This window comes from Mytilus edulis, chromosome 3 (genome assembly GCF_963676685.1).
Source record: "Mytilus edulis chromosome 3, xbMytEdul2.2, whole genome shotgun sequence".
Taxonomy (NCBI): domain Eukaryota; kingdom Metazoa; phylum Mollusca; class Bivalvia; order Mytilida; family Mytilidae; genus Mytilus; species Mytilus edulis.
In genome coordinates this window covers 65123989-65184936 of record NC_092346.1, presented here as the reverse complement: position 1 = coordinate 65184936, position 60948 = coordinate 65123989, and the positions used below count along the sequence as shown (strand labels likewise).

At 31.9% G+C, this 60948-nt stretch overlaps 1 protein-coding gene and 3 long non-coding RNA genes across 5 annotated transcripts; 2 read left to right on the top strand and 2 right to left on the bottom strand.

Annotated features, from left to right (window-relative positions):
• Positions 1-2225: 2225 nt before the first annotated feature.
• LOC139517129 (uncharacterized) lies at positions 2226-10111 on the bottom strand. Of its 2 annotated transcripts, XR_011663087.1 has the most exons (4): positions 9519-9835; positions 6441-6501; positions 5052-5128; positions 2226-3838 (listed from the first exon to the last, which is right to left on the bottom strand). It is a non-coding gene; the product is annotated as an uncharacterized lncRNA (long non-coding RNA). The 2 variants fall into 2 exon arrangements; XR_011663086.1 differs by lacking the exon at positions 5052-5128 and having other exon boundaries at positions 9519-10111.
• A 9336-nt stretch (positions 10112-19447) lies between these two features.
• LOC139517128 (uncharacterized) lies at positions 19448-27820 on the bottom strand. Its single transcript, XR_011663085.1, has 2 exons — positions 27677-27820; positions 19448-22584 (listed from the first exon to the last, which is right to left on the bottom strand). It is a non-coding gene; the product is annotated as an uncharacterized lncRNA (long non-coding RNA).
• A 29-nt stretch (positions 27821-27849) lies between these two features.
• On the top strand, positions 27850-29378 carry LOC139517127 (uncharacterized). Its single transcript, XR_011663084.1, has 2 exons — positions 27850-27937; positions 28727-29378. It is a non-coding gene; the product is annotated as an uncharacterized lncRNA (long non-coding RNA).
• Positions 29379-35864: 6486 nt separating this feature from the next.
• Positions 35865-45297, top strand: LOC139517126 (actophorin-like). Its single transcript, XM_071307836.1, has 4 exons — positions 35865-36049; positions 39900-40035; positions 42637-42766; positions 44781-45297. The coding sequence occupies exons 1-4, from the start codon at positions 36008-36010 to the stop codon at positions 44941-44943; spliced, it is 471 nt and encodes a 156-aa protein (XP_071163937.1). The 5' UTR covers positions 35865-36007; the 3' UTR covers positions 44944-45297.
• The last annotated feature ends 15651 nt before the right edge of the window (positions 45298-60948 follow it).

Here is a 60948-nt window from a genome sequence, read left to right as displayed (position 1 = left end):
TTTGATAATTGTTAAAGGTCGTGTGATTAACAATAGTTTTTAACTTCTTTGTCAATTTGTCTCTTGTGAAGTGTTGTCTCATTGTCAATTTAACCTTTTAGAATATAAAACGGATAACATTAAGATAGTTAATGTGCAACAGATGTACGAATGTTTGATTAGCCTTAGTGGTCTTGTGGTAGCGTCATTAAAATGGATTCAACTACTTTTTCGCAAAGCATGTGTTATATATAGTTTAGAAAAAAAACCATGCAGACATCTTATTCGATCAGGTATTTCATATCCGATCTTTTATGGAAATATTCTTTACAAAGCACAAAAATGTGTAATATATAGTTTAGAAAAAGTATGCAGACATCTGATACGATCAGGTATTTCACATCCGATCTTTTATGGAAATATTCTTTACAAAGCACAAAAATGTGTAATATAAAGTTTAGAAAAAGCATGCAGACATCTGATACGATCAGGTATTTCACATCCGATCTTTTATGGAAATATTACTTACAAAGCACAAAAATGTTGGCATTCACCTCATAAGCTAACTAACCCTTTGAACAGACTTATTTAGAAGGGATAAAATTCCGATACTGTTGTCAGGTCATCAAGGATGGCATATTTTAGAATTGATATTGATTCATTCATAGGGTCTGTGCATCGAAAATCAACACATTTATTCTTAAATCAGTTGTTGGGGGTGGTACAGATGATATTTTTCTCATATATCTTATGATGGCCTTATATTTTTTTTCTCATACAAGCGTCACTGATGAGTCTATTGTAGACTAAACGCGCGTCTGGCGCAAATACAATTTTTTTTATCCTGGTATGTATGATGAGTTTACGATACTCAACCCCTAACGGGAGGGATTGTGTTTGATTTTCATTTGATGAAGACTTAATTTTTCAGTTTAATTGAGGTCTGGAGCTGGCATTTCAGTAACTGATAGTCGCCCCATGTTAATTTATGTATCATTGTCTTTATGCTTTGTTACTTTTGCAACCTATTCTGAAATCGGACTTGGATATTTTGTTAACTGATTATATCTGTGCGTATGGCTGTGTGTTTATTCATTCTACATTGGCTACAGGTAAGGGAGAGGATTGAGATCTCGCAGAACATATTTATCAACGCCGCATTTTGCGCCTGTACCAAGTCAGGAACCTGTGGCCGTTGTTACTCTTGAAATTTTTTTTTTTTGAATTTTTGTGTTCATTTACATGTTTTGGAGGTTGGTATTAAGGCCCTTTTCACTGATCTAGTAAACATTTTCATTCAAGGACCAGCCCAGACCATCCTCCGGATGCGAAAATTTCTCGCTGCGTCGAAGACCCCGTGTGGCTTTCGACTGTTATCTGCTCTTTTACCGGGTTGTTATGCCACACCCACGATACTAGAGGGGCATTATGTTTTCCGGTCTGTGCCACTGTTCGTCTGTGCGTCCGTTCGTCCCGCTTCAGGTTAAAGTTTTTGGTCAAGGTAGTTTTTGATGAAGTTGAATTCCAATCAACTTGAAACTAAGTACACTTGTTCCCCATGATATGATCTTTCTAATTTTAATGCCAAATTATAGTTTTGATCCCAATTTCATGGTCCATAGAACATAGAAAATGATAGTTCGAAGTTCAGGTTAAAGTTTTAGTTAAAGTTTTTGGTCAAGGTAGTTTTTGAAGTTAAAGTCACATCAACTTGAAACTTAGTACACATGTTCCGTATGATATGGTCTTTCTAATTTAAATTCCAAATTTAAGTTTTGACCCTAATTTCACGGTCCGCTGAACATTGAAAATTATAGTGCGAGTGGGGCATCCGTGTACTATGGACACATTCTTGTTTTCTCTTTGACACATTCCCCATTTTCATTCTCAAATTTATTTTATTTTACTTTAAATGCCGAAAGGACACTACAATTAATTATAATATAATTCACAGGAAGTTATCTATCTGTCCACGGAATAACAAGCGATCAGTATGCTGCAGTTTTCATTGACAACATATTTGTTTAATTTGGAGGTAGAATTTTTCGGCAGGTTGTCGGCATTTCTATAGGAACCAACTATACTCTGAGTCATACTTCCAAAATACCTGTACCATTTCAGGAATATGAAAGTCCTCATCCTTTCTTTTGATGTGTTTGAGCTCTTTTATTTTGCTGTTTGAATACGTTATCGATTGGAGTTTTCCTCGAAATTGTTATTTTATTTTGTTCATACAAAGACCATCATTCTCTACTTTTTGTTAATTTAATAGCATGCTGGCACACATCCAAATTCTTATTAAATCGTGTATATATAATTGCGAATAATGGTAGAAAAAAATCACATGAATGTTGAAAACCCAAAAGGGTTAAAGGAGATATAAAAAAAATCAACCGTTGAAATACTCCCATTCGGCAGTAACACCCTTGCTAAGTAAAGCGACTGTTGGCTGTTCGGGATTCTTCGTCTAATATCCGAATGTATAAACCAAAAAAAAAAAAAGATTTCCCTCATTATTTTTGTTCTACTTATTTAATACTGATAATGTATGAATGCTATCTAATTTATATCTGACAGTGTCATAATATATATCAATAGAAAACTATCTACTATTTACAAAAGAAAAGAAAATTTTCACTGTCGTTTTTCTATATATAAACACTTTAATCACAGGCAATCAGATAGTGTTTTAAATGTATCATTGTTGAACCAATCTATATTGAAATTAATTAAAGGTAGAGGTCATGCTATTTCGTATTTACGAATGTTTTGTTAATAAATTAAATGACAAAGTATCGTGATTTTTTCATAATTGAAATGATTAAAAGGACATTGTCTGTCAAATTGATGTCCATAGACTTGACTCAAATACTCATATTTGATTTATAACGTACTAAAACGTATATCCAAATAATAAAAAAGTATCAAATAAACAATTTACAAGGCATGGTCTCGATAATGTGTATCATCGTTTCGTGTGTATCTTAGTCTAGATACCATCTAATTAACTATTGAGTTGACCTTTGAAGTCTACCGACGGTCATATAAAAGATAGAAACATTAATATAGATATGAATAGATAGCAAACTCGTGCAATTGGATGTTTTAGGTCTGTTTAATTTCATATTATAGTTAAAACAGATGAACTTTGTAATGTATTGAAAATAAAAAAAATCATATTAATCTCTTACGTGTGTATGGTTACATGCCGTCCTGTTTAAATCACTATGCGGGAAGCAATACATGTAAATTAAACGGTTCTAAAAGGAAGTATTGATAACATGTGTACATTGAAATTTGATAATTGTTGTTAACAAATGGTACATTATCGAAAGCGTTATCAAGTACTTAAATGTTCAGTTATTTACAAATTATCACATATTTTTTTACCCTCTGTAAGTCCATTATTTTAATTTTAATATTTTGTCAGTTTTCATGATATAAGATAATTAATAACACTTTCTACAAAAGAGTAACTGCTCCATTACATCAGTTTCAATTACTCGTAAAACAATGGAGTATATAATACAATAAATAACTTTGTTCCTACACAAACAGTTGGACTATTTCATCGGAACTATATATTGTACACAAACATGACTGTCCGGAATTAAAAAATCTTTGAATAATTCCTGTTAAAAGTACAACATGTGTTTCTTCATTAGTCTTCATATCTGATAGCTTAGTACACTTTACATAAAGATCTATCCAAGGTGAACACATCTATAATGTTAGTTAGTGACACTGGTATTTGGATTCTGGGATTCTGGAGGATATAACTGCCTTGCTCGGACACACGGTAACCATTCATTTCCATTTCTTCCAAGTTATCGCGTATCACAATACTTTAATTTAACCTCTAAAATACAAAAAATAAAGTCAAAGAAATGTGCTACTATCAAATTGAGTTACAAATATATATATATAAGGATGATGTTAGAAAAGAGTTACATCAGACTCAATTTGAAGTCGACATTTTGTGGGGTTCGTGTCATTCCATCTTAAGTTTTTTGTATTGTGTTTTGTGAATGTCAGTTTTATTTTTTTCCTTTCTTTCATTTCTATAATTATTTTTGTTTTCTTCAAAAAGAGGGAAGAAGGATACCAGCGGGACAGTCAAACTCATAAATCGAAAATAAACTGACAACGCCATGGCTAAAAATGAAAAGAACAAACAGACAAACAATAGTACACATGACACAACATCGAAAACTAAAGAATGAACAACACGAACCCCACCAAAAACTAGGGGTGATCTCTGTAAAATTTACGAAGAGATGATTTCAACTTTACCATTTTGAACTCTTGATTAAATAGCTTCCCTGTGAGCAACAACCCTCTATCAAGAAAATCATGATAGGAAATACAAGCACGGGAATATCGTATCAATTGAGAGATATATACACCATATGCAGGTGCTGTTGGAATGTTGCTACTTAGAAATGGAAAGTTCACAATTGGAAAGCTGAAATCATCTCTTTTGTCGTAAAGTTTTGTTTTTAATCGACCTTCATTCAATTTCTAAATGTAAGTCAAGATATGAGGCCGACTTAACTGTATCTGTTGTATCCTTTATCTCTAGTTCAATGGGTTAGATCCGTTCGACATAGTCACCAAATTTTGAATTATTTAGTGAAAGAACATCATCTATATAGCGGAAAGTAGAGTTAGGAATGCCGATAGTCTGTTGAAAAACACGTCCTCCGAGCGTAACAAATATGTTGTCAATCAAGAAGTCAACTAAATATTTCTTTAGTTTCTTGGTATCTGCTTACTTTTTACTATTGCATGTATCAACTATGATATGTCTTAAATAGTGTTCAAACAGTCACCGTCAATCCCCCTATCCCCCCACCATTTAAAAAAGAAAGACAATTTTATAGTATGTCTCTTTCTATCTAACATCAAAAATGTGACCTATTACTATGCGATAAAGTCACGAAGACTATGAAGGGACATTTAAACATTAAATATTTTGTTTAAAGTTTAAAATCATTAACGAACAATAGAAAATGTTTTATTTCCTTTTACCACTTTAGTATTTTAAGAAGAGAATAGACTTATTAGCTTACCGAAATATTGAATTCGTTCGGTAAAATGATATGTTCAGTACCAGTACCAGTCTGCATAATTTTATATATTACCACGCCTCCAATAAATAAAATCAGCAAAATGATCAAAATAACCAAAAGTAGCATGTACCAAACATATTTCTTTGACGTAGTTTTATCAATTGAAATATTATAATCCAAAAGTACGACGCAATCTTTTTCTTCGTTCATAGTCACTTGTGGGGGGTATTCAACTAATTTGTTCTGATCAATCAAATCCAAAATTGTCCATATGAATGGCTTCTTCTCGCTGTTTTATATGAATAATATTAGTCACTATCAATATCTCCAAAATTTTCAGCAAATCCGATGCAATATTTTTAGAACCGTTGTAAACACATAGAACCATTTTGTATAGTGCATATGCAATTTCATGTTAAATTACGTATTAATTGACAGTCATTATTTAAATCTATTTTAATACATTGTTTTATTTTGCGTTGTTGTTGAAAACATAAGTGAGTCATACGATTTAATGGACTCTTCGTAATGAAGAAAAAATAGAATTCACGCATGATGTTTGTTTAACTTTCTATATTTAAGGAATCCTCTGATGTAAATATTCCCAAAATAAAGTCGTTAAGTTTTGATGTGGTACTTTGTAATAAAACGTTAAATGTAGAAATGATTTATATCTTGATTTAAATAAATATGGCATAAACAATATAATCTTAAGAAAAAAAGTATTGTTTTCAAATAAATTGGTTTCTGTAACTTAAAAACAACACATTTTAAATGTGTTTTAAAGACACATATTTTTTACTCGACGAAAGGCTTTCGGTATTCCTAGTTTAAAAGACCTTGCTTTAAGTCAAATATGTAATAAAATATAAATTAGGACCTTTTATTCAAATTGTTATTTTAATTTGTTTTTTTCGTAATGTTTTCACTTAAAAAACATTGAGTGTTTTCAGTCGGATTTGTGTAGCTGATAAAGAATGTTACAGAGGGACGGACCTAAGCCTACATTATATCAAACCTGGTACCTTTGATAACTGTTTTCATCACTAGGTCGATGGCACTGCTGTTGGAAGTTACGTCACCCGAGGGTATCATCAGCCCAGTAGTCAGCACTTCAGTGTGGATATGAATATCATGTATATGGTCATTTTTATAAATTTACTGTTTGCAAAAGTATGAATTATTCGAAATACTAAGGATTTCCTTATCCCAGGCATATATTACCACAGCCGTGTTTGGCACATTTGTTTTGGAATTCTGGGTCCTCAATGCTCTTCAACTTTATACTTATTTGGCTTTCTAACTAATTTGATCTGAGCGTCACTGATAAGTCTTACGTATTAAATTATAAACGTGGTACCTTTGATTACTATTTACTATTATACGTACAGTGTATCGGGTTTTTGCTGACCTAAACTGTATTCATATGTTCACTTTGAGTTACATTATTCTGAAATAAAATTTAAAAAAACCATGAATAATGTCTTAAGAAGTGTATACAATTGATAATAAAAATGTAATAGCATGGGTGAACAACTTTAAGTGATACATTTTTCATCTCGGGCAACCAATATTTCTGTCTTTATCCACAGGGTAACTAAATATAACAAATGTATGTACAAATGTTAAAAACTCAAGTACCTTTTTTAAAAATGAAAAAAAAAGGTTTTACTAACGTGTAAATGCTCTTCTGCTTCATAATTGACTTTATAGTATTGCTAGAAAATTTTAAAACATTCGCCAAATACCATCAGTAAATTAAAAATCAGGTACTTGTATAGTGTAATGGTCCATCCCACCAGTCACCACTTCTTTTTTTTTACACGAATTATCATTTATATGGTCATAGTAATAGTTAGCTGTTTACAGATTTTTGAATGTTTTGAAATACTAAATATTTTTTTTTACCAAAGGAGTTGATTACCTTAGCTGTATTTAGCAAAATCTTTCGAAATGTTATGTCTTCATTGCCTTTCGACTTTGTATCTTATTTTGTATTATAACTTTTAGATGCTAGTGTCATTTGTGCGTCTGTCGTATACAATTTTAAGGCTGGTATTTACGATGAGTTTTCTGCTTTGTGACGCTTGGAGCACATAATCAAATCTTTAAGGAATGTTACAATAAAATTAACGATATAGAAACCTAAAAGAAATATTTTTTAACTATAAAGTCGTTTGATTTTTAATATGGCCCTTGAATTGAAAGAAAAACTTGACTTACGACTACTTTATACTATTAATGAATTAAAGAACCGAAAGGAGAAAAAACAAAGCACTTACATCGTATAATAATTCTTCATATATTGTTTCCGTGAATATAAAAGTTCTAACATACAATACACATGACACACATGATACAATTTTACTCTCTTTTCTGAATTCTGACTAATAATACCATATTTGTTTTAATACCGTTATGCGACAGGTCAAGAAAATTTAACATCTTATATAAAAAATATTGTTTTAAAACAAAAATGTGGTCACCGATAACCATAAGTGGCCTTATGGTGATTTTTAAAGGTTAAACGTATCGTTTCCAAAGTTTGCCTTCGTTTGTCGAACGTTGTTATTTTCTGACAATACATGAGAACTTAATCATACCTGGGTTTTACTGTGTGGAGGATCTATTTCAATATCGTTCACACTTAATAATATCTTGTGAATCAGTAGCGCAAACAGAACTAAAAACACCACTAATATCAAAATTAAGATCAAACATGACTTTCTGCCAAATAAATTTCTTGCAATAGTTATTGAAGTATTCCTTTGTAAACGCTTTATATAGGCGGGAGATTCTATATCCAGAACAATATCCTTTTGTGATTTACTATGATCACTTCCATGAAAATGTAGATTTTGATTTTTTATAGATGGTGTTTCAAACGGTTGTTCTTGTCCACTTTCTTTGATTAGTTCTTCTAAAATAGGATCATTTGGAAGCACATTCACATTTAATGACCACTGCCTTCTCATGATTATATCATTGTATAACACATGTATTATCAATAGGTGTTGAACTACACATGAAGATAACATACCGGTGTAAAATCAGTTTGAATAAATACCTGTTTATCTAATATTTTTATTTGCATAATAATTTGATCAAAATGACATTGTCACTTTACGAGAGAGAAAAAAACACAAACAAAACATTTTATGCAATATATATATACTAATTACGTTCTTAACCAAAAATTAAAAAAACGTTTTGCAATTAAAAGCGTTTTTATAAAATCACGAAAAGGTTGTTTCATGTAAATGTATTACCATAGGGACACAAAATAGTTTCGGTTGAGTCCCCGAGAGTACAGTACTTTCAGGAGCACAGGCGTATTTTAAATATAAGATGTTGATTAAAATAGTCAGGTAGTAAACATTTTTTTTAAATCCTAGGTTGCAACTTTGTTCGACACATTTAATTGTGCCTAGGGTTTTTTCGACGAAGGCCTTAAATTGGCCCTAAGATTTAAATTAACTTTAATTCAGACCAGATTTTAGTAGATTTGACATATACATAGTTTAAATAAAAGTATCAATATGAAGCAACTTCTTTTAGGCACTTTGAATTATAAATTACGATAATGCATTATTTGTGGTGAAACGTCAGTATTAGTCCAATTTTTCTATATGTTTATTTATTTGTTGTGTGGACGAAACACGCGTCTGGCGTATTAAATTTTAAACCAGGTACCTTTTGTTAGCTATTATTAGTTTGTTACTCTGTCCTATATGTTCTCCCATTTATTTGTATTGTAGTCCTGTCGTGTAATATTGTCATTTTAATGTTATATTTAACTTTGCAAATAAAGCGGGAGGTTAAGCATGCCACAAAACCAGGTTCAACCCACAATTTTTTCTTAAAATGTCCTGTACCAAGTCAGGAAAATGGTCATTGTCATATTATAGTTCGTTTCTGTGTGTATTACATTTTAATGATGTGTTTCTGTTGTGTCGTAGTTCTCCTCTTATATTTGATGTGTTTCCCTCAGTTTTAGTTTGTAACCCGGATTTGGGTTTTTTCTAAATCGATTTATGAATTTCGAACAGCGGTAAACTACTGTTGCCTTTATTTACCCTTATTAACTTCAGTTACCTTTCCTGATCCTGAAAATATTTGTGTTGAGGGATTCAATATTAACCATAGCATAAATATTTTGGATTGTATTTGCGGCCAAGGTTTTCCTAAAACTACTAATATTTACAAAACTGTCAAATTTCGACAAAATCTGTAAAATGTGCTGACTTTAAAAGCTATAATGCTACATAATGAAGACACTTGTTTTACCAGATATAACGGATTTATAATTATATCCGTTTCTGGGGGAAAAAAATACTTTTTAAAAATATTTAATGATTTAGTTGAAATTCAAGGTCATATTTTGCTAAAAATGAACCGTGTCATTTGACATTTGTTCCTTTTTCCTATCAATAAAACGAACGTTTGTTTTCGTTAAAGAGTACTAACCTTTGATTTGTTGTGGCCTTCATGAACATGGCTATCGGTTTTCATAGTATAAAGTACATATACAAAGAGTATTAACAGGATCACACATATCATCGATGGGAAAATTACATATTTAATAATCCATTGTTTGTTTGACTGAACACTTTCTCTGTCTATCTTTTCGGTGCTTTTTGTTAGTAATAAATCACTTCCTGTTGGACTATGATCAGGAGTCGAATCGTCTTCAACCAGTTTGTTCAATTGATCTGCACTATCTCTATGAGTTTCAAAAAACTCATCCTCGTGTAGTGGTTCCGGTTTCGAATCATCTGCTGGAATGTTGATTTTTACATTTGAACTATCTGTAATAGATCTCCGTCTCATATTCTAAAGAATAGTTTCTTCTACAATGTTATTTGATATCGTGTTCTGTAAAATGTAAATCAGACTGAAATGATTCCGCTGTGCATATAAGTATATTAAAAAAAACAACCGTAACAATATTTCCACTTCTACATGTGTAGCCAACGAATCTAATTTAATTTTCAAAATGCATATCACATGCACGCAAAGATGTTAGAATGTTTACCTGGTTAATCTATTGAAATATACACTCAGATCTCCTTTTTTATACTTTTTTAGGTAATTTAAATAGCTATACATTTATACAAATGACCTAGATTATTTTCGTTACTAAACACCATGCTTCATGTGTGCATATATTATGAGTTTAAAACCATAATTTTATATTTCAACAAATATAATGGGACTAAAAAGCCAGTGCACAAAATTTATTCTTACACGGAAAAATGGATTTGATGAATTAACACTGTCTTTATCTACAAACAAGCAATCGCAGATCCATTATTTGAGTCCCATATCATTTTTCTTATTATATGGTTCTGCTTACTTTGATTTTATGCATCTTTATTATGTCATCTTTTTCCGTCAGTCGGAATGCCATGCATTCACGCGATGTACAAAAGCTAGTGAATATTTTATCCAATTTCACGAAACAGTAAAGGTAAACTGCAGGAAAAAGAGTCATTTCAATCTTTTTCTTTACACAAGTCGATCTCGAGTTAAGGGACTCAACCATCAGATTAAGTGCATTTTCTCACATTATGCGCCAAATCGTTTACTTGAAATGATTGAATTAAAATATAATATGGTGTTTGGATTAGCAAAACAATAGTTCCTTTTGGACCTTGGTAATTTTTCTGGTTTATCGTAGCATAAAACTTATTGCATGTTGCGTAATAGTTTTCTTAGATAAATTAATTTAGACTTTACTTTGTTCACATGTTGAGCACTACATGTAGCTAATTTCTAAAAGAGGTGTCCACATTGTCAAAATCTAAAGATGTCAAATCGGTTTTTTTATTATTAATTTTGAATATTATCAAGTCTATATCATTTTTAGTAGTCTAGCTTCCATAGTTAAACGTATTTACATAAACAAAAATATATAAATTTATGGTTCTAGTATTTAACAGATGGGAATTCACATGGAGGGTGATGCATGTAAAGCAGGAGACACTTATCCTGTCGAGTTACCAGGTCTACCTCCTTTTTGACTTCATACAATTCCTTTCCTTATTGTTTGTTACCTTGATTTGTATCCTCCTTTTCGATTCACGAGATTTTAACAATAGTAAACTACTATCGCCTTTACTTGCGATCACATGTTACTTTGACAGACATATATCAGTGTAAAAAAGATTATAAAACGAAATGTAAAGGTAGGACGTCTCTAACCAAAATGAATTCTATCAGAAGAAAATCTAAAAAACTTTGATTAAAGGTAATTTTATGTTGGTAATTTTATTCGGTTAAAGATTTCCTTTTTAAACATAATTGCAAATACTCGGGATTTGAAACGCCCGGACTGTCTTATGACGTCGTAAATACCTTACCTCATAACGGTCCCCGGTTTTATCTTTATGATATGTGGTTTTGTCTAAAAGGTTGCATTTCTGTAACTATAAACAATGCAATTTCCAATATGAACCTTTTCTATCGCTAAAACTGTACCACTGTTACTTTAGTTTAAAAAGAAATGCTCATATGCACTAACATTTTTCATCAAAGATCAAAATAAAGTGCTTTGTAGTAAATTTTCTACATGTATATGCCCGAACTTGTAAGAGTTTAACCTTATACTAGATTTCTGCATTACCCTGAGGCATTATCCCTCCCATTAATGTGGGTCGTCCTTAGAATTCAAAACGGCCGCTACTTTATGTTTATTTAAACTGGTTACATCCCCCGGTTATGTCTCTGAAAGATGAAGCGTGAGATCATATTTTGGAACCAGTACTAAACAAAACAAAATGTCTCAGAATATTATTCATCTCCTATAAATAGGCGTGGTATGTAAGACAGGTTGGTGTATTTACAAAGTGCAGCCTTAACGTTGTGAGTTTTAATCTAAGTGCTATGTTGGGTTTTCTTTACGTTTATTTTCTTGTATTATCGGTATGTGATGTCTTCTCTCTTTGTGTACTTTTACAAGTATTTTGAAATTTGCACTTACATGCAGCATCCAATAAGTCGAAGGTGTACGGTGTACTGTAATGGAATGTATAAGATATGGCGTATTAGTAGTCTATTTGACCAACATATGCTATGTGTGACGGTAAGCCCATGTATACTACGGCACATGCTGCCAGATACTGACTGGATATACCGTTCCTTGCAATAAATAGATAACAAATATAAAATTAACGACCATATGTTTACAGTAAAAAATATTATTGATAAAGTTTTTAGAATGAAATTCAAAACAGTGTAGCTGTGGCCATTGATTGACACATTAAAATCATCCATTGACTGGGACAATTTACGTGAACGTTTGTCTGTAACGACCACTGTTCACGACGTACCTACGATAGACATTTTAAACTGTGGGGTCACCAAAGGTTTCTAAACGCCTTTAATTATAAAATAATTCGAAAAATTAATCAGGAATAACCTTTGTGTTTTGATTTACATAATTGATATAAATCAAAATATCGTGTTATTTCTGATTAATTTTTCGAATTACTTTATTTAGGTGTTGAGAACCTTTGGTGACCCCATAGTTTAAGTGTCTTTAAAAAGTACATAGTGAGCATTGGTCGTTACATACAAACGTTCACCTAAATTGTCCCAGTCAATGGATGATTTCAATGTGTCAATCAATGGCCACAGCTACACTGTTTTGAATTTCATTCTAATTCTACGAACAATATATTATATTTATACCTGTTTTATTGACTTGAAAAACAATTTGATTCTATAATTAGGGGTTTCCATTCTTTATGAAAATCAATTGTTTTGACACCATTGTGTGAACTAAACAAACATACATAATAGGTCAAGATGTTAAAAATAAGGGCAGGGCAATCATTGTGGGATAATCTTAATCACTATAAAAACAAACAAATATGTCAAAAAAGAAACACAAAAAGGCACAAAGACAAAGTACATTAGCGAAAATGAAAGACGAGATTACAAAATTTAATAAAACACAATAACACAATGACGGGATGTACAAGTACTTCTAAATATGTTTTATACTATCATTTCATGAATGACATCATAAACGTTAGTTTGTTTCATGTAAGTACAAACAATAGTTCTGATGGAGTGATAGTCTGTGAGGGTACAAAACTTTCAGGAGCACTTGGACGATTCAAATGATGCATGTTGTGATATTAGAATTAATATGAAGTATCTTCATTAATGAACTTTAAATTTTAAAATTACGACGATGCATTATTTGTTTTAATCAAATTTTTCTATATTTTAATTTTATTTGTTTTCTTTTATTTTCTTCAGCTGCCATCCCTGATCTTGAAAATGTTTGTGTTTCGGGATTCAGTATTAACCATAGCATGAACATTTTGGATCGTATATGCGACCAAGGTTTCCAAACTTTCAACGAAATCTCTGAAATGTGCGAACTTTGGAAGCTATAATGCTATATAATGAAGATATTTGATTGACCTAACATTTAGGCTTTTGAAACATGTCAATTACTTAGAAAAAAATATTTATTAAAGCATTTAATGATAAAGTTGAAATTCAGGGTCATATTTTGCTAAAGGCGAACCTTGTCTTTTGACGCTTGTTTCTTTTTTTCCTATAAAAAAATGCGCGTTTGTTTTCATTAAGCCCCTGTCACATCTTACCGGCTAGCACGAACGGACGCCTAAAGGATAGCTTTTTTCAGTCCATTCATGTCTGTTAGATTCCATTCTTATCCGTTAGACGTCCGGCCGTATCTGATTCATTTTCGTTCAGCGTCCGCTTCCGTTCTGTCCGGTGGAAAATTTTGAGCATGCTCAAAACTTTGAACGGACGTCCAACGAATGAAGTATCCGTTGAACGTCCGGTAGGTGTCCGTTTTTTACGGTACTCATTCGTTCTGTTTCCGTTTTGATACTTGAATTGTCCGTTAAACATCCGTTAGAGTTGTGGCAGACCAATTCACCAACGGACTTCTGCTGAACGTATAACGGATAATACGGATGATGCACGAATGTGAAACGGACATGAACGGAAGATTAACGGATAAAACGGATAAATGCCAATTGAAACTTTCGCGTTAGAAATGCCAAATATTGGTATGTCAGATTTCTTTGAGTGTCATGAATGTTTATTATTCATGATGGATATGTTGCCAACGAATTTGATTTAATTTACAAAATGTATATCACATGTAAAGAAAGCAATGTATTACAATTTTTACATGGTTACGTTATTGCAAATAGCTTTTAAACATTTTAAAGGTATATGGATATACGTTTATACAAGTGGCCTAGTTAATTTTCGTTTCTTAACTTCATGGATCATATTGTGCATATATGTGTAAGTTTAAAACCAAAGTCTTACATTTGAACAAATATTATGTGAATAAATACTTTAGTAGCCAGTTCACAAATCGTATTATGAAACAAACAATGGTTTTTGTGAAATAAAGCTTTATATCTATAAAAAAAAAACAGAAAAAAAGAAAACATTAGGCAGATCGAATATACATTTTCATTGTTTTCGAAATTTTACGTACACAGATTTTATACACGATTTTGACATCTTTTTTCAGTCCGACTAGCATACATTTACTCGTTGTACAGAAGATAGTGAAATGTTTTGATCATGTTTCATGAAACTGTAACGGAATAGTTGAACTGATGAATAAATTGTAATTTTAATCTACCTTTTTAGTTGATCACAAGTTAAGAATAAATCCTTATAATCCATAGCACCATAAGCTCCCCCTATAGATCCATCCACCACTGGATAGCTTAAATATGTAGTTTGTCAAAAATGTGGTTTCTGAATGAAAAGTGGGTAGAAACTGTTTAATTCAGTTATTGATATTTTTTATCTGTAAAGCATTAAAGTCATAAGAAACATCTAATTAAAAAAATAATGCATATGTTTTTATATAACTCAATGGATAGTTTTCATTATAAAACTTATATTCATATACTTTTTTCTGACGATTCTTCAATTTATTAGTATTTAGAAGAAGTTTACTTTATTTTAATTGCTTCCTTCCAGGAAGCAATTCCCCCGAAATATTTTCCGTATGCAAAGTGACCTCAGTGTGACCCATCTCGTAAAAATCCGGTGATCACAATACGCATGGATGTCCTTAAAATAAACTATTATCTGAATTTACACGTTAAACACGTGCTCAATTCCATGCTTTTTTGTTGATTTGTTGTTGATTGTTGACAAAAAGGTGACAATCGTTAAACTTCGGCTTCAAAACACGAACTTTAATTACCTGCCATATTTTCACAACAACACTGACCGATTGAAAAAAAAATTGACGATTATACGAAATTTACACAAACAAAATGATAAATTCGTGCACAGAAGACTAAGTTTATGATGTTTGTATGCATTGGTTCAAGAATTGGAAGAACCTTATTTTTCACCGGTCACTCGTTTCTTATGACTTTAAGCAAAGAAGGGGTTTTTAAAGTTGGGATGATAAGAAATTGACTGAAGAACGAATCGAACAGCATTGTTTTCATTAAAGAGTTCCATGGGGTATAATACTTGCCAAAGGGTATTAGACTAAAGGTACTCTTCAGGGGGAAATAATTGCAAGATGATTATTATATAAGTGGAATTAAGGTAGGTAAAAATCTTGAATGAGTAGATATTGATAGCACAGTATTGTAATATGAATGTGAAAATAGGACTCATCAGTAGGTGTTTTACACATCAATATTACCAACAACAAAAACTAAAACTTGATTGGTGCAAATCCAGAAAATGATTTCTGGTAAAATTTCTCAAATACAAATTTGATGGCGAACTTGGAAAAGATAGTACTTCCTATACCCACAAGGCCAGGTTGACTTAGTTAAAAGTTATTTTAGAGATAATTTTGAATATTTGATAAACCTAAATTTCATTTAACTAAATTTCGTTCTGATGAAAAATAAATTTGATGTGTCGGTTTGGCCTTGGGAGTTTCGTCCCTATAGTACATCTTTTCTAGTTACATTTAAATATTCTGATAGGTTTGATATGTATTGATGGCTGAAATAATTACGTTTTCTACTGCTAGCTGAACAAAAGACAGATTTAATCAGGTTTTCCAGACAAATCAATGCTGGAATTAAGTACGGTGTATTGAAAGATTATTTCGAATTTACTACATTACTAATAAATTAGACTTTCTAAAGGTTCTGATTTTTCTATGGTTATAGTTTGAAATGTTTGCTTTAGTTTTGTTCCTAGTACAATGTAGTTATTATTAATTGAGAGAATGTTATCATATTTTAAGATTGTTTTCTTTGCAAGTGGTTACTAGTAAGTTTATAAACATTCAAATAAAAATAAGCAGAATTCCGGATACATAGTGACATGTTGTTTTTTTTTAATAATGACCATAATTATTAAAAACAAATATCCAACACTTCACAAATTTTAATAATGCTCTTGCAATTTTGTTTACAATAAAAACCTGAAAATGTGGTATAATTTACAACGGGTTAAGGCAAACGTGTTTGCAAAATATGAGGAATGGTGCATGGTAAAATAAACAATAAAAAGATAGTGTGAGAAATACTTTGAAAAAATTTAATTGGATAAATGAGAAAGAGAAAGAGGCTACTTTGTTTTCTTACAAATAAAGGGACGAATTTAAAAAAGATAAGAAATAAACAAATGTAACATGTGAAATAAAATGATAAACATATTATGCATATAAAAACAAAATGTAAAAATATCTAGTGTAAAATATAAAGCTATTAAAAAACCTTTCAGGAATGTTTTGAATATCATATGATGAAAAGGATGGCTTAAATGGCAATACTGAAAATGCGGTTGAAAAAAAAACTGTCACCATTTGGTGGACTGCAGATGATGTGCAATGCAATCCCAACATCTAACTAGACAATAAACATTACCATTTCAGTAAATTCACGCTATGCAATAAGATTTGTAATAATGGTGAGACTGAATTTATCTTTAGCAGAAACAATACTAATAGAGGAAAGACTTTTCTGCCAATACAAAAAGTAAATATTTACAGCATTTGTGACATTAGCCACCAATACGTGGACCTTTTCCACAAAACTAAATACACAATATATATTGAGGGGAGATTCACGCTGCAATAAGATATCTTTAGGAGAAACAAAATTCCTGTACTAAATCAGAAAAATGACAGTTGTTGTCTATTGGTTTGATGTGTTTTATCTTTTGATTTTGCCATTTGATAAGGAACTCTCCGTTTTGAATTTTCCGCGGAGTTCAGTATTTTTTGTGATTTTACTTTTTTTTCTGACAAAGAAAAGATTTTTCAACCTATACACATGATTAATATTTGAAACATTTTGAGACATCTGCCACCATTTGGTGGACTGCATATTGTAAAAATTTCACAAAACTAAACAACGAATAACTACACAATATAAATAAATTGCAGATGCTGACATGGGATTTGTAATAAGATTTGTAATATGTGGAGGCTGGAAATGTCTTTAAAACAAAAACAATGATAATACAGAAGAGATTTTCAGCCTTTACAAAAAGTAAATATTTAAGCATGTTATGACATCTTCCACCATTTGGTGGACTGCAGATGTTAACATGGTCCGCTTTTCTAATGAGACTAAACAATGAACTACACTATATACACTAACTGCAGATTCACAATAGTTTTTTGTCAGCACATGACTAAAATAAGAAATCGTTAAGAAAATTTAATATCACTCATTTCACAATTGCTTTTCTTCTCAAATAATAATCAGTGGTGTACAGTATAAAAGATCATATGACAATTAGACAATAAAAAAAAATATGCTTGCATTTTTTATCAATTTTAACAAGAGTAGATAATCACTAGGAATGAAAAGTAGATATTCGATTAATATAACATATTGACAAGACGGTAAGTATTAATTTCATGGTTGTATGCCATTTGGTGTACTGCATGAAGAGAAATTGACAATAATTTAAAATTTTAGATACTGCTTATAGATAATGTTAGAATTACATTTTAACACACAGTATGTACATTTGGTTGAGATGAAATTGAAATTCAAGTTTTTAAATTATTTGACAATTTGTGTTTCTCTGCAGTGAAAAATCCAAATGTTTGTATCATGCAAGACCCCAGAATGATATGTTAATGCTTTTTGGAAGGAAAAAAAGAAAAGCTTCTACATGTCAATAAAAGGGAAATATTTTCAAGAACGTATATTGACTATTTTTGATTGGTATTGTACAACAAATTTGTGATTACAAAAAAGGGAGATGTTTAACAGGTATTTATGGGCAGAGGTATTTTTTATAGGAGATATCAGTTCAGGATCACATGTTGATCTGGCCATTCGGTCCAAGTGCTACAAATCTTTCTATCGTTTATGGGGGGATTTGACATACATTCATAAAATTCGAAAATAAGAAAACAATGAGTGAGTTTATTCTAAGTTTTTGATATATGCCTTTTTGTGCTTTTTTTTTTAAATATTTGTTTGTTTTTAATTTTTATCAAGAAACTTCTGGTACTTATATATCCTGTCATTATTGTTTATGATATTCTCGTATTCTTGTCTTTCATGTTTTTAATGTGCTTAGGCTATATGCCGTTTTGTGTTACTTCGAAAACGTGTTTGTTGCTTATCTCTTAATATTGCTATGTGCTTTGTGTTTATGCCTTTTTACGATTCTTTGTTACACATATGACGTGGCTCTGAACTTATACATCCTGTCATTGTGTTATTGTACTATGGTAAGTTTGTGTATTCTTGTCTTTAATTTTTTCTAATATGCATGGTCTATATGCCATTTTGTTTTTTTTTGTTACATATTTGTATGGTTTTTTAAGTGATTAAGATTATAACACAATGTTGACTTGTGTAATTTTGACACTTTTACCTTTTATGTCTGTTTGTTTTGTTCACGCATAGTTTTCAATTTAATGGAATTTGTCAAGACTGTCCTACAAGTGAGAGGCTTAGCTAGCTATAAAACCAAGTTCAATCCAGCATTTTCTACACAAGAAAATGCCTGTACCAAGTCAGGAATATGGCGGTTGTTATTCATTTGTTTGATGTGTTTGAAAAGCTTTTGAATTTGCCAATTTGAATTTTCCTTGGATCTCGTTATTTTAGATATATTACTCTTTTCCAGGTCATAATTAATTTAATCAATTATATATATAATTAAATCAGCATTAAATAATTGTCTTGTCACTATTAACATTGTTTCTCACACTTTACAGCATACATGAATCTCCTCTGATCCAAGATAGTAGTTATCCGAAGTATCTCAAAATACCTTTCGTCTAGTTACGAGTACGTTGACAACTAGATACGCCGTACAAGTGTCATGAATTAATACAATCATATCCTTTCTTTCAAAAAAAAGATGACTATTGACACGTTGTACCTGACATAAAACCAGATGGCTTAAAAATAAAAACCGCAAACAACTGATAATATATTATCTTTTATATTATAAATATATTTTGTTATTAATAATTTACATAAATAAAAACATATTAAACAAATGCATATGAAATTTATATTGCAACGTACAATTGAACTGTTACACCTCGTTAATATATGTATTCCAAAATTACTTTTATTGCGAATTCGTTTGATTCAATTCGAGATACATGTACCGTTTATGTACTCATTTAATAGACGTCGTATTTTAACTATATCATGTCACATTTTGTAACCCATAAGACTAAACAAATTATTCTTTTTCTATAATAGGGTAGTACATGATTTGGAATGGATATGTTAGCGAAACATTCAAAGCAACAAAAAGTACATACTAGCACCGAAACTATTATCCTTTTTAGCACCGGATTTGTATTTCAAATAGCACAACTTTCAAAAACCTATGGAGATTATCTTTTAAAGATTTTAAACAATGTGTGCTTCAAGAGGAGAAAATACAAAAATAAATGCAACAAACAGACAGTGAAAATAGTAAATATATAAACTTATCAAAAGAATTTTTAACAAAATATGATCATGATATCTATATGTATGCAATATTTTTTTAATACGGTTCGGCTCGACCAAAGGCTCAGAAATCCATCATTGGCTTTATTAAACATAGTTTTCAAGCTTGATTTGTGGTCTATCTTAATTATAGTTGAATATTTTGATGTTTAAGTATCAAAATTTTTCATTCTACTATTTTGTATAATATAATATATCACCTTGCCTTTTATTTACATTAAAACAAATGTATTTTTTGTTCTTTGTCTTTTTTTTTTTAGCTTGTAAGTTAATCGGTCAGATTTATAACGAATACCTCTGGAAACATTAGTTGAATCCGACAATGTGAGTTTTTGGTAGGACCGTATAGACTTTAATCTAATCGTTTGTTTTCCTGGGGATTTTTTTATTTTATAAAAGTAAGCTAGTTTGCTGCTGATTATGTATCAACTTATTTTTTCATTCAGCGCATCCAATCAAATATTAATTATCTCTCACATTTAAGGAAATTGCAGTTTATATACATTTAATAAAGCCGTAAAAGCTTTGGATGGGCGCATTGTATTTGCGTCAATTTTTACAAGGTCCAAGCTTTCTTTTGTTCAGATTTTATTTCATTTACGCCAAAAAAAAAATAAAAAAAAATAAGACTATATTTTCGCTATTTTGCATGTAGCATATCAAGAAAAAGTTTTAGTATTCATTGCTATATCGTCATAGTTATATTATGTTCTGAAAAATGCTGACATATCGTTTAGAAGTACAAAAAAAATTGAAAAGCCAGAATCATAACAGAACAATTATAAAAGCATTGAACAAATAAAACCATGGTGTAGAAGGTAGAATACCAGCAATTAAGAATCATATCTCGAAAAGAATCTGGTGCCAATCAAAGTTACTCCCCGCATAACTACATTCAAGATAAATTCTCTTTTTGTTGCCAAATGCGAATCAATATTGCTTGTATAATATGCGTCAAAATTCATTTTCAAAATTAATCATAGATAAATACATATATTAGCTATCTGCAAATGGGCAAATACATGTTTTGCAAATGTAGAAGAACTGTTTGGTACAAACTCTTGCAATACTTCAATTGTTTTAATTTTATTTCCATGTAATCTACATGTAATTATAGATGTTTTGAACAAAGATGTATCTTTCTTTCAAGAATGGAAGAACACCACCTTTCTACAATGACTTTAAATCATTTCCCATAGCTAAATATGTTTAACTATATGCAAACAAAAACTGTTTTTTAAAGTAATTTTTGAAATAAACGTCTCTTGAATAAATCATTTTTATGCTATTTATCTGTATTATTAGCGCAAATGTAATGTGGTTTGTGGCGCAAATGAAATATGGTTTGTGGCGCAAATGAAATATAGTTTTAGGCGCAAATTAAAGATTTTTATTTTACGCAAATGAAATGCCAATTGTCACAAAAGCAAAGTAACGCTTTGGATTAGTGGGTAACAAAAGTCATTTAGGCATTTGCAGAACTACATTTCACAAATATAATGCATTGGCGGATCCAAGGAGGGGGGGGGGGGTTCCGGGGGTTTGAATCCCCCTATTTTTGGCCGATCAACGCATTTGAATGTGAGCATATAGTTGGAACCCCCTTTACTCTAGGTTGGGAGCCCCCTCTTTTTCAAATGGCTGGATCCGCCCCTGGTAATTACCGACTTATCGGTAAAAAATTAAACACCATCGGAATAAGTAGGTACCTATAAAACACAACTTTGAAAAAAAAAACTGTACAAAAATTGAAACGTTCATAATTTGAATAAAATGCACAATAAATCCATCATCATTTTCATGTGCAGTATTTTTTTTACACTGCCAGGTTTAAGATAACTAGATGGTGGTGAAATCAAAGATGTTGATTTCTGGTTCTATCCCAGAAGTATGCTGGAATCACGAAAACAATCATAACAACTAATAAAATAAATAAAATTAACGGAAATACCATGGAGTTACTGAAGCAAGCCCTTCGCAATGCAGACACAAATACTTCCGACTGAAGAGACATTGTCACATTGTTCTTTAACAAGCTACATGATTCCGAAAGTAAATGAGAATTGTAATACAAAATACCAAACCCTGTGATCCCAGTGCACACACACAACTGTAAATGTCTGACATTGCTCGGAATGGTATCATGTGCTTGGCTCTGTCCTGTATTAAGAGTAACTTGCCTCAGAGTGTCTACTTGACCAATATTAAAAGTAACTCCATCAGTTGTCTGAGAACGAATTTCTATCGATGGATCAGTTTTGTGCTGTTGGTTCATAGGTTCTGAAATGTCTGGTTGATCTTTTGAATATCCGGCACATTCATCGCTAGTCAGTCTGTGATCTGTTCCCTCATCTGCAAGGGATTTATGAGTTTTGTTAAAAATCGGAGGGTCACTTTTATTTTGTTTTGATTTTTTCGCATCTTTATTCCACTTTTCGACTTCATTTTGTAGTGTGTAGGACTCCGATTCACGAACGTACACCTCTGCGTCTTTGTCAATATCTGAATAATCTGTCATGTCTCTGGCTTTCACTAGGACCAATTGATGATACGTTTGAAGTCCACTGACGCATTTATCTGATCACTGTACCAATCTGAAAAGAATGTAAAGAAATTACCCTAAATTTGTTTTGATATTCCAGAGCGTTAAATATTAAAACAAGTGATACACACATCGTAAAAAAACTAAAATTATACCACAAATCAGAATCAACATCTATATAAAAGAAGATGGGGTATGATTGCCAGTGAGAAAACTCGCCGCAAGGCCAAATAACACAGACATTAACAACTAGAGTTCACTGTACGGCCTGTCACAATAAGCAAAATGCCTTTTCCGCAAAGTCAGCTATACAAGGCCCCAAAATGACAAATGTTAAACATTTCAAACGAGAACAATAACGGCCTAAGTTATGTACAAAATAAATATCGAAAAACAAATATGATACACATCAACAAACGACTACCATTGAATTACAGGCTCCTGACTTGGGACAGGCACTTACAGAATGTGACGGGGTTAAACTAGTTTGTAGACGCCAACACTTTCCCCAATGTAGGAGAGTGATGTTACAGAACAACATCAGAATAGAATAAGGCTGAACTCATCAGATAGATACAAATAGAAATACATGTAACAAAAACACAGAGTAGAAGTGACAGGGTACTTTTACATCAATATAACACGAAATACATATCTTAGAGTACGTGTAGTTACTGACATCTAGTTCAAATCTAATAATAACTAATAAAACAAAAACGTGTATCTAAGACTAAGACTAAAACATCAATCATTACCAAATCAACAGAAAAAAACATGACCTTGTGCAATGACAAGATACAGGTATCGACAGCTTGTCGGGCCATAAATGTGCAAATGTATATAAAAATAATAACAAATACCAATCAAAAAATATTCAAAAATCTATTGTCATTGTTAAATTGGTAACCTTTTATAGAAAAGTGTATTTAAAGGACCATCCAACCAGTTTAACCGTATCGTATCTAAGTTTTCGTACTCGGTAAACAACATCTCCGTAAAAATTAGGATGTGCTATCCCGTTTGGAATAAGTTTTATACAAGTGCAACCAAACTTCAGAGCCAAATCTTCATTATATCTTATTGAGATAGAGTTATGTTTGCTCCACATCTTGACTTATATCCAAAGAATTTAAAATAGCGATCAATTGAGAACGTATTGCGACAAAAGAGATGACTAAGCTTTCCAGTTGCATTTTGTTTTGCGTTACTATGTAACAACATTTAAGCAGTCCCTGTATACTAACAACGAAGCTATTACTGGTAAAGATGAAGATTTCATTTCAATCTATTAAATCTTTATAGAACGGTAACACCATTCGTGTTTTAGATGAGGTTGAAATGATTAAATAAGAAAAGATAAAAACGTATGATAAAATTATGAAATTAGTGCCCATCCCAATTTCATTTTTCCTTTATATGGCAAGAATATGAAATATTATCGAAATACAGGAAAGCCTTCGAACCCTTGAAAGACCTCCCCAATAAAAGTAAGAATCTGACCCCTCTAAAACAAAATATCATTAAGATACAGTAAGTATATTGTCAAATTTATTTATTCAATGAACCTAAACGGATTACCAACTAGTCGAGTCATAAACTGTAAGTCACAACAAAAATAGGAACACGTCTGCTATCAAAGGACGGTGTAAACCAGAAGTCAAAGCTAATACCTACATTACCATGGTCAGACCAACCCTTGAATACGCTTCCTCTGTATGAGACCCTTACCAACAAAACCTTGAAAAAGATCTAGAACAAGTACAGAGAAGAGCAGCTAGGTTCGTGTTCAATGAATACCCAGACGTATCCCTAGGTTGTGTCAGCTCTTTAATGGAGAGACAAAGATCGCCGCTACAAAGACCGCCTCACCATGGCCTACAAGATCCACAATAGATTGGTAGATATTGACCCCTCAAACTATTACAAACCCGGAGATTCACGGACCAGAGGAGGCCACCGCATACACCAACAGCGTACTCTGAAAGAACAAATACAGGTACTCCTTCTTCCCAGGATCAACCAGGGAATAGAACACTCTACCAGAAAAAGCCACAACAGCAGCTACACTACAAGAGTTCAAGGCCAGCCTTGCCATCCTGCCGGAGGCCTTGACAGAAGCTTATCACGCCTTGAACTCCTTAGATCCCGGATGTATATAGTTTTAATTTGTAAATAATAGTTAGTGTAAATAGTTACTGCTGGTTTTAATAGTTGAGGGAAGGCCTCATGATTTCACGCGTACGATCAAGAGTCATTTATATACACTCAAGATGAGGCTGACTCTGTACTGAAAGAAGAAGAAGAAGAAGAAGAAGAAGAAGAAGAAGAAGAAGAAGAAGAAGAAGAAGAAGAAGAAGAAGAAGAAGAAGAAGAAGAAGAAGAAGAAGAAGAAGAAGAAGAAGAAGAAGAAGAAGAAGAAGAAGAAGAAGAAGAAGAAGAAGAAGAAGAAGAAGAAGAAGAAGAAGAAGAAGAAGATGAGGCTGACTCTGTACTGAAAGAAGAAGAAGAAGAAGAAGAAGAAGAAGAAGAAGAAGAAGAAGAAGAAGAAGAAGAAGAAGAAGAAGAAGAAGAAGAAGAAGAAGAAGAAGAAGAAGAAGAAGAAGAAGAAGAAGAAGAAGAAAGAGACGCAATCTGTTTCCATTCAAATACTCACAGGTGACCGACAAACTCTACAGTCAAAAGGTACATGTTGCTTATTAGAAATTTACAGCAGCAACCATCCCACCCTAGTTCCAGTGAGTATATTTAGCATATTCCACCTACTCCCTACAAGGTCTTTCACTAGCTTCAGCAAACAATTCGATAATCGTATCCCTAAATACACCACCTAACCATGCAAATATGAAATTATGTCTGTTAAAACCGCGCGGAAAGGTAAATAAAATATTGATTCGTTGTAGAACACGATACTTGAATTTTTTTTTTGTGTAGTTAAGGCAGTCAGTACATAGTACATGTATATAGTATACAAGTTTAAATTTTCAGAGGAGACTATTAACTGAAATGTGGACTGTTAATGGTATAATTGTATATTATTTGATTCTCATTAAAGCGCGCGACCTTCGATATCGAAAAATAATATAATTTCTTTCTTTTTTTTAAAGAATTTATGAGTATTATTTACGTTATATCACCATCACATTTTTTGCAGCTTTGTCGACTGGTACGAACAAAAGTCGCTTTGAAAGTAATTAAAGTTTAATTGCTTCCAATTCCATAAACTGTCGTGTCAGTTACCTTTTTTCTGATTTCTAAAACTATTTTCATAATGTGATTTGCCAATATCAACACTATTCATGCGTTAATCCATTTAAAAACAAGTGTTTTTAATATATTTCCTTCGCGTTTACATCATTTTTTTTAAAAGGAAGTGAGATTATAGCATGACACGTACACTCTATATCCAATCTAATTTCGAATGTAGACAATATTTTGAAACATTTTTTTTAAATGTAACCACTCGGTAAAACACTTAAAACTCATAATAGCATGCTCTTAAGGATCATAATTAAACTTCAACGTTTCAAGGCCATGTTAAAGGAATATTATTTTCTAAAATGTATGATGTAACAACATTATCAAAAAACATTTTAACTTCCAACAGTTTTATGTATTCAGTATGTCTAGCGGTGCAAAACGATAGGTAATATTGATTATTCTCAATTTCATTTCAGTTTAAAAATTGTATGGTACATATGCTGGATTGCTATATATACTTCTATACCGATGAACAATACCTTTCGTTCAAAAATTAAACTTTAAAAAAAAATGGTTCTTTTTATGATACTGTTCAGATTGTTGATAAGTTATGTAATAACACAAATAAAAGGAAGCAATTAACACAATTTTCAAACTATAAGGACAATCCACATTAAAAATGTAATTTGTGATAGGACAATGTGACATGGGGAATTTCCTTGTAAAAATAAACTTCGTAACACTATTTAACTTTGAGATAATACACAATGAAATTTTCCTTTTTATTGGAAAATGCAAACATGGGGAATTTCGGTATATATTCCTAAAATAAGCTAGTTTAGTCTTAATTGTATGATTTTTTTTATTAGTTTTTAGTGGCTTTGAACTAGCTGTCAGATAACTGCGAGTACTCTCAGATCTGTTCATTGTGTCTTTTTGTGTCGGGATGTACAAGTACCGGGCCACGTCCACTTGTATTTTTGTCCATCTGATGAGTTAAGCCTTTTTCAACTGATTTTTATAGTTCGTTCTTATGTTGTACTGTTATACCACTGTCCCAGGTTAGGGGAGGGTTGGGATCCCGCTAACATGTTTAACCCCGCCACATTATTTATGTATGTGCCTGTCCCAAGTCAGGAGCCTGTAATTCAGTGGTTTGTTTATGTGTTACATATTTGTTTTTCGTTCATTTTTTTTTTACATAAATAAGGCCGTTAGTTTTCTCGTTTATCGGGGCCTTTTATATCTGACTATGCGGTATGGGCTTTGCTCATTGTTGAAGGCCGTATGGTGACCTATAGTTGTTAATTTCTGTGTCATTTTGGTCTTTTGTGGATAGTTGTCTCATTGGCAATCATACCACATCTTCTTTTATATATACTAAATTTTCAACTTTTCAATATTTTAATTCCCAATATACCACTTTATATTAGAAATCAAGAAAGGACGCTATAACAAGTAGTCTTACTGATATATTTTACATGCGTAACTTTCGCAAAAAAGAAATGTTCAGTTTACTAATTTAGACACTAAAGTACAAAAAGGGGGAAAATCACCAAACAGATGATATGATAACATAAAGTCAATCTGAACAACACGTATTTAATACATCAGTTACTTACTATGGTTTTTCAATGGGGTCGCGTTTTTTTAGTCTTTAGTTTCCTATATTTCAATACTGTTGTTTGTCTATTGGTAGATTTTTGTGTTTTAAAATATGCATATATACACTGTAGGCTTTCGATCTATAAATTAGAATTTAACTTTGGTATCTTTCGTGATAATACTTTCAATATACAAATAATCGAATGATTACACTTTTTAAATATTGTATTACTTGTACAAATAACAAACAAAAAAACACAACCATAAAAACTTCAGGTTATAATCAAGTGTTAAAAATACGATAATTTAGTATTTGAAAACAGGAAAAATGCAATACATACGTTTTACGACTGAGAAGACCAAAACATACATGAAAAGTAAAGGTTAACACGTTTCGAAAAAAGTCCAGAGAAATTTTGTTTGGTTTTTTCAATGTTGGAAATCCGCTATGACAGCTAATCACTGTCATGCATGCACAAAAATATACCTGGGAAAATCCCATTGTTCTATTTTTAGTTACATGTATTTTCCTGTAATTATTTCCTTCATTATTGATATGCATTGCGATCATTCAAAAGCAAGGAATATATGAAATATTAACGGTAAGACAAATTGAAATCATTAGATTAATATGTTTAAATAAGTTTGAGTTCTATATAATATAAACCATTCCTGAAGTAAGTAATAACTTTGAAAATTGGGGCCATAAGGATGACATTTTTAGTAGTTGATGAGAATTGTGATGAGATTCGTGTTGCTATCGGCCGAGATTTTTGATACAGCTTGTGGACAAATCTTCAACACTTGTTAGCATTTTCATCAAAGTCGCAACTTTCAATGGAACACATTGTTATTATATTTAAAATACGGAGAAGCACAAGCATACATTCGAGTTAAACATGTTAAAGTAGGAAGAAAAATCCTTATTTTTCTTACATGTAATGAATATTCAAAAACGCTTGAGTTTAAATGGCGTCCTAATTATCAAGAGAATTCGAATGTCATGATTAGAAAATTAATAAATACTATAAGCAGTCTTACTTTTTCGTTAGTGTATCTCGGTTGATGCGAAATGACAAATCATGTAGACCATTTTACTGGAAAAATCTCTTCACTGAAAAATCCCCAGGAAATTAATATTGAAAGAAAACGACCAAAATGTTTTTCGGTCATCAACAGATGCACACATCTTTCATTCTCATTCCGTTCGCAATTGCTCTTGCACTTTGTGTCTGCATTTTATTCTTTAATTGTTTGTGTGAGGGATTTGTGTTTTAATGTACTGTTGACATTCATATTTGTAAAAGTATTAAATAAGCGAGCAAATTCGTTTAAACCATGTGCTTGAATATTTTATACTCTTTAGTTATTTTTTTTCAAATCTTTTTCAGATTAGATTTCAAAATGTTTCGAAATATTGTTTTAGTATCAATTGTACAAATTGGTGTTTTGACATTCCTAATCGACACAACCCCCTACCTCCTCACGGGAAAAGAAGATTTGAACGAGTTATGCTCCATTCATACATCTTTAATATCATCAAATGTAACAACATCAGTATTGTCAGCCAATCAAGCAAGCGAGAGGCCATGTCCGTCATGTTTAAGACAAACATATCAAGATGCCATGTGTAAACGATGCAAACAGGCGACTCAGAATTTTCGAACAAATTTTCTGCTTCAGGAATTTTGTGCAGGTAGAGCTTACCAGTATATATTAATGTTTGCTTGTCTTGTTGTTACTCTGGTCAACAGTATTCCATACTTATCACCACGTAGAGACAGAAGACTATTACCCTTGCGTTTTGAGTACACGCTGAAAGTTGTAGTGAATGACAAGAAGATAGGGACTTTGTGGAATGTGTTGTGATATTCGTATGATTAATAACACTGTAGTGTTATAACATTTAACATCATACCATACGAGTAAAACATTTATAGTCATACATGTATATGTACACTGTTATAGTTAAATTTTATTATCCCATTTGGTATTTATTTTATTTTCTTTATTGATGCTCATTTTAATAAATGTTTATTTTAATTGCCTTTTTCATTCATAATTTCGAAATAAACCACATACATGAGAAAAATCTAACGTTGCCATTCCACCAAACGTGTCCAATCCACCGAAACATGCCAATTTTGTTAAAACTTCTCCTTTAAATCACACATCGTCCAAACATGCATACATTTTAATTTTCATATCAATAATCCTTGTTTTTGCTATGACTTAGAAGTTCAGACAATTCTGCCTCATTATGGAACCATGGAATTAATGAACTTTAAACAAGCCTCAATGTATCAATTGTGTCGAATTTGTAAAAATAAAATAACAAATATATGCACGAGGACACCTACAATCATACCGAAGACGACACAGTTGACACTTACACAGATCTTAAAATAAAGTAGAAATTGCCGTGTGGTGTTCAGAAAATCTTTGTACACAGGGATTGATGGATGATATAACGATATTTTGCTTTAAGATATATCGGATCAGTATGACGCGGAATAAGGGTCATAAACATCGAATTTAGCATAAGCTTAAATGATTTGAGCATATGCTAAATTCGATGTTTATGACCCTAATTCCGCGCCATAGATCAGATTAAAGGAAGCGAGCTGCATTTTAAAAAATATGTTTATACAGTTTTATTCATTTGCTGTAAGTCATTCATAAAATACTCTCCTAAATTTGCCGTAATGCCATTAATGTGATGCTTATCTTGTTTGGACCTGATATACAACTTCTTCTAGGGTTCATCCAAGAGCCATTGTTTAGCTCTGCAAAATCATTTCGGGGTCTCTAACATTGTGTACTACACTTTAAAAACAAAATGTTCATTTTTTTTTAATTTTAAATATTGAAACTCAACAAGTAAAGACTTCAAGTGAATATGAAGGAAAATGTGGTTTGATTGCTTATTAGACATATATCCACAAGAGACCTAAATGACACGGAATTTAACAACTATATATCACCGTACGGCCTTAAACAATGAGCAAACCCCCATACCGCATATGAATATGTCTTTCTAACTCTTCGTAATGTTGTACGGAAAATACTATGTTGCTATATAATGTCTTTTGCATCATTTACAACTGATTTATGGACAGTCACTCAAAATTAAGGATCATTTTCATCGGTTGGTAAATGTTTCTATGTAATATGTTCAGGTTTATATGTACTAGTAGCATGAATACGATACTGCTGAAAATAGTTAACTCCAGTTTTTCTGAGTTTTCTCTCTCGGCTTACTGCGAAAATGATATATGAACAGTTGTGTTAATAAAAAGGGCATGTTTCTAAAATTTATAGAGCATATTGATTTTATGAGGTTTTTTTTATAAAGAAAAACTTTAAACCCGACGGTAAAGATAATTGTCCAAAAAGGAAGGATGTCAAGTAAATACGATATCAGCCATATCTCTATGCATAATTGTTCAAATTGAAGATATAAACGACCTTGTATTTTTTATAATTTCTTTCCGGACGTCTGATTTTTTTTTATCTTTATTTAATTCTTCAAAATATATATACAACAGTTATATTACATATAACACAAAATTATCACAAGGCAATGTTATTTAAAAGTATAATGACATACATAATCAGTACAATAATTAGAAATCAAACGTTTTGACACCTTCGGTTTTTTGTAACAGAGTATTAATTTTTATAAAGTATGTCTCCCTGTACTTTTTTTTTTATCTTGATTCAATATCCATCGACAAGGGTTTTAGACCTTACGCGGACAGACTGAAGATCGATTTGGTTTTATATTAGTTTTGTCATTTTTCTTTTGTTATTAAGGTCAATTTATTTTGTTCAAATTCATTTTATTTGATCATGTTTTCTAAAAACTTACCAAAATAAATACAAAACTTTAATATTTTACAATGATACATAAAGTTATTACAAACAAAATTTATAAAGTTTAAAATTTGTTTTGTAATTTAGCTTCTTTGTATCTATGTAGTTTCACGGGGAAATAACTCTTAACTACAAACCTTTCGTACCGACGGTTACTTGCAACGGTTGCTTGAAAGCATAATCGAGTGCACACACTATTGTTTCCTTCGAATACAAGAAGAAACCACATAAAATTAGTCCCAAATAACAGCTAAAAATTCTCAAAACAGTTCTGCATATGATTCCTAAAACATGTGTTGATATAAAGTGTATGCATCAATAAGTTTCAAAAGTTAAATGACGGTTCCCACTTCGTACTACGGTTGGTACGGTAGCAAATCTGGAAACCTCTAGTCAGCGATAAAAGACACATAAACGACAAATGTAAAATAATTCAAAATACATGTATATAGATAAATGACCAATGTGAACCTCATTTTCAAAACTCCATGGATTGCTTTATATAGGCAGCAACATTAAAATATCTTTATTAGGATCTGAAATAGTTAAATTTGGAGTTTGAGTCAAGGTGGTTATATATACGACTGCCCAGTAAAAACAAATAATGTTTTACATGCAAAGGGAGATAACTCTATCTAAATATTGAAACTTGGAATTGAAAGATTTACTCTTCTTTTAATCGAAATATACAAATACAGATTCTTGAAAATGCAAATAATGAGAAAAAAACAATTCACTTTTTGCTGTCCAAAGTTTGAATGATACGGTCAGCAGTGCATTGTGGACGTTAGTTGCAGAACCATGCATAATTGAATGGGCATAGTACTTCATTATTTGTCTAATGTACATTTTACATGAGAAATAAAAAAAAGTTTCTTGATAATGGATCACCTTTATTGATAGTAAAAAGGTCTCAGAATTACTAAAAATACTCATTCTTAGTCTAAAGTAATAGCATTTTGTTATACAATTACAGAATATATATCTGAAGAGTTTTTGAACAAATGAATAGCAATATAAAAGGATCAGTCTAACATTTTGTAGGTACGTACATATACAACCATTTGATATTTGAACATCACCAAGACACACGTGAAATGTAGAATCAAATGTTCTTGTATCACGAACAATTCATCACATCTTAAAAAAACTTTTAAAAAAGCAAGGCATTCAAGCATGCTTCTGTTATAAGTATCACATGTTAGATTTTATGGTAGACTATCTCAGAGGTTTTTTGGAATTCGCAAAAAGCTAGAACGGTATAAACAAGTTTCTCCAAAACAGGTGGTTTCTGAAAAGTTGATATCACATTGAAGTTGCAAGAAATTTTAAAGATACTGTTCAATTCTACATTGTACGAAGCTTTAGTTAAATCCGCTACAGCGAAATCATGTTAATTTCCCACTACAATGTCCAAATACTATCTTCCAGTTTGGACAAGGAGTTGGTACATGATCTCTCTGCTACTAGCGCTAACTGATGTGTTCATCTGTAAAAGAGATAAAGAGTCGGCAATTAAGTAAATATTTTCTTGCAAAAAACTTTTATGGGGAAAAGGTTAGATACTATTTTTATTTTTATTTTATCTTGTGCATAAAATCGTGGTTGTCTTTCTTTGTTTGTTTTCTCTCGTTTTTTTGGCGAGTTTGATGGTTACAAGAGCGCAATTATTTGTAATGCATTTTCCATAGGACCCCAGTGGTATTCAAACATTTATTTCTTGAAGAAATAACAAACTAGAAAAAAAATGGGTAGCAGTTCCTGAGACTATAGATGTCAGCCTTTTATCACAGCAAAAAAAAAGTATATGGTCATGCGGCACAAAGTGCCCTAAAATGCAGTTGTTATGGAAGCTTCCTAATTCCGCACTAAATTAGAAAGGCTTATTTTGAATGGATCCTCAGTTAATAAAACAATTCTATCTTCTACACATTGTGAATTATGAATTTAATTTTCACCAATTTTTAAACCTAAATGGATAAGCTTTCAAATAAAAAATAATTCCAACTTGCATCATTCAATCAGGAGCTTCAAAGTTTTTTTTCTGAGTACCATCTTGGGGTAAAAAAGTAAACAAATAATTGCGCTCTTGTAACCTATAGCATGATGTCGATTGGCGACCGTTAATACGTTTAAAACTTGTACAGACTCTGGACGATTCAGAGCTTGTCATATCAAGTCGAGTTTTAAGAAGGTATGTTGCCTTCGAGATGTCTCGTTTGGCAATTGTGTTGTTGGGTTGCTATCCTATATAAATCGTACCAATAAAAGAAGAAATGCGGGTCGTATCTTCGAATTTTCTGTGCCATCATTTACGCAATTACTTGTTATAACAGAAACATAAATTTATATATTGATAAATACTCCGGACAAGGAATATGAATTGAACAACCTGCGAAATGAATGACTGATTTGAAATTGATTTTAATTTATACGATTACATCTAAACGAATTAGCTTTGAACAAGACTAGTAAACTTATCTTACAGAGATTGTTACATATATATGCTGTAAAAAAGATTATTGTATATGTCGATCAATATATTTGATAAGATGATTACAGCTTATTGGAATGTCATCACTCCCTTAATGCATTTGGCAAGGTTTAAGGTAGATTAACTGTTAGTTGGCTTGAATTGTAAAATAGCCGTTCACAATGGGTCCAGTACTTTGTTTTAATCTGCAAATTTGAGACATAATGACAATTTATGATTATTGGTTTAATAAATGATAATTAAGCGATTTATTGCAGTATTAAAACTGGTTTTTTTTAATTTTAAATACAGAATGTTTGTTTCGTTCCATTCAATTTTCAACTTTGCGATATAAGGAGATATAACTCGTATAGTATTTTTTTAAAGAAATATTAAAGAAACTTCAATTTTTTACTTGTAGCTACAGTGAAGAAAACAAGTTATACAATTTTTACTTTATGTTTTTTTTAAAACAGCATAATATAAAACAAATCCTTACATGCTTACGTAATAGTAATAAAATCTACATTTTTGTAAATTACAGGAGAACTCTGTATGAGGAACTATAAAGTGATGTTCCACCTTAAAATATGATACATGTTTCTTTGAGGGAACATAGTAAACATATATAATGAAATATGAAGAAGACAATAAAGACCCTCCACATCCAAACACTTATCATATCATTGACCAAAGGTTAAACATCTTTCATGTAACTAATTGTTAACATTTTGTAATTACGATGGTCAAATGACCGTTATTATCCTGTAATTATGGCATTCTCGTGACGTTCATCGTTCAGTATAAAAACGTTTTTCAATGCAAAGGATCGAGTTGTAACATTCCAGGAAAATGGTAAGTTAAATGTTCTTCTTTTTATCTTTGTGGATCACAATGGCTAGGAACTAATAGCAACCGGAATTACTCTGTTTGTGTTTTGGAATTTTTCATTTGTTACCTGTCGAATTGGTTTAACCAGCCAACTTCAACGTTTACCCCCGATGGTTGCACAGAAAACATGCACAGAGGCGGTCCAAACGTGTTTTTTTCTTTCTCATATTGACGAACATAATTTGCAGTTGCAATAGTGTTAACTGAATCATTTCGGACATGTTGATTTTTTTCAGGATATGTATGGGGTAGACTACTACGTAACTCCATTTGAAAATAATTAAAAACATTCCAGTTGTCCGGATTATTACTGCATATTTATGATACATAATTACATAATTACTTCTGATGGTCGAAATATTTCAGTTGCCATTCCTCAGCCATTAAGAACAATTTGAGTTTATTTCAAGAAAAAGGAGATGTTAGATTTTGATTCATTATTATATATATGTCTTATCACATACTTATACATAATAGTCTCTTAGATAAAGGTTCAGTGACACAGTTAACCACCAAAATGAATTAACGAAAAATGCCCATCTAGAGGTCAACGCATGATCTTTAAATATAGAAACTAACAATTCCTTACTTCAAACTATAAATTGTCCTTTTAAATTAGTTTATTTAATAAATTGATAATTTATATTTGTTTTGATAAATTTTGAATAGTCACTGAGTAAACCGGATTTTCTTTTAACAAACCGAAAAATGTGTTGTGCAACTTTTCTTAAGTTTAATTTTGGGGGGTAATTGCTTGGTTTCATCGTATTGTTTATGTGCCTGTCCCAATCCAGGTGCCTGTTATTCAATGATTGTCGTTGGTTAATCTCTGTCATATTTCTTTTCGTAAATTGTATTGTATAAATTTGACTGTTAGTTTTATGTTTCAACAATTTCACGTTTTCCATGCCTGTGCCTTTTGTAACCGACTATACACAATGAAATTTTCTCATTGTTTAAGGTATGACCTATGATTAATCATATTTGTCTCATTGGCAATCATACAATCTTCCTATTTTTATATAAAACCCTGAATCACTGCATATTGATCCACCAGTGAATATTATTCTCTTCTTTTGATTTTCCTTCATCTATAAAAACTGTACTTGTACATTATCAACCTGTAATTACGTATAAATTTACCATGTACCAGAATAACTACCACCGTGCCTATAGTAATTATATTATAATTATATAAGACAATCATTCTGGTATTTCTTATAATATATAATATGTATGACGTATGCATACACACATGAAACAGAGAGAAAAATCTTTTGTGAGTCAGAAATTAACGAAAGTGCGCTGCCTTGTTACTCAATAGTATTATAAATATCTCTAGTGGTGATATGTTTCTAATAAACTTTCAGACTCTGCTACGGAATGTAAACTATTTAGCAATATAACGAATAAGTAACTTGTCTTATTAATAATGGGAGATACACGATATATTAATTTTAATAACGCCGGACCTGTAAGTATCATTATTTACTCCTTTTCGTATAAGTAAAAGTAATATCATAATCATACATGTTATCATGGTGCTATATTTGTTTTACATCAAGACATCGATGTTTATTTATTTTATCTTATACAACGGTAGTAATGGAGGCCAATTGTCTTCTGCTATATGTATTGATATCTATAGAATGTATTGAGATTTTATCTGATGCCAAGATCGATCTTTTGAATTGGCACTTGCATGTACTTTTAGAATGCACATGTATGTATTTATTTGTATAGATTAAGACACCTGGAAGTATGTCCGTGATTTTTATATCCTATTTACGTTATAGAACAACATGCTGATACCTTTTAAGCTCACCTGGCCCAAAGGGCCAAGTGAGCTTTTCTCGTCACTTTGCGCCCGTCGTCCGTCGTCGTCCGTCGTCCGTAAACTTTTACAAAAATCTTCTCCTCTGAAACTACTGCGCCAAATTTAACCAAACTTGGCCATAATCATCATTGGGGTATCTAGTTTCAAAATTGTGTCCGGTGACCCGCCAAAATAATCAAGATGGCCGCCATGGCTAAAAATAAAACATAAGGGTAAAATGTATATTTTGGCTTATAACTCTGAAACCAAAGCATTTAGAGCAAATCTGTCGGGGTTAAATTGTTTATTAGGTCAAGATCTATCTGCCCTGAAATTTTCAGATGAATCAGACAATTGGTTGTTGGGTTGCTGCCCCTGAATTGGTAATTTTAAGGAAATTTTGTCCGTTTTCGGTTATTATCTTGAAAATTATTATAGATAGAGATAAACTTTAAACAGCAATTATGTTCAGCAAAGTAAGATCTACAAATAAGTCAAGTGATCAAAATGATCAGTTGACCCCTTAAGGAGTTATTGCCCTTAATAGTAATTTTTTACCAATTTTTCATAAATTTTTGTTATCTTTTACAAAAATCTTCTCCTCTGAAACTACTGAACCAAATTTAACGAAACTTAGCCAAAAGAATAATTAGGGTATCTAGTTTAAAAACTGTGTGCGGTGACACAGCCAACCAACAAAGATGGCCGCAATAGCTAAAAATAGAACATAGGGGTAAAATGTAGATTTTGGCTTATAACTCTGAAACCAAAGCATTTAAAGCAAATCTAACTAGGGGTTAACTTGTTTATCTAGTAAATATCTATCTGCCCTGACATTTTCAGATGAATTGGACAACTGGTTGTTGGGTTGCTGCCCCCCAATGGGTAATTTTTAAAGAAATTTGGCCGTTTTTGATTATTATCTTGAATACTATTATAGATAGAGATAAATTGTAAACAGCAATAATGTTCAGCAAATTAAGATCTACAAATAAGTCAACATTACCAAAATGGTCAGTTGACCCCTTAAGGAGTTATTGCCCTTTATAGTCATTTTTTAACATTTTTCATTAATTTGGTAAATTTTGGTAAGTTTTTACAAAGTTTTTTCCTCTGTAACTAAAAGGCCAAGTTCATTACAGATAGAGAAAATTGTAAGTAACACAAATGATCAGTAAAGTGTGATCTACAAACACATCACCATCACCAAAACACAATTTTGTGATGAATCCATCTGTTTCATTTGTTTAATATGCACATAAACCAAGGTGAGCGACACAGGCTCTTAAGAGCCTCTAGTTTCTGTCAACATATTTTATCATATGATCAATTTATTTATTGATAATCAATAGCATTTCTAAAATTTATTATAAAAACTAATGTGACTGTATGGTCAAAATATGGATGATATATATCTGTGCATAGAGTGGATACTACTATATAAATGTTTCTCCTGTTGTATAGCACGCGTTTCCCTTCTAAAATCTGAGCGAAAAGAATCTAATTTTAAAATAATTGCTAAAGCAGTAATCTTAGCGTTAAATCAAAGGGCGTTTGATAAAAGTAAAATAAAAAAAGGTTCATGATCCCTAAGCCTCGGTCACACCTTACCGGATAGCTCGAACGGACGCCTAAAGCCTCGGTCACACCTTACCGGATAGCTCGAACGGACGCCTAAAGCCTCGGTCACACCTTACCGGATAGCTCGAACGGACGCCTAAAGCCTCGGTCACACCTTACCGGATAGCTCGAACGGACGCCTAACGGATAACTTTTTTTCAATCCGTTCATGTCCGTAAGACGTCCGTTCTTATCCGTTAGACGTCCGTTCTTATCCGTTAGACGTCCGTCCATATCCGTTGCATGTCCGTTAAGCGTACATTTATCCGTCGACGTCCGTTCTGTCCGGTGGAAAATTTTGAGCATGTTCAAAACTTTGAACGGACGTCCAACGGATTAAATGTCCGTTGAACGTCCGTTAGGCGTCCGTTTTGTACGGTACTCGTCCGTTTCGTTTCCGTTTTGTATCCGTTACGTGTCCGTTATACATCCGTTGGAGGTCTGGAAGATAAATTCACCAACGGACTTCTACCTGACGTTCAACGGATAAAACGGATGTTGAACGGATGAGAAACGGACTGCTACCGGACGTATAACGGATAAAACGGATGATGAACGGATCTGAAACGGATAACTTAATGCCAATTGAAAATTTCGCGTCAGAAATGCCAATTATTGGTATGTCAGATTTCTTAAGGTTCATGAATTCTTATTATTAATCGATCTTAGAGTATAATCACGTCTTCACGATCAAGCAGTTCTTATTCAGGCCAGACACTGCCCTTTGAGCGGAAGTTTGAAGAACAAACCAAAACCAGTTACACAAAAACATTTTGAATATTTATGCAATTTATATGTATCATTATTGTCGCCTTTAATTTTTCCGTATATCTTGTTCATCCGTTTTATCCGGTACGCTTCCGTTAGGTGTCCGTTTTATGCGTTACTCGTCCGTTGGATGTACGTTCGACATCCGTTCTGTCCGGTACGTGTCTGTTTCTCGTACGTTGCATATCCGGTGCGTGTCCGTTATGCATCCATTACACGTCCGTTTTATTCGGTCAGTACATCAACGGACTCCCAACGGATAAAAATTTTGTCACCGGACAACTTTTATTTTCATCCGTTAGGCGTCCGTTCGTGCTATCCAGTAAGGTGTGACCGAGGCTTAAGTAAAGTAATTATTCTATTCATTTTGTTAATTTTTCATGACTATCTTCTACTTTAGATTTTATTAACTATCTTGAAAAACGTAATGAAAAAAAAGCACCAGAAGGATCATCTAACATTTCAACGTCGAACCGAAAAAAATAGTATTAAAGGTATCAATAAACGTATCTTTTAAAAATAAAGAAAATACTGATTCCGACTATTCAAAAGTAAAATATAAAAAAATACCGAATCCCGAGGAAAAGTCTAAACGAAAAGTCCCTAATTAAATGGAAAAACAAAAGCTCATAGACAAACACATCAAACAAATGGATATCAACTGTCATATATTCCTGATTTGGTATAGGAATTTTCAAATGTATAAAAAAAAAGTGGATTAAACATGGTTTTGTAGCTAGTTAAACCTCTCACTTGTATGACAGTCGCATCAAATTCCATTTATCTCTAACTTGGCAGGAATTTAATTCTCCAGCCACACTTAAAAAAACTAATGTCGGGTGTGTAACTTTCATCCATATTTGATCGGTTTTCTCTGATAATGAAAACAAAATGGTAGAATAGTCATGAAAACAGACATTCCGTACTGCTACCGAATAGGGAAGTACTAAGACTCTTTCCAGGTATTGTTTGAATGTTGGAGAAGGTAGATAAAAGCATGAACATTGTAAATATGATGTTTTTATGAGTTTCTTTTTCGTTACTGTGTTGTTCAAAGAATTGATATATTTCATTTATGTATTTACCACATAATATTAATCTCTATTTTATTCTATTACAGTCTTCTGGGGTGGCAGTTTGTGATGACTGTGTAAAAGTATTTTTTGAAATAAAACGTGATCATAAATGGAATTATGTGATTTACAAAATAACAGACGATTTAAAAAATATTGTTGTAGAAGAAAGAGGAGGGACACGTGAGTATCACATACAATAGTAAAACGTTGTTTATTGGTTGGTCGCTGCTACTGTATATCATGTGTATTATATTACTTTCAACTTCAATAACCACAAAAAAAAGTTTAAGTTTGCTTTTCTTCTACGATTGCCCATACCGCTTCCGTTATTTATCTTCAGTTTTATGATGGAAAAAGCAAAATTAATTTAATTGAACTTTTCCATATTATAACAAGAGGAGTTTTCTTGAATGAAAGCCTTGATTTTTGGGGATGATTGGTTCCTATAAAATATAAATAAGATCACGTATTATAGATGTTATAGCCAAGAGTAATGACCCATGATATACTCTTAAGACATATTTTAGACTTTTTTTTTAATTCTTTATCATGTCTTTGAAAAAAATACATTTTTTTTAATGGGGATACATGGTTAATTTGGAAAAATAACACAGTCTGTTCAAACGGCTTTTGAAAGCCAAACTTTGAACAGCCATAAGAAAGTGACGAGTGATCGACAATGGATTTTAGTACTATCGCAATAGTATGAATGCACTCATGTAATGAAAAAATAATTGTCAATATTTCAGTTATTAAGATTCTGGTTGAGAAAACAAAAGTAGATGTAAAGGCAGAGTTTGTTTGAAGATTTATCTATTTTGCAGAACCGTTATCCGATTTATCTCTTTACTACAACGAAAATCAAGCAATCAAGCACTTGTCTGTAGTTTTGATTTATGTTATAGATCTGGATTTGTTATTATTATCAGTAATTATCGATAATTACCCTAACCGTGACCATCTGCTGGGGTTTGTTTTCAGAATGAGATAGGGTTTAATTTATTGATCGGTCAGTGATACGAAAAATAACAACGAAGAGAAATCATTAATTCATTTTCAAAGCATTCCGCCTCATCTTGAAGTTTTGGCAGACATAGCACACATTTTCGTAAATACACAATTGCGTCTGACAAATAATCGAAGTGTTAGTTATGGTTACTGGACATAAGCCAGGTGAAACATACTAGACATATTCTGTGACGCTATTTTTACATTATGCACATGGAGGTGCACAGTCATGTTATGTGTTGGAAATATTTCAACATTTTCATGTAAAGTAAAATAAACATTGGCATAGGCCTGTTAAATTTTTATTTTAAAATAGCAGATGACTATCGCTAATTCTAAACATGAAACATTAACTTATCATCGTTTTGCACTTAACTTTTCGGAAAAATTAAACCTTTAATGGGGAATGTTTTTGTTTCAACAGTTATAAAACCATTACGTACGGTAAAGGATTCTTTATGGGACAATTTGACAGTTCTTGTCCATTCGTGTTTGATGTGTATTGTCATTTGAATTTGCCATGTGGTTATGGACATTCCGATTAGATTTTCCTCTGAGTTCAGTATTTTTGTGATTTTACTTTTTAATGACGTTTCGAATTATAAAAAAACCAGAGAGATGTAAAAGAAAGAAGAAATAAAAAATAAGTCGTAACAAAGGCAACAGTACTGGTGTTCAAAGTCATAAAAATTAAAAAAAAAAAAAATTAAAAGTGAACTCCGAGAAAAATTCAAAAAGGAAATTCGTTAATCAAAAAGCAAAAATAAAAGCTCAAACACACCAAACGAATGGATAACAACTGTCATATTCCTGAATTGTGGTACAGACATTTTCTTATGTAGAAAATGGTGGATCAAACCTGATTTTAAAGCTAGCTAAACCTCTCATTTGTATGACAGTCGCAAAAATTCCATTATATTTTCAAGCATGTGTGAACAAAAAAACCCAAATCGATTTAGAGAAAACAAATCCGGGTTACAAACTATAACCGAGGGAAAGACATGAATTATCAGAGGAAAACAAAGTAATCATCGAAGTGAATACATTAAACACATGTACTAGTATTTAATATAGCTGTCGCTGCATTTAACTATTGTTTTCTGTAGAAAAGCAGTATTTGGCGTATTAACCGCAATCTATTATGAACTATACAGAATAATATTAAGATTCTATATATCCATTGTTGGAATAATAACAGCATTCAGTTTAATGTGAAGGTGGTATGCTATATATCCACAGTTTTTAACTTTTGGACAAATTACCAGCATGTATTAGAATCCAGTTTTGATAGTATTCTGACCGTTTGTCAGTCCGTCTGTCTATCCAATACCAGGTTAAAGATTCAATAAAGTTGTGACCACATTTTCTTTTTAGCATTATTTCTATACTTAAAAAAACCAGTTGAACGTCGTTGCATTAACCGATGTTTTATGCGCATAGCTATAACAAATCGATTGCAGCAAATTTTAACCGTGCTTCCTCTGTTTTTGAATAGTCTATTCTTGGTAACATAAAATGTGTATTGATTAGAGCTTCAACATGACCACTAGAGATAATGCTGTGCTCTGGCAACATGCAAGAATTCTCGGGTCGTTGCATTGAAGACCTGTTGGTGACCTTCTGCTGTTGTCTGCTCTATGGTCGGGTTGTGGTCTCTTGGACGCATTTCCCATTTCCATTCTCAATTTTATACAAAAAAACACCACATAATTAGAAAGTACCATATACAATAGGACAGCAAATGTTATTTTTAACCTTTTTTGTTTATTTCAGATAAAACATATCAAGATTTTGTAAACAAATTAAAAGAAGCTGAAAAGAAAGGGCAATGTCGATATGGATTGTTTGATGTCAAATTTTCATGTAATGATATTCATAGCGAAAAATTAGCATTCTTTATCTGGTGAGTTTTGGTATTGACAATATATACACAGTTAAATGCTAAAGAATGTTGCAGAACTTTTTTTAAAAATGTCTGCTTTTTATAGTAATTAAAGTTGACTCTTTCATGAATGTCTATTCCATTTTTACACACTTTCGATCATTTGCAGGTAAACATTGTGTTATTTTCTACACATACAATCACCATGTATATGAATATGTCACACCCTACAAGTTTGTCAGAATTCTGGTTAAACCCCATATTACTCACATTTTAAGCTTCTCTATCAACCCTGCCTTTTGTATATATATATCGAGTTTATTTACAACCACTGGGTCGATGCCACTGTTGGTGGAGCTTTTATTCCCCGAGGGTATCACCAGCCTAGTAGTCAGCACTTCTGTATTGACATGAATTATCATTGATATGTTCATAATTATATATGTTTACTGTTAACAAAACATTGACTTTTAGAAATATTAAGGCTTTTCTACCTCATGAATATTTTACATTAGCTGTATTTGGCTAAACTTTCAGAAATTCTCAATACTCTCTAACTTCGTACTTTATTTGGCATTTTAAACTGTTTTTTTTTAATCGATCGTCACTGATTTTTTGTAGACGAAATGCGCGTCTGATATTAATTCAAAATATTTATCCTGATATCGTCGATGAGTTTAGTACCATATTCAGCCTTTTTGCAATTTTATAATGGTCAATGTACTGTTACCACTTTCAGAATAGTCAATGTTTTTATTTATTAAAGTTACCATTAAGTACTGTTACCATTTTGGTCAAACTAAAAATACAAGTACATTTGAAAAACGATCAATATAATGTAAGACACTCCGGAATGGTATATCTGCTTTTCTTATTCTAAACTAGCCAAGGTAATATTGTAACTATACCAGAATGGTCAATGCTAGGTTGAAGAGATATGTATTCATTGAACTTACGTAAAAAGCAAAATGAAAATGATATTTGCCAACAGTACCTTTACATTTGATAAGACACACAGGTTGTTAGATATAGGAAGATGTGGTGTGAGTGCCAATGAGACAACTCTCCATCCAAATAAAAATTTATAAAAGTAAACCATTATAGGTCAGTGTACGGCCTTCAACACGGAGCCTTGTGTTTATTCACTTTATATAAGAAATATTTCTAAGCAATTTAAGGAATAATCATTTGTTGCTATGTTGGCTCAAATAACAATTTTAAGTCTTTCATTTCGCATTGTTCTTGAACAGGATTTTTATCTAAGAGTCAGATAAGATTTAAAGTATAACGTATAACAAAATCTATATATTTTGAGAAAAACATATTAAAAGACAAATATATACAAGACGACTTTAGAGGGTGAACCTACTTTAAGGGATGCACTTAGGTGAGGTTAGGTGAAAATTTATAAATTAAGAAGTTAAAATTGATACCATAAGCTGGTAGAGCATCAATTAAGGATAAAAATAAGCAAAAAATATTTATAGGTTATGGACCTCCTTTTCGAGATATTTGAGATTTAAAATATGGCGGGAAAAGGCTGACTCGGACTTTTACTTTATATTTGCATTGATATTATAAGGTCTCAAAACAAAAGAAGGAAAATTAAGAATCTTCTAAAATTTTGGTTGTTGATCTTTCATGAGCTATTAAGTCTTATATGAAAAAATAAATGGGTGTTATGAGGCAAAATATTTTACATTGTATTGTATGAAAAAACACCAAGGAGTCCGAACATTAGACACAAATTCCAAAATCTCACCTAAGTACATCCTTAAAGAATGAAACATACAACCAAGTAGATAAACTCACCATAGATACCAGAATTCACTACTGACCAACACAGTAATTAACATACCCAGGACTAACACCATCTGTTTTCTAGAAGCCTGTCAGTTATAGTCAAAGAACATCTTGCACAGTAACACGTACCTAAATTTATTTCATAATTTTGATGTGCATTTCACAATATTGAATTGTGGTGCCATTATTTTAACGTAACACCAACCTACGTTTCTTTTTATTATTATTTCAGGAATCCAGATACGGCTTCAATTAGACAAAAGATGATTTATAGCACTAGTGTTAAAGCTTTAAAACAGAGATTCAATGGTCTTCATATTGTTATCCAATGTAATGATGAGACTGACTTAGCTCTATCGCATGTTTTTGAAAAATGTTCTGCTAAATATGTCTAAACGATGCCAATCAGTTGTTTATCTATCATTTATTACTTCATAAACACAAAGAATGAAACATTCGGGAGTCGTAGATTTTCAGGAGGATACATGGTCGTGTTTAACAGATTGCAGCAAGAACCTACATGAGTATCCATTCATAAATCAGTTGTGCATTTATGAAATTGTGATACATTCTTTACACAAAATAACGAATGCTAAGAGTGCTATCGTCGTTACTATGTAACGACTTTGGACGGGTCAGCTTATGAAACAGAAGAACAAATTAATTAGAAACTAATTGTAGACATAATTCTCACATGGAAAGTGTTGTTGCGAGACATTGTTTAAATAGAATAAACAGTTAATGTGTTATTTGTATATTCCATCATTGTTTGAATGCCCACTTGTGTCTAACGGATTCAAACAAAATCTTCTCAATTACAAAAAACAACAACCGAAAAAAGCAATAAGCATCTGATCTAATTCTGCAATTACACGTTCAGCTATATTGAAGATGTCGTGTTACCAACAAACCCTATTTCAGTGATTCAAATTATGCAAGTGAACTAGACATGAATGGTACTAACACGAAAGTAGAAAGTTTGCTACTGATTTTGATATTTCTGACATTTAACAAAAATGGAAGACTTGAAATTAAGATATATTTATATAAACATTACGCAAAAGTATGTTAACATTATACGAGCTTCAATCACATGTCTGTACGCACACGAAAAAATTCTCCTGACAGTGTTTTGAGAAAGATCGACAGAAGTCGATAGTTTACAGGTTTCTACATTACAGAATGTAATTATAATTTGACACATAGCCACTAGACATTAAGCAAGAAAAAAAATCGTTCAGTGATCACAATAGTAATATTTTTTCGCGGTCATGATTCTTAAGTAGACATCAGAATAATAATTCAACAACTTTAGTATCCATTGGCGGTTCATGAGATTATATCAATTTTTGTTGGTTGGTACAATTTAAATGAATGACGAATTTAGAACATCAGTATACTAGTGTTGTCTATTTGTAATGTTTCTTTTTTAAGGTTGAAATGATTCGACAAAGCCTATTTAAGATAACTTTTTTCATTTACCCTTATAAATAAAACGTCAGAAACCGATATACCAGAGGTTCGACTTATTGTGGGAACTTTGTTAACATTGAATGTCATGTCCATAGGGATTGTATTCTTTTATTGTTATGGGATATTGTATTTTTTCCTTTTTCGGTTTAATTGTAACTGGGAAAAGTGTTTCATTTGGGTTACACAGCTCTAAACTACACCGATACATTGTGCATTTCTTATAGTTAGATTAATGGCTTGTATTGAACACTTCGTCAACATATTTCTATTGTATCATAATGCGTATGGCGTTATTGGATAATAACTTAAAATCATTTTTGTATGTAAAATTTCGGTTTTATGTACTCTTTATTTCCTTGGTAGAGGTTTGCAGCTTTTAATGAAGCTAGTGAAACATGAACTTAAAGCAAATTCATTTGAAGTTATGTTTTTGACTGTTATACTGTTATAATCCTGGTACTTTTGATAACTATTTACACCACTGGGTCGATGCCACTGCTGGTGGACGTTTCGTCACCGAGGGTATCACCAGCCCAGTAGTCAGCACTTCGGTGTTGACATGAATATCAATTATATGGTCTTTTTTTTATAAATTTTCTGTTTACAAAACTTTTGAATTTTTCGAAAAACTAAGGATTTTCTTACCCCAGGAGTAGATTACCTAAGCCGTATTTGGCACAACTTTTGGGAATTTTGGGTCCTCAATGCTTTTCAACTTTGTATTTGTTTGGCTTTTTAACTATTTTGATCTGAGCGTCACTGATGAGTCTTATGTAGACGAAACGCGCGTCTGGCGTATTAAATTATAATCCTGGTACTTTTGATAACTATTTACACCACTGGGTCGATGCCACTGCTGGTGGACGTTTCGTCACCGAGGGTATCACCAGCCCAGTAGTCAGCACTTCGGTGTTGACATGAATATCAATTATATGGTCTTTTTTTTAATAAATTTTCTGTTTACAAAACTTTTGAATTTTTCGAAAAACTAATGATTTTCTTACCCCAGGAGTAGATTACCTTAGCCGTATTTGGCACAACTTTTGGGAATTTTGGGTCCTCAATGCTTTTCAACTTTGTATTTGTTTGGCTTTTTAACTATTTTGATCTGAGCGTCACTGATGAGTCTTATGTAGACGAAACACGCGTCTGGCGTATTAAATTATAATCCTGGTACTTTTGATAACTCTATACGGACGACATGCTTTTGTTTAGAATATATGAATACATGTATCACAGAGACCTTAGATATATTCGATAAGTCGTAGTCAGCAACCCGGTCCTCCCTGTCTTGTTAAAACATTATACCATTCTACTTTTCATTAGACGGATGGATAATACGTTTCTGCGCAACGAAAAGCACCGTCAATAAGAAGGGTGTCCGTCATGGTGCAGGAGCTGATTCCCTTCCTTTACACATGGTTCATTCAAAATCTCATTCTCAATGTCATGTGAAAAAAAGTGAAATCACAAAAATACTGAACTCCGAGAAAATTTCAAAACGGAAAGTCCCTAGTCCAAGCATTTTGAGTCTTCTCATTAGTCTCAGAATGGTACTACTCAAGTTGGCTATGTAAGTCAAGCAAAACAACAACAAAAATTATAAAGTCAATTCTGTATTTTCAGTTTTGGTGATTATTTTCTCTGATAACGGTTAACATACAAACATTCCGAGAATGTTGGTAATAAGTGAGTGTGTAGTTATAACTAATCAATGTGTACATTGCACATTCCTCGTGCACCTTTATGACGCAGTATATTCTATTTTTAAAATTATACAAATGCTGAATGCATAAATCACACCAGGAAATATGTTAGACAAATCACTCTCTTAAAAACATATATTGCATATTTCTACAAATGATAAGATATAAAGGTCATTTGTTATCTTTAATATATTTTAAACTCGTAGCAAGAAGAAGATCCCACAGGCTTTAGGTTGTACATAAAAAAAAATTTCTTCTACAAAATTGTATCCAGTCGACTTTGTGCTTCAGCTACACTATGATGTGTCATCTCTTATATCAAAAAGTAAACACAAATACCGAACTCCGAGGAAAATTCAAAACGAAAAGTCCGTAATCGAATGACAAAATCAAAAGCTCAAATACATCAAACTAATTGACAACGACTGACATATTTCTGATTTGGTAAAGATATTTTCTAATGTAGAAAAATGGTGGTTTAATACCTCTCACGTGTATGACAGTCGCTTAAACTTTAGTTATATGAAAAATACTGTGTGAACAAAACAAACCGATATGCTATGCAAAAAATGACAAAAATAGGTGAACAACAGTAAAAATTGTGTTATAATCTTAATCAATGAAAAAAAAATATGAAGCGAAGAAATCACTAAGAGGCATAAGACACATAAGAAAAAATGAAAGACAAGAATACAAAATTTTACCATAGAACAATAACATGAATAACACAAAGACGGGATGTATAAGTACAGAGTGATGTCAAATGGATGTCGCAAAAACCGACTGAACAGTAAAAGTAATATTCATAAAAACAGAGAGAAGAATAATATAACGCGTTATTAAGATGAGAAAAAACAATAGTACCCAGAATCTAAGCATCAATACCATTGTGTATGACTTTCAAGATTTATACGGAATATTTATCAACAAGGTCTTGGTACCTTCCGTTTAACTTTTTTATAACCCCTGTTTATCAACTTTTTTTAATGCCTATATGTCACTATAGCACAAACCTTATATTAGAACTACTTCACGTTTACATATGTTCCAGGGTTCGCCCAAAAATAACTCTAACTTAATTCAGGAGAAATGCTATTAATGCGCATTCGACTCAAATGAAGATCGTGTTTCTAACTAAGTTCGGTTGGAAGCTTAGCTGCAATAGCGAATTGGGTATAAACCGTTAAACGTGATCTGCAAAGGAATATATGACGAGTTTCAATCCTACACAAAGAAGGAAGAGATATTTAATGTTAGCAAGAATTATACCAAAAATGCTATGATGGAATGTTTACCCTACAGAGAGCAATTTAAGTATGTAATATGCCAGCTATGCTGGCACTTATGGTAGAAGCATCGTTTTGGGACAAAGAACGATAACTCTTTCTAGACGACCCATCTGAAAAGTTTCGTCAATCTCGCTAAATCTCGTACGATTATTTTTTTTAATGGCGGCCGAATTTAACGTTTTAACGCGATCTTGAAAAAACGGGACAGATCGGAATAATTTCTATGTTAAATACGACATGAATTTTTATTTGTTTTCAAAAACAAGAATTCAGAAATGTTGGCTACTTGTGTAGCTTATTTGAATTTTATTGTACCACGGAAATTACCGAAGTTATGACAACAACATCTGACGCCATGTTTCGTCTGCTTCAACATTCCATTATCAGTGAGGTCAAAGCAAATGTCCTAAATAATCACAGGTACTTCATTCAAAAGTCACAAAATCATAATTAACGATAACATATTTAGCGTAAAAGTTCCGTCCAGCCATGGGAACAAAGAAAAAAATTCTACAAGCAATACATTTCGCATTTTTTTTTACAAATTGGCCATGCCGGGCAAACTCCGGTGCACTGGTTGACCATGACTCCTTATGTTCATCTGCCACATATCATTATTCCCCACACCAAGGAACAGTGATAATTATACAGTTGAATGTGATCACGGTTATTCATGTAGTCAATGGCGAATCCAGCATTTTTCATAAAAGGGGGGGGGGGGGTGACGGTGCGCTCCAGTCATGCTTCAGTTATTCCCTATATAATCATCATTTGTTTTCCCAAGAAAAGGGTCTCCCTCTGGATCCTATGGTAGCCCACAGACTAATTCAAAACTTAACAAAAGTTAAAATATTCAAATAATTCACAATCTTCTAATTCTGTACTTCCTAAATGGCAAACTCTCAAGACATCTTTTCATTGATTATGTCACACCTTATACAGTCCCAGGAAATGGAAACTGTTTTGTTTTCTCTCTCTAAGTTTAATCATAAAAGGAGACTTGAGTCTGAGTAGTACATTTAGAACTGACTACTGTATATATTGTATGCTTCAATATTGTCCAAAATTGGATTTTATGGGAAGATGGAGTTATTAATATGATAACCCATGAGAATAAACCACTGTCCATGATAGGTATATACAGGGCATGTTACTTGGAAGAATGTGGGCTACATCCTTTAAAATTCAAGCTGCAGCAGTCACCTGCATATTTTATGCATCAGTTTATCCCTGATCAAAACATTTTTACTCTACCAAGTACTTTATCACTATATCACTATCAGGTTCACATTTCAACCTATTTAGCAATACACACTTATGATATAACATCACAGTACCAAAATTGTACTCAGTAACCAAATTGCACCTTTTCAACAAAAAATACCTGCATGTGCAATTATCTTATTATCTTCTTTTTACTCTGGTAGATTAATTAATGAGTGATAGATTTCTCTTAGAAGAAATTTAAAGGTCTGAGTGACTATAAACTATACAGAGAACAATACCTGTTGTATTTGTTCAATGGGACAATAGAACTGCAAAAAGTTTAAATGGACAGGTCACTATCAGGTGAATCTATGGAAAGGTTCAATTGGGTTTCAATAAAATGAGCAAATTAGATGTGTTACCATGAATATCCTTTTCTTCCAAAAATAATAGTTACAGCATGAAATAAAACAAAATCTCTGTTTATATCCCAGTTTAAAGGATTTGAAATTAACCATACATGTAATGATGTATGGAATTTGGGTACTGGTCTCATTACAGGATCATGGATTGTTTGGATGTAATTTCAAACTCATTTTTAAATGACTCTACATGGACTCAAAATTAAATTGGTGTAACTCTATTGTAAACAAGGGAAGTCTACAAAATAAGCACAGAATAAACTTTTGTCTGGTACATAAAAAAGTTGGGTAAAAAAAACTAACAATTTAGGTAAAATTAGAGTATTCTCATGTTAGCAACTTCACAACAGACTTAAAAATTTATTTTCATGACCAAAAAAAAAAAGTACAAACCTAAAGGCAATAAAATGCTTTGCCATGCACAGCCTGATACGACCGCAGATGTATATTGAGCATATAAATAACACCATTTTTTTTTTATGTCAGTTGAAATCAAACATATTTTACTTTCGGATCCTTCAATATGGACTAATTTGAAAACAGGAATCAGGTAGACCCACATATTTCTATTCAGCAGAAGTCTCGAACTACATGTACATATCTCCTTAATTTCATATGATAGTAAGTCCTGCAAACTATTGAAAATGTGTACATTTAATTTTTTTTCTAGCTCCTCTCATGTGAAAGCAGTACCTTTTTGGTCACTATTTATGTGTTGCGTCTAAATAGAATTGTAACACTTTATAGTGACTGAACAGGTTAAACAAATACTTCTTAGGAAACAGAAAAAGAAGACAACTTGAAACAGCACAGCCATGCCAGTATATGTATGTATAAAACTCAGATCAGAATAGCATGGGCAATGTGTTAGTTCTATGTCCTTGTGAATTTATTGTGAGGAAAGTTATCAACAATTCTGCAGATAATGCAATTTTATCAAGTGTTTTGTACATTGCTGTTAAAATTTTCATACAATCAGTGAAACATTCAAACAAGCTATACTGAATTTTTATTACTGAAAGTTTCAAACATTGACACATGTTTTATTTACCAAATAACTTGTGTTTCTGTGAGAAAAAAATCATGTGCATTTTTGGAAATAAAGGGACAGAAGATCCTTTTCCTGCTCTGGTGCATGTCAATTGTGAATATATACTTACAGTTACCAAATATATTTTCTTTATCATGATACTCACATCAACATTATCATGATTATCAAGAAGTACAAATCATAGGAAAAACTACAGATAAAATATTTAAAACACCCTATTTTGAGTGCATCTCCTGCCAAATCAGTATTTGTTGAATCTATATATACTAGATGAGTATAATTAATGTAAATAAGGTAATTTTTGGAAGAAAAACTCAAAATTTTGAAGAAAAAAAACCACCCCCAATAATGATGTACTATAACCCCAAAATCAATTATAATCTTCCTTTTGTGTATTGAATCTTCTAGTAAAATTTCATAGAGATCCATTCACTTATACTCAAGTTATTGTCTTGAAACCAATGTGTCTACTTGAAAACAACTATGACATCATTCAGCAAATTTTTTACATGCTTATATTTCCGATTTCCATTCTCAATTTTATTTTGCTGTCACATAAAAACTTGAAAAGTAAGCTACATCATGTGCATGTTATACAAAAAATATTTGCAAAAAAAGACATAAAGCTGACTCTGAATTAGTACAAGAAGTTGATGTAGAACATGTACAACTCACAAACTGAAGATGATCAAAAACACAATTGTTTTTTATTTGAGTCAGATTTTTTTTAACGAAGCCCTTCAACTAAAATTATTTGGTCAAAATTTAACACTAGTATTAATATTTATCATAACAAATTGGCAAATACGGCCTAATTTTTATACGGCCTTTATTATCACCTAAAAAACTACTGTGTACAGACTTACATGTGCGGTTTGGGAAGTTTGGGAAGTTTTTATGTTTTAAGATATATATAAAAGTTAAATTTAATTTGCATATATATCTGAAAGATAAAATCATTTTTGGTGAAGATCTGGATTAAAAACATTTTTTTTGTCCTATGCTTGAACAGATTTTTTATTCATCAATTTATGAACCAGAATATTTTTTCAGGAAAAATACCATAACCCCTCATGCCTTTTCAAGTTCAATGTTCGTTCCCTAAACATTTTCTATCTGAACTTATAATTTCATTTTAGACATGTAACCTACGACATTTGTTCTGAACATGCATGAAATATTTGCCACTGGACGTTAAACAACCAACAACTAATCAAAACATAGGACATTGTCTTAGTATAAAGCTGGCATTTAAGGTAGCGCCTTCCTCATATTAGTAAATAAGTATAGATTATCGTGTTGACAACAAATTGATGCCTTCAAATATCAGCCGCGATTGACAATGTGAACACTATGTCAATCTACTGATATTTGAAAAAATATTCATGCGTTGAACATCCACTCGAAGGAGAAGAATTGAAGAACAAAATAAAGAAATAAATAAGTCACATCGGTAAAATACAAGATAGACAACACCAAGCAAAGGAAATCTTTCGAAGGTATGTAAACACAATTGAGAGAAACGTTGTTAATGAAACAAATAATTCATATCATCGTTATTTATTCATCAGACAAAATCGTGCATTATATAAAGTATATTCTAAGATTTAAGGTATAATATTATTTTAATAAATTACATTTTTGGTCCTTTGTTTTGTTTTTATTTACAAAGTATTCTATGTGTTTGAAGATAAATCGTTAGTTTGAAAATGTATATTCAGGGATATATAAAAAGATTTTTTTTAAAAGATAGAACATGCTGTTTCAAAAATAAATATAATTGTTATATGATAACCAAACTACGAACTTGCTTTTCAATCAAATTTCCATCTCTCATTTCTTCTTATCTTTTTTTTTTGGGGGTCAAACTGTTTTTAGACGAAAGAAACCGATGACTGCAATGTAAACAACACTTAGCCTGGTATATTTGATAAGTTTTAACAACATTGGATTGATGTTGTGTCTTCATGTGTATCAAGTAGTCTCCACTTTTGTATAGGCATTGGATATCATTGATAACATTAATTATTCTATAGGTGACTTAGAACATTTGGAATAACCAAGACATCAAGAATTTGCTAAACTGTGCGTAAATATGCTTAGCAATCTTTTTGGATTATTTAATTGCAATGGTCCTAAACCTCGTATTGCATTTGTTGTTTCAATGGGTTTTTTCAAGCTCCACTTATAAGTATTATGTACTGTGAACGAAAAGTTAGATAATAAAAATACTGAACCTCGATGAAAATTCAAAACGGAAAGTCCTTAATCAAGTGTCAAAATCAAGAGATCTAAACTTGCCTGGGAAAATGCATGACTTTGAAAGATAAATATGGTACTACAGAGGAATGTTTTGACACAAGAAAGGTCATGACAATTAGAGTTGATTCCCTTTGAATTGAATATAACGTGTAATTTACTAATAATATTTTCTCAGATCTTTTTAGACTGATTTTCAAAAGTGATCATCCGTACTTGCCTTCTAGTTTCGCGTGTCTCTTGCTAGAGTAAATCAATCCAGGGCACGATAAGCCAACATTGGTTGTCTTATCGTCCTGGTCAATTTTTTATTTCTTGCTAGAACAACGAACATGGCGTTCCTTAATTGTTAAAAACTATTATTGTGGTGTCTATTATGTATATGAAAAGTCCAAGCAAGAAACATCACTTGGTGTTGTTGTTATAGATAAATACCCAGAATAAATTAGACAATCAAACCTTTAACATACATATAACAACTATAAGAAAGATAACGTGATAGTTATGTTCGTTTTTGGGCATAATGTTTTCTGATATGTGCGTCCGTCCGTTCTTCTGTCTATTCGTCCGTTTGTTCGTTCGTCCATTCTTCTTTCCCTCTTCAGGTTAAAGTTTTTGGTCAAGGTACTTTTTTTGACTAAGTACACATTTTCCCTACGATATGATTTTTATAATTTAGAATTTTGACCTAATTTCACGGTCCACTGAACATAGCAAATGATAGTGCGATTGGGGCACCCGTATACTCAGGATTCTGCATTTAGTTTTTTTTGCAGAATCAACCCCAAAGGATTATAATTTGTATTTGAAAAACAAATAGAATAGATTTGACAAAGGAAATGATGTAGACAATGCATTTTCCAAAGCTGTAAGATCAATTAAAGGTTTTAAAGCTTTGAATTTTTTTATAAAGATCATTGTTAAAGATCGAAATTGTAACAATAAAAAAAAAAAAGAGAACTGAAAAACAGCCAAATGAAATATCAATATTTTTCCCCATTCATCTGCCTGAATATATATGTAAGAAGGGGGAGATACCAGAGGGACAGTAAAACTTTTAAATCCAAACCAAATCGAAAATGTCATGGCAAAAAAAAAAGAAAAAAAGACAGACAAACAATAGTACACAAAATACAACATAGAAAATTACGAGGTTTGAATAACTTTTCATTTAACAAAAAGCAATCATTGAATCACTGTAGTGAGAATAATATTCATTCTAAAAAATAGATGCTTGAATATATGTTAATTTAGAGAGGTTAACATACTTATTTACCCTTACAAAAATCGTTTACCTAAACCACTTAGATTGTAATAAAAATATTTTCGCATGAAATGTCTTCGAAAGAATGCAGATACCTTTATTTTGTATTATACATTATAATAGACCTTATAAAATTTTCATCGATTTAAAACCTAATTCAAACAGACGAATGAGTTTATGATTTAAAATTAATATCCGCGCAATAAATTATCATTAGAGAAAACTTTGAAAAATTATCAAAAGTAAAAGAATTTAAAATGTGTATTTCCCTAGAGTAATATTATATATTATTGATACATTTGAACCTTGTTTAAACTATCTACGAGTTACTTTTGCATTTTAAATGCGTGAAACTGGTCGATTTTTTTTCTCTCATTTTTTTAATTTATCTACCCTTAAAGAAGAGTATCTGTTGAGGATTTTTTTTTGGGGGAGGGGGGGGGGAATGAAGGGTCAAATATTTACAGGAAGCGAATAGTATATAATTATAAAAGAGGAACGAAGATACCACAGGGACAGTCAAACTGATAAATCGAAAATAAACTGACAACGCCATTGTATTAAAATGAAAAAAAGACAAACAGACAAATAATAGTACACATGACACAACATAGAAAACTAAAGAATAAGCAACACGAACCCCACCAAAAACTAGGGGTGTTCCCAGGTGCTCCGGAAGGGTAAGAAGATCCTGCTCCACATGTGGCACCCGTCGTGTTGCTTATGTGATAACAAATCCGGTAAATAGTCTAATTCGGTAGGTCACATTCATGAAAGGGAAGGGGATTGTAGTTACGACGTAAGGAACATATCCGATATCATTTGTGAAACGGTTATTCCATAACGGTCAACCAACTCATGATGGCGTCCGTAAAATTTACGAAGGGATGATTTCAACCTCATCATTTGTATAAGTTATGACTATTTTTCAAATCTGTATATCAGGCTTATATTTTGGTGGACAAGACGTGCGTTTTTGTCTTCCCAAGACTCAAACAGTATTACTAGGTAAAAAGAGTTGAAATCTAAATCAAATCCAAAATTGGAGAGCATTACACACTGAAATTTCCGAAAAGTTGTTTGTAATGCTGATGTCCTATTTTCCTAAATACGATTTTTCGATATACTAAACAAACAAAATATTTGCTACACGTTTCTCAAGTATTTATGAAAAGATATATATGATCAACAGCTTAACAGTTATGCATTGTAGTATTTAGGTGCTTTCCGGATCTACAAGACACATACAGTAACAGTTTATTTGAATAACAAGTGGTGTGATGCATAGCACGATAATGCACAATTCTTGTTTATACTTATGTTCAGCATATAAAAGAAGTGAATGTCGCTGTCATATCTTCGGACGATTTCTTTTTTAATTCGTTTATTTCTTGTTAATGGCAGTTCTTTGATTATCTTTGTTTGTTTTGTATTTTGAGTCCATGAGTTATTAATCTAATATTTTTGGATGAAGATAACTAGTGTTTTCATAATTTTTACATTACGTTTGACATTTAAAAATGCTCTTCAACTCAATACTTAATGAGGTGATTCCACCTCTTTATTTCGAGCCTCATGGATGCGTCGTTTGTTCACGAAAATAGCATCTGATGTACAAGGTACAAGGAACTTAAGCCTGGTATCTATGATGAGTTTATTGTAACGTATTTGGATCACAAAACATTAAAACAAAACACATTTCTATTTTAAAAATGAAATTATACGATATATTAATCTGAACTATCACGCATCCGACTGCATATGCTAGAATTGAAGACATCACATACACTTGTCATAAATATATTTTTTTGACAAAAAAGTATCGTTTTGGTTCTGGTAAATATATATACGACGGTAGCTTACTTATTTTTCAAATTTCGTAATTGGAGTGAATCGTATAAATTTCCGGATCTATAGCAATACCGACTGCATGAACATAGTAGGTGTCTCCTAATATGCATGAACCACCAACAATGCGAATTCATACTCAGTAAAATGTTACAAATAGTAAATTAACAGCTTAGACGACTATAACGGTATATGAATACCAAAGACCGCGAAAAACAACGTCGCTAGTGAGTAGAGACATCGACATAATGTATGTTGTGGCATTTTGTTTATGGGGCACAACTCTGTTAATAAGGTCCTTAAATTGTGAACATGCAGAAGTGTAACGTGTTTACGACTATTTTTTTTAATTCGTTGGTAATTCGCAATATGAGGATAAACATAGGGAACCTATTTATTTATTATGACTAAATATTATCCACAAATACATTATTCGTTGAAATGTTTTTAGATTGTAAGATAAAGCTAATTCGAGCTTGTAATATGTAGACAATCAAGAATTTGCTGAAAAGGGAAATGCAAAGGGTTGCGGGCAATCATATGATATACATAGGTAACCGAAAGAGTACCTGCGATCTAATGTTTCTTTCGTTGTTTTTTTTGTTTTATTTTTTAAGAGCAATTTTTATATTTCTCAAATAAATGACATCAAACCAGAATTGTTTTTCCATAATAATAAACCGTTAGTCTTAACCTTTCAATTATTTTCATAATGTTACACCTCCGTACTGTAGAATAAAGGACCAATTGATGCATATTGATAGAATATTGAATTATTTCAAAAAATTGAATTGACAGTAATGTGTGCTTGGTCCATTAAAATACCTTTTATTGCTTAATTGTGGTAATTCAAACTTTCTTTGATAGTCATATTATATTGTAATTTTCGTAAAGCCCAATGGGCAAGTATAACATGCAAATTTGAAAAGAAACAGTAAATAATGCATACATGAATTCGTATGACAGAAAAAAAAGGCTTGAAAATATGCTGACTGGTAATAACCACGGCATAATTCGAACACACGAATGGGTTTATGATATGTGATGCATATGCTATGATATGCAATAAATTAACATTTAGAAAAACATATAGAAATAGATTATTACATTCAAAAGACTTAAAATGTTTATTTCCCTAGGGTATTTTTCTTACTTATAAATTATTGATTAACTTGCTGGTAAATCCCATTGCTGTTGTCTTTTTTTTCTTTTCTCTCCTCTGGATTTTTAGATAGGAATCTCTGAATTACTTTTGCACTCCAAAATACACACACAGGTCTATTTGTTTTCTTTAATGTTATTTTTTTTACCTTTAAAGGAGTGTTACCGCTTATGAAAAAATGTATGGTTATGAGGTTTTAGATATTTACAGGAACCATGTAGTGTATAATGATTTGCTGTAACTAAATTTCTGCTATCAGCTCATTTGAATTATTTATGTTATACTTTTTATGTCATCTGGTATTTATACATATTATAAAGAAGATTTGGTATGATTGCCAATGAGACAACTCTCCACAAGAGACCAAATGATAAAGGATAAAGAAATTAACAACTATGTCACCGTATGGCCTTTAACAATGAGCAAAGCCCATAGTCAGCTATAAAAGGCCACAAATGACAATGTAAAACAATTCAAACGAGAAAACTAACGGCCTTATTTAGAACAAAAAATGAACGAAAAACAAATTCTGTAACACACAAACAAACGAAAACCACTGAATTACAGGCTCCTGACTTTGGACAGGCACATACATACATACTGTGGCGGGGTTAAACATATTTGAGGGATCCCAAACCCCCTTATCTGGGACATTGGTATAACAGTTCAACATAAGAACGAAATATAAAAATCATTTAAAAAAGGCTTAACTCATCAAATGGACAAACATACAGCAGTTAACTATAAGACGGCAATAAGTTATTTAGTCTGACATTTGCAAAATTAAATCTAAAATATTTTATGTTTTACCATTACACAAGTGTCCCATGTAAGAACATTCTGTATGCGCTTGTCTAAAAGTGAGTAGTCTGTTATTCAGTGGTTGTCGTTTGCTGATGTATATCATATTTGTTTTTTGTTCATTATTTTGTACATAATTTAGGTCGTTAGCTTTCTCGTTTGAATAAGTTACATATTTCATTTCGGGGTATCTTATATATGACTTTGCAATACGGGTTTTCACCATTTTTGAAGGTCGTGCGGGACCTATAGTTGCTAATTTCTATGTCATTTAATCTCTTGTCAAACGGTTTCTCAAGTGCCATCAAACCACATCTTCTTATTTCTAAAGTAACAAACGGGAATTTGAATATGAAAAAGAAAATGAAAATGCGATATACCTGATTAAATTACACGATTGTTATATCCACTTGAATTCATTACTCAGAAAGAATATAAAACCCACTATGAATATATTACCTGAGCTGTATTTGGCAGACGTTTCGGTACTCAATGCTCTTCAATTTTATACTTTTATTGGTCTTTTCACCCATTTTGATTCAAGCTTCACTGATGAGTCTTTTGTAGAACGTGCGTTTTTAGCCTGGTATCTATGATGAGCTTAATTTTATGATTTTGGCCTACTTAAAACTTGAAAAACAGTACGTCTTTCTATTAAAAATACTTAATCAAGACTATCACGTACCAAAATACATATGATAGATTTGAAGACATCATATACACGTAATTAGAATTTGTTTCAAAATATTACATTTTGCAAAGTTGTAGTAAATATTAGGGCGACAGCGGTTTACCAAGGTGTAAATAGATTAGGAAGAGATATCGCAAGGTTACAAAAAGAAACTGAGGGAATCTTATGAACTTTAAAAGGTAAGAAAACTGGTGTGAAGACAATATACTATGCATGCATCGCACGCCATGCGAATTCAAGTCCCAGCAAACAACTCACAATTGAATTAGGAAACAAATGAATAAATTACAGATCCGGCGACTATACTGATCTCTAAAGATCTACGACCGCAAAACATGTCGCTGAGAAACCAATTTGTGATGGTAACTGCAAAAACTGTCGATTTAAGTCGTTCTTCCTCATAACATTGTAGGAGCAATTTTTGTATAAGGAGTACAACCCAGTTAATGGGACTGTATGATGTGAGCATGTATGAGTTTAACGAGATTTTTTACCGTTATAAGATGGAGAAGAGGGTAAAATTAAGAACAAGTTGAATACATTTCAAATATATCATAACATAATCATATTAAGATTTGTGTTAAAATCATCTGAACGATGATACGTCAATCTTTATTACTCGTTGGGAATGTACAATTCGAGGATTCATAGTATGGAAACAATTAGTTTATCATGACTAAAATAAGCTCAAGATTATTTTTTTTTATGAAAATTTATATATGCGAAAGCAAATTTACAGATCTAACATTGTTGGGTTGATGTTTAGACGAGTTGTATATACATTATGTACACAGCCATGTATCACCATCATTGATGGCGATCCGATTGATACATCTGTTGTAGGGTTGTCACTGACTCAGACGTACTTATAAATATAATTATTTTCTGTGACTGTATCTTACATTAATTTGTAGGATCCTTTACTATAGATAATTTAGCTGATCTGTAACAATAACATCTTCATGCCTTATATATCATGTACTGCAGTACGCCGCTAGATTAAAACTGACGTGGAAAGGTAACACACGGCCAGCGAAAGCTCTTTTTTTGAGAGCCCAGGTGGTCGTGTGGTCTAGCGGGACGGCTGCAGTTCAGGCGATTTGGTGTCACGATATCACAGTAGCATGGGTTCGAATCCCGGCGAGGGAAGAACCAAAAATTTGCGAAAGCAAATTTACAGATCTAACATTGTTGGGTTGATGTTTAGACGAGTTGTATATACATTATG

Coding starts and splice junctions, on each gene's coding strand:
- LOC139517126 (XM_071307836.1), top strand. CDS start 36,008: ATGGGAGATACACGATATATTAATTTTAATAACGCCGGACCT. Junction 36,050..39,899: donor ATTTTAATAACGCCGGACCT/GTAAGTATCATT, acceptor ATTCTATTACAG/TCTTCTGGGGTGGCAGTTTG. Junction 42,767..44,780: donor AAATTAGCATTCTTTATCTG/GTGAGTTTTGGT, acceptor TTATTATTTCAG/GAATCCAGATACGGCTTCAA.